General features: G+C 34.5%; 1 protein-coding gene across 1 annotated transcript; it reads right to left on the minus strand.

Moving 5' to 3' along the window:
* Nucleotides 1-467: 467 nt before the first annotated feature.
* On the minus strand, nucleotides 468-40,948 carry LOC102806992 (protein turtle-like). Its single transcript, XM_085498835.1, has 11 exons — nucleotides 40,827-40,948; nucleotides 21,430-21,750; nucleotides 16,321-16,611; nucleotides 11,932-12,237; nucleotides 11,470-11,793; nucleotides 4,146-4,445; nucleotides 2,733-3,005; nucleotides 2,271-2,420; nucleotides 1,686-1,707; nucleotides 1,453-1,571; nucleotides 468-475 (listed from the first exon to the last, which is right to left on the minus strand). The coding sequence occupies exons 1-11, from the start codon at nucleotides 40,876-40,878 to the stop codon at nucleotides 468-470; spliced, it is 2,166 nt and encodes a 721-aa protein (XP_085354961.1). The 5' UTR covers nucleotides 40,879-40,948.
* Nucleotides 40,949-53,363: the final 12,415 nt, after the last annotated feature.

Raw genomic sequence — 53,363 nt, forward strand, 5'->3', positions numbered from 1 at the left:
ACATACCAAGTATCAAAGCAATTGAGCTAGTAGTTTTCAAGAAGAAGTCAAAAATAACATTTTATACCAAAAATGATATTCGTAAAAATATAGAATTGAAGTTATTGTCATGAAATGACCAAATCTGATAGAGCTCCACTAAAAGTACTTACAAACCAACTATCAAAGCAAGTTTTTTCTACTGTCTTTTATGAGGAGTTTAAAGGGGAACCGCTCAATCCCATGGATTGCACCAAAAAATCATGGGACACTATTGTTTATGTTGTTTACAATGTTAATCTATCTTTTGTTATCCATTGTTATTTTAATCCAGAAAGTAAATTTGTTGTGAAATTAATCTTAACTGTAGCATGTTCATTCCACTAAAGTTGAATCGGTGGACTTAGGCATTATATAAAAGTGATCACTAACATTGGTATGTTAAATTAAGAAAACATGTATTGTTTTGACAAATACTGGCCTTGACCTTAAACACCTATGATATAAATAAGATTGAATCAATCATAAACTGTAAGATATTATGAAAGCATTCACTTCGGCACTTAAAAGGATCACACAGAATACAATTAATATTTTTAAATAAAACATGAAATAGTATTTAATGCTTTTGCATCACACTAACACAGAGACTACACTGTTTCCAATACAGAACTAAGGCTAAAAGGCTCATGCACTAATGGAAAGTACTTTTGTTAGCAATATAGTGATTACTCAAAAACTTTATAATATAAAGTTTACAATGTAAACTCTTTACAATCACAAGTCATTGTAGAATATTGTGTAATTGCAGGTTAGTTTATAATTTTTCTTGCACCAGGAGAGACCTAATTAATGGATGGTGAATTTAGTTACCAAGCATTATGTTAATGAACTGACACTCCATCAAGGTATTTATCATCCATGTTTATCAGATTTTTCTCTTTCCCCAAAGTCTTTTCCCAAAATGTGAAGATCTATGTGAGCAATTACCCAGCCAGGTACATGTTAAATTTTAACAGGTAAAGGTGGGCTTGGGTGGGGACGGTTGGTATCACACTTACTAGCATTACTGTCTATATCTACTCCGCCCCCAACAAAAAAAAACACATCTTAGTGATGACTGCAAATTTATTTTTAATATAAATTAATTGATTTCTTATAAAATTTCTACCAAAATATTATTACACACAACATTTATTAATGTGAATAAAGAGTTTACTTTTTAAACAGTTATAACTATTGAGCATTTGCTCCTACTTTTTGTATACATGCAAATGGTTGCTTTTCAGATGTCTACAAGCTAGATGCAATAACAAGATATATGAGATATATGAATACCTGATGTACCTGAGTCTGAACTACTTTGTAAGTAAGTAAAATCAGCTGTAAGAGGTGAAGCTTCCTCTGTGTTATGTCTGAGAAAAATACAAATCAAGAATTTGATGTGAATAATAAAATATAAATAATACTCACCTTGTGGGATAGCTCCACCTAAGTGATTACCATTTGGTAGAGATGTATCTGTTATGTCATGGCTATCCATAGAAGGGTTGTCTACACCTGGGAATTCATAGGTATTATCTTTTGCATGGCTGTCATAGAAAATAAAAATGCATCAATGATAATTGGGTAATTGCTAGCAGTATTTTAGTTTAATTCTACCAGTTTTTTTCATAGCAATTAAAAAAGTAAAAAAGTTCACTTACTTGTCTGATAATTCTATATCACCTACAAAAAAAAAAAATATTTTATGAGCTTGAACACATTGTTCTAATGGTACGATGGAAATAATCTAAAAACAATTTTGTATCATAGTTGACATAGAATTAGTCCACAAGCATTCAAGAATACCATTATCATTTAAATATACAGCAATCCAACTATGGCACAAAAGATATAAATACCAATGAAATATACAATTTCAGAAACAAGGAGACTGGATATTGATCTTATCTACAAATAATAAGTCATAAGTTTACAGATTTGCCAACCAGCATGAAAATGTGTAATAACAAATCACTCACTGATCAACACAGACTTGTGATCTGCTGCAAAAACATTACCTAAACAATTACATGTATATTTAATAACAACAACAGTAAATAACACAGTTATATTATCTTCTAGTGCAAATGACCGATTCTTGCCAATTAGTCACTGTGCATGTGCACCTGCACGGAACTTAAACAAGTGCGATGGCCTATATAGACTGTGAAGAATGATATGCTAGTGATTTCCAATTCAATAATGCACATTTTTGGTAAATACAACAAATTAAATTGAATACCTACTTGGTTTATTTCCACCCTTGTGTCTTAGTATTAGAATAACTAATATTACAATCACTATAATAATTGCTACTATGGCACCAACAATACCACCAATTAATGCTGAAGAATTATCTTCTAATTTCCCAGTATCAGTATCAGGTTCAGGTTCAGCTACAAATAAACACAAATAAATTGATTAGAAAAAGTTATTAAAATATAAATACAGATAAAATATTTTATGACAGTCAATTAAATGTAATATTTTCATTCATACTACCAAATGAATAATCATGAGCCAAAGTAGATTAGAAGAAAGTATGGGTATCTTACAGCATACATATCAGGTGATGGAACAACATCTTTTATTTTGTTAATGACAAGGCTGGATCAACAATCATCACCATAAGGCAATCAGAATAAAATAAGGCATAATAGCACATGTTCATAATCAAACAATGATAGGAAACAATAGTTATATTTTACCTTGAGTAATCATCAACTGTGTTTGACTTCTACTTTCTCCTATTATATTTTTACTGACGACAATAATTTTATATTCTGTCAGTGGTAGTAGTCCATCAATTGTTAGTTTGTTGCTTGTTGTTTCCTCTGTTAATTGTTTCTCTTCATTTGGTGATACCCAGTATTCTACATAAAATGATTGTAATTCACCTCCATTAAATCCGGGGATCCATGTCGCATTTATAGTATTATGGGATGATGATAACTCGATACCCGACACTGGATATGGTCGACCTGTTGATGAGAATAAAAACAAATCAAATCAATAAATGGCACTACTATTTAGAAGTCAGTTCGGAATTAACATTTATACAGAGTTGTAAGTGTGTTTCCAACCACATTCATAGCCACGGTTTCACGCTCATGAATTGCTGCAATGCTTGCAATATTTTCTTCGAAGTTACTGCATTTGCACATGGCTTAAGAGGAATTCAAAATGAATAATAATGTTGACACTTTTTTGGAAAAAAAAAAAATCTTCACTTTTTGGGAAAATATTGTTTGCACCCCAAGGTTTTCACAAGATAAAATCTGATAAACATTTTTTTTTTGTCCCACCCAAACGAATTAAATATAATTTGTTTGTAAAATTTGATGCATGAAGAAATATGTGTCATCTACCAAGCATTAAAATTTGACTGACTTTGACAAAACTGTACACAATTTTACCAATAGAACAAATACAGGTACACATATATGGTACCAATGAATTAACAATAATTATTGTATTTTTAATAGTATTGCTCACAATAAAAAAAAGTTTTCCAGTTATTGAATTTGCTCAATTAGAAGTGCATCTATAATAGAAGTGCATACAACATACAAAAATTGACTATAGAAAATTAGCTTTACTTCACTGTGCAAGTGCATATGTTCAACTAATAGAACAAATGGCTAAAGAGGCAGCGAATTACAAATGAGAATCACATGATGTGCTTTGACCAATGTGCCTTGTTATTGTAAAAGCTCAAAGTGCTAACTTTGACAAAAACTTATTTCATGATTCGTGTATTTTGTCTGTTAATGCATGATTGTTATTGGATTAGAGGTGAAATACTGATACATCATGTTTTTGATGTTCTGAATATGGCCCCAAACCTGAATATATTCAGTGCTAGTCTTTCATTTGTAGTGTATTCCTGGAGTACATTAGTACTTGAAATTGTCCAGTGAAACAAATATTTTCCAAAAACCAGTGACAAGAATTAAATCCCACTAAATTGAGGTGCGTGATAGCAAATGTCTGAGACTGCATCACTATGTTGCGTGTCATCGACCAGCGTGTGGTTTACTCTTCTCTAGGATGGTTATTCCTTATTTGTTTCAATTTGGAATGCACAATGTAGATACAATTGTCAAATAAGAACTACTTACTTTTTCCTTGGAATATTACAATAAATGTTGTATTTGCAAAGTCGCTTTCAGCAAAACATGTGTAGTTACCATAATCATCAGATTCAGTTTTAGTAATTGTAATTATGCTTTCATGTAATGTTCCTTGTGTAGAATTAGATATTGTAATTCTGTCATTGCTGGTGAGAACAGTTCCATTTGGACGAAACCACTTCAGTATAGATGTAGGATTGCTATTAATCTGACATCGTAGTTCCCCTGTCTCCCCTTCATTGGCTCTTGACTGTTTATTCCGTGTTTCATTCACTGCCAAAGGTGTGTCTGGAAAACAATAACTATGTTATTTTCAAACTATGTCTATACAGCAAGTGAAAAAAAAAAATTAGATTTTACAGGTTTACATATCTAGAATGATTTTAGTGTTATGATATAATCATAGTTGTATCCATGTCAAATCGTACAAGTTGCCTGTTGATCAAAAAAGATCTGCTGTCCTGTAAAAACATTGTGGTACCTGGTAATGCACACCTGGTGGACATAATACAGTTCACCTACAAGAAAGTAGTTTGGTTTTGCCTGACATGTCCACATATAACTTCATCACCACAATTGTTCATATCCATTGATAGCACATTAATGAGACCAAATATTCTTCTCCATCAATCCAAAATGATGTACCCATCAAAAATCCAAGTTATCAGGTATTTTTTAAGAAGATCGAGGATGAAAATCGTTGGCAAAAATATTCAATTTAAATATAGAACTAGTGATATTGTCACAAAATGAACAAATGGACACCCAAAGTTAAACATACAACATATGATAGCAATAAGGCTGGAATTTTTCAAGAACAACTTCGGAGCTAAAAAAAGCAATTGTATGTTGTATATTATGCGTTTCTATTTTTTTTATTCCGACATGTATGTCTGTAGTAAATTGCCTTTGATAAATGAAGATTATAGACTTCATGTAAATGTTCCAAATTGAAATTCCAAATTATTGAATCATGACATCTTGATATAAAATATGAAATAACGCAACAAAGAAAAGTCCACATGGGTGCCAGTGAAAGTAGACTTGGCGGAGACTTACTAGTTGTCACATTTTTTACCAGCTAATTCACTGGTGAAATGATTCAACACAAAACGTTTGAGTTTGTTTTCAATAATTATCCATTTCCATTACTATCGAGGGCAGAGGATTACATCTAAACTACTGTGTACATAGAAGAAACTAATTTTTAACTATTGCATACAAGGACATGGTAGATCATGTGGCAAGGAACATTTTATACAAGTAACTCCATGACATGACATCACCTATTGCAAGTTTAGAATGAGGATGGTCAATGAATCAACATTGATTTTGCCATGGGAATACCACATGTGTGGAAATCCAAAATATGTTGTCGAGTGGAAAAAGGCGATGGTTGACCACAAATCATTAATAACAATTTTGTATTTGTTTCACATTTAAATACAACTGCCAGATGCTTGCTATATACACAAAAATACCTGGAAAGTATGAAATTCTGTAGTCAATAGGTAAGATACCATTATTTCCTCTGAACAGCTCAAACGATATATACCGGTATACTTGTGTTTATAGTAAAAAACTTTGAACATAAATATGTCAGAGCTATGGATCCAGAAGCTGATGCTTGATTATGATGATATGTTAACATGATAATGATTGATATTCAGTCATCTTGTAACTGATCGTCAAACGAGTACTTGTTCATATTGAGAGATAATGCTCTGGAACAGGATTAATTAAAACAAAATGGCCACTAGTCGGTCATTTTGAATCATATTATCAAACCAATAAATCTATATATCTATGTCATGATGCATGATGAATATATAAAATTTGAACATAATCAGTCAAAGCATGTCAGAGATATGGCTCTAGAACCATATTCATTAAAATACAAGAAACAGTTCCGTACATGTTACAAATTTGATCAAATCTCAAAACAAAACATGGTGTTGTGTTATCCTGAAATATAGTACCTATGTACAAACTTTGAACTGAATCAGGCCATATCTTATGGAGGAATCAGCATGAAAACGAAAAAAAAAAAAAATGGCTGCCAGTCGGCCATCTTGTACCGAATCTCGAAAAAAAGTGACGTGCACCTATAACCCAATATGCATGATCACCATACAAAGTTTGATTGAAATCGCCCTGTTCAGTTCCGAGAAACAGTTCCGGACACGTTACAGATTGTGATTTTGAGATATTAAACAAAATGGCCGCCATTTCGACAAATTTGATCAAATCTCAAAACAAAACATGTTTTTTTGTTATCATGAAGTATAGTACCTATGTACAAACTTTGAACTGAATCAGGCCATATCTTATGGAGGAATCAGCATGAAAACGGAAAAAAAACAAAATGGCCGAATCTTGGACCGAATCAAGACCGACCAATATGCATGATCACCATACAAAGTTTGATTGAAATCTCCCTGTTCAGCTCTGAGAAACAGTTCCGGACACATTTAAATATCAAAATTTAGCAAATTTGAGGGACAAAATGGCTGCCAGTCAGCCATATTTAATCGAATCATAACAAAAATTGCCGTGCATACATGTATATAGGTCATCACACATTTTCTGTATACCAAGTTTGCACGAGATCGGTCAAAGGGTGTCCGAGAAATGGCTCAGGATGAACACACAGACGGACGGAATCTAATTAATAGTCCCCGTTTTGGAACTTCGTCTAAAAATGGCAGCCAGTCAGTCATTTTGAATCCTATCTGAAAAACAAAATAAGGTGCATGAGGAATCCATAATGTCTAATGTAAGTTTTAACAAAATCCATCCATAAATGACCAAGATCCAGTTCCGGAATGCCTGAAATGCTTAATTTTCAATGATTTTTTAGCACAAAAATGGCCTCTATTCTTCCACTCTGAAACGAATCATCAAACCAATATATCTGTTCATCTATGACATAATGTACAACGAATATATCAAATTTGAACATATTCAGACAAAGCATGTCAGAGATATGGCACTAGAACAGCATTCATTAAAACAAGATAGTCGCTAGTCGGCCATTTTGAATCCAATCTGAGAAATGACGTGCATTAAGGCCCTATATAATGTCCAATGTATGTACCAAGTCTGAACAAAATCTATCTGTAAACAGCCAAGATCCAGTTCTGGAATGCCAGAAATGCTTGATTTTCACCATTTTTCAGGACAAAAATGGCTGCCATTTGACCAACCTTTGACGGGATCCAACTAGCATACATTTAGATTCAGATGTGTTGATTGACATGTAATGGCAATTAATCAAACACAAAATCAGCCAAACATCATCATTGATACACTTTGCCACTACATTGATACTTGGTTCAGACAATAACAGAGTTTGATTGTCGGCACACATATCAATGGAACTGTTCCCAAAAAATAAGGAGAGATAATTTATAAATTGTCAAATATTAACAGCATTCAACAGTTTACACATCAAATACACAACTGGCTTTCTTGCATATAAATTAGAACTAGACCAGATTTTAGGGAAACTGGAGAAATGCCATACATTGAGAGCATATTCAATAACACACATTTGTCTACTACCGGTATATCAAACACGTTGCTTAAGCCAAGAAAAAGCAAATCACTCAATAAGCCGTTATCCATATTGCTAAGTAATGCATCACATAGCTTAATCATAGCTGTATGACTGTATGAAAACCTAACTGCGATTTAGAAATTAAATCATGATTATTCAATCATGATAAAAGTGACCATGCACAAGTTTTTCAAAGGTTTTAAAGATTTAACAGAAATTATATAGGTCAGATCCACCCTTGTGTTGTTGGGATAGCCACAATCTATTTGGGAACGTCTACGGTTGATTCAGAAATATCACTCAGTCATGAGAATTAGTTAACCATTCGATAGTTTTATTTCGGACACACCAAGAGATAACAAGATGGTGGCACAACCAGCAAAGTGGCAGATTGTAACAGTAACAAAATATGCGCGGTAAACCATGTGATTGGCTAAAAGCTATAACATTGTAGCTAAAAGTAACAATGACGTAATCGTAAAAGTTCTAACATAAACTAAAACATGTGTGGGTTCCAACGATATATTCCGGGCATGACAAAGTACTTTCGCATGATACATTGTACAACATGTTTAGTTTCATGTATATATAGTAACGAGAAAATGCAATTATCATATTAAGAGTCCACATGTGTAATGGAATAAATTTGGCATGTTTAAACATGTCTGGAAAAATAACTGATGAAGTAATGAGGTTGAACAAATAAGCAATACTTTCACAAATGAATATTTACCAAAACCTAATCAACTCTGCGCATTATCCCGGAGCATCTATGTACCAAGTTTCATCAAAATTTGATTAGTGGTTCTTGAGATAACGGTGGAACAAAAAAAGTGACATACATACATACATACAGACAGACAGGGTAGCTGCAAAGGCTCCCTTTTGTGCTTCACACACGGGAGTCAAAAATTAAATAGTTTTTACTTTTGAGAAGCATTATATTTGAAATCTATTTTGTTAGCTGTTAATTGTGTCTATATTCATTCTAGTTTACAATCCTGTAAACAATTCTATTCTGTATTTCAAACAACTAGTCAAATACAAGGTATTTTTTGATATGTGTGTCAGCATCCTTTATTTCATGTTTTTGTCATAGTACCCCAAACCCTGCAAATGGAAGTGTACATGGAATCATGGGAAGAAACGGTGTGCATTGTGATAAGTGTCATAAATATGGACAGTGGGTTCTACTAGGTGTGCTTGTAATTTACATAACAAAGGGTGTTTACAACTTTGGAAGGAGAATTAGAATCTACCAGGTGTGCTGTTATTTGAATAACAATGGTTGTTTATGATCTACTGAGTTGTCTACGTGACACAGCTGCTAGCAACATTACATTTTGATTGGCTCATGTGGAAACTCAGGTGGTGTCCCTGCCTATAAATTGGACAGTTTGTCATCCATAATTTTAACTTGGTTTCCTGTGTGTTCTGCTACGATACGATATTACAGGTTACAACCATCATTCTGTGGAACTTGTATGAACTGATCTGCGATCTCCTGCTTTCTGCAGTGTTCTCCAGAATACCAGCGTTCCTCTGTAAGTAAGCAAGACTCCTGTATTTCTTCGTTGTTGTGTTGCAGAAGCCATGGACTGTCATCCATTAATACATCCTGGAACTGTGAGTTATCACCAATGCACACTTCCCTAAGCAATCCCCGATTTTAGTGACTTTATTCATTGTATTTTCTGTGCTTTATTTCTTGTAATTATTTTGAGAGGTATTAAAGCCAGGAGCTTTAACTCGATATTTTGGTGCATGTGTATTTCATTTCCAGTACTATTGTCTTGTCTACCCCATACTAGCAGTGAAAGAACCCCTGTCCAGTGTGAGTTCTGCAGGTGCCCTCTCATTAGCCTTAAGCAGGCCTTACACTGTGACAATGTGTATACTTCAGGAAGTTACAGAGTTGTAGAATGTCATAAAAGCACAAACTTTGCACAAATAGATGCACCTGACCCACAAAGTTGACTACAGACTACACCAATACAAAACTTCAAAAGTGCACTGAAATATTATGGTGTTTCATGCTAAATTATTCACAGGATATCAGCCAGGAAGGCAGGATAGAAAGTTTTCATTGCAAGTTGGAGCAGAATAATTATGTATAAACTCGTCAGTCATTAAATTGGAACAAATAAAATACTATTAACAAAGTCTGTAAATATTCAGACGTTATAATCATCAAAACACACCTATGGTTTCAATGATAATATCTACCAAATTAAAAAGTTATACTTGTATAAAATGATAACCACGATAATTTGTTTGCGTTCTGTGTGGTAAATCAGGATGGGTTCTAACTGGACACGTAATAGTTCTCATCTAAGAAAGTATTTTATTGCCCATGCATTAGTACATGGCAAACTGCTTTTTTTATCTTTTCAAATAGGACCGTACAATTTTTCAAAATATAGTTCATAGAAATGTCCTAGTTAATTCTGCATAAAGCCATGCACAGTATTAAAAGTATTCCTTACAAATATGATGGGTTCAAACCAGCTATTGCGTTTCGTGTTTTTGACTGCAAAATTCTCCCAATCCTGCTTTATGGCAGTGCAATATGGGGAACATTTAAATCTTACGATATAGAAACAGTTCATCATAAATTTTGTAAATTTGTTTTAGGGGTACACCCAAAGGCCACAAACTCTGCTGTGAGGGGGGAGTTGGAAAGACATCTAATTAGAACACATGTGAACAAAGAAATAATTCGGTATTGGTTAAAATGTATAGGTGGTGATTCCTCTGTTTTAGTAAAAGAATGTTATGGCTATCAATATGACAGGGTACAAAGGGGATTCAATTGTTGGGCAACATATGTTAAGGATTTGTTATGTAATTTTGGTTTTGCACACGTATGGGAAAGCCAGTATGTGAATAACCCAAATTGTTTTCTGCTACAGTTTAACCAACGGTGTCTAGATATTTCCCAGCAACAGTGGCATGATCAGATTGGTAAGAGTTCAAAATTATGCACTTATTCTAAATTTAAAAAAATTATTAGCCGGGGAAAAATATCTGGATTCTATTACTATAAGTGTTTTTAGAAAATCTCTCGCTTGTTTTAGAATATCTGCTCATGAGCTCATGATTAAAAAGGGTAGGGCATTGGGAATACCACTTGACCAAAGATTGTGTCCTCTTGGTTGTAATCTCATTGAAAACGAGTTCCACTTTCTATTACAATGCCCCAAATTTGAGGAAATTAGAACTCGTTTTATACACAAGTTTTACTATTGCCCAGCGCTTGAATGGAAATTTATTTTGCTACTGCAATCTGAAAATACACATATAATACAAAATCTTGCAAAATACGTATTCTACTCTTTACAAAAACGTCATAGTTTGTTGGAGGGAAATTTAACTGAAATATAAATATAATTTGGTATTCATATGTGAAGTATAAATTTGTAATATTCAGACAAGCAGTAGCAGTGATTATTCTTGTCAAACGATTTATTCATTTGTGTTACATTTAAGTGTGTACATTATGGCCTATGGCCAATGGTACTGAATAAATAAATATATAATTCTGCATAAAGTAATTCCACATTTATTTAAATTTGGTCAGTGATCCAAATCATCCTCTACCCCTACATATGACCTATAAGCAATCATTCTCAAAATATAAAAATATTGTAAAGAATTTCAACTCTATTGATTATCCTTAATCTAAAAATAACTTAAGGATGAATATAATCCTTACTGCAAATACCACAATATAAACAAATATATAGTACTTACAATACACAGTAAGATGAATGGTATTAGAGGTCACGTGACCAGTAATGTCTGTATGACTTGATTGACAATGATATGATTTACTGTTATGTTCTGCTTGTATGAATATTGTCATCTGTTGTTCACTTATTTTACCATTATAATCTCCATCTCTTGTAACATTAGATGTAATAGATTCATATGTATTATCAGTCCATACATTGTTATCTTTTAACCATGATATCTGAGATGCTGGATTACTGGTTGATGTGATACAAGTCAGTATTTTAGTTTCACCTTCCTTCACAGGATTGGTTATGCCCGATAATGCCACACTCTCTGCTGGAACTATAAAACAAAATGTTGAATAAATAATTGTGCACATCTAACATTATAAAAGATCATATATGATCAAGCCACCAACATTACAGGATTAAATACACTACTCTGGTATGTCTATTTGAATTATATACAAGATATACTTACAGTAAACATTGACTGGTCCAAGTTGACATGTTAATGGAGTAGTTAGGGCATCGTTAGTAGCTTTACATGTATACACAGCATCATTATCATTTCTATTCAGATTCCATGTGTAATCCTTTGTAACCGTGTCATCAGTTGTAGATGATGATAAACCGTTTATCTTACTGTTACCACGATACCAATTTAATGTTGCTAATGGATTGCCATCAGTTGATTGACACCTTATCTTCATTTCATCATCAAGTAGGTAAGATGGTAATGGTACACCAGTGCTCTGGTAAGTGCAGACTGGATCATCTGGGGGATCTATAATTGAAAACAGACATCCATGGTTATGGATAAAAAGCAGGTTTGTGGTAAAGTGAAAAAGTCTAAAATATAGTTTTAATGAGATTCCACAACTTGTGCTATCAAAACAGAGTTGAAGGAATTATGTTAAGAAAAGCAAAATAACAAAAAAACATAGCATAACTATTACAATTTTGTTCATTGAGAATCTATATTAAAAAAAACAAGTCATTGTTAATGAATTAGTCCTCGTTGGAATTAGGGAAAATGATATTCATGTAAAAAATAAAGTAATTGGTAATTAAAAGTGAAAAATTAGCTGGTCTAGTATTAACAGAAATTAGATGTATTATTATACTTCCCTGATCATAAGCTCCTCCCTGAGTATAAGACCACACTTCTATTTTTAGACACTTAACAAGTTGAGGGCATCCCCCCGATTATAGGTCCAAGGTGTTTTAACCGGGCGCCAGTGACATTTATTAAAATGACGTTTTTCTGAGGTGGTCCTTGAGTATAAGCCTTACTTTTCCCACGGTTACTAGAAGTAGCAGCCATGCTTTATCCGATTTTACATGGTCAGGCCCCTGGGCTTATGATCGGGGAAGTACGGTAAATTACTCTTCTAAAAACGAAATATATAATCAAAAATTAAACAGGATATACTATTCATGCATTTTTTTGTATGCCAGTTGATCATTTTGGATTCAAACACGAAACAAATTATCATGTATTTCAACATGTATAAAGTTTGCATCAAATTTGAAAAAAACTGACAAATCCTGTGCAAGATAGTTGTACCACATTTTCCAAAAAACAAGATGGGTGCCAGTTGGCCATCTTTGATCTAATTATGGAACAAGCCATGCATGGCACAGTCCCCGTTAGTTATCGAATTTAAGATGTATAGTTTTCTTTATAGTAATATAGCCATGTCAGGAATATGATTATGATGATTGTTTAACATTAAAATGATTGACATATGTATCGAATCGTCAAATGAGTACTTGCTCTGGAACAGCATTAATTAAAACAAAATCAGCCATTTTGAATACATAAAAAGCGACGGGACAAATCTGAAAGAAGTCCACACGTAGTACCTATATATGTATTATAAAAGCTATCAAACTTGCAGTTTTTAACAAGAAGTCGAAAATATCACTTTTTACCAAAAATGACAAAAATATTCACCAAAATTAGGAAATTAAAGATATCATTACAAAATGAACAAATGAGAGAGGTCCACATTTAGTACCTATATATGTAATATCAAAGCAATTGAACTTGCGGTTTTTAACAAGAAGTCGAAAATATCACTTTTTACCAAAAATAAAAAAAAATATTCACCAAAATTAGAGAATTAAAGATATCACTACAAAATGAACAAATCTGAGAGAGGTCCACATGTAGTACACCTATATATGTAATATCAAAGCAATCAGACTTGCCGTTTTTAACAAGAAGTTGAAAATATCACTTTTTACCAAAAATATTCATCCAAATTAGAGAATTTGAGATTTTGACATGAAATGAACAAATCTGAGAAAGAACCATCTAAGGTACTTGCATATCGAATTTGAAAAAATTCTGAATTGCGGTTTCGAAGAAGAAGTTGAAATTGTAAAGTTAACGACGACGGAGGACGACGACGACGACGGACAATCAGTAATATGAACAGGTAAAAAACAATATGACTGCCAGTTAGCCATCTTAGTTTAGTAAAGGGGCAAGGTATGGTACAATTATATTAATATCAATATAAAGTGAACCATACCTTTCCCCTTTACTAAATCAAGGCTTCGCAAACTTGACTTAAATTTGATTAAATGTTAATGTAAATTATGAAAATAGTGAGGATCGTCACAATGTGTAGGTCCTGTCGTCACAAGTCGGTATAAAGTTAAATTGAAGTTGTCACAACAATGTTACCACACACACATACAGACACACTAAACTGCAAAGACTCCCATTGTGTGGTTCGCACACAGGAGTAAAAAAGAAAGTGTATGTAAAAAGATTCCTCCTCTATTTGAAATGGTCACCCCCAAATTGTTATATTTTACTCATTGCTGACGACAAAGATTCCTTATCTGATTTGGTGAGCAGCTCACCCAAATTTTGCCCACCATATATCCAACCGCAAAGGTGGCAAACACATACCGTGGTAAGCAACCCTTACCATGCCCACCTGAGCCAATTAAACTGTACTTAAAGTGTACAATAAGCCAAACGCTTGAACCCTTGAAAGCTAATTGCAGCTTTACCTAATTATTGTTATAGTTATTATTATTTTTATTGTTCTTTCAAAACGGAAACAACTGTCAAAAATCCATTAAGAACTCACTGTAGAGACTTGAAACCATGCATCCACATTTCACATCATTTAGTATTCATTGGTCAAATTACCCCGGTTATTTTTTGGAAACTATTTTAAGAATGCAATTCTGCTTATATTTCAAACTTATAATGTTGAACAAGTCATTGTCAATGACACGTCCCCGTTCCGTTCATATTTGAGTGACATATACATTCAAAGCAGATCATGACCGAAATGCACCTGCATATGTACAACACATTGTACTAAATCTGAACAAAATCCATCCATGCATGACTGAGATCCGGTTCCGGAATTGTGAAAATACGTGATTTTGATGCATTTTCGGCCTCAAAATGGCCATTATTCAGCTATTGTTAAGCGGATCACGAAACAAATGCACATATCTATTTGTGACATGATGTACCATGTGTGTGTGAAGTTTGAACTTTATCAATCCAGACATGTCTTGGATACGAATCCAGAACTGAATTCTTTAACAAAATGGCTGCCAGTCAGCCATTTTGAACTTGATCCGAAAAAAAAAGACGTGCATCAAGGTCCTATTATGTTTAATGTATGTACCAAATTTGAACAAAATCCGTCCATGCATAACTGAGATCCGGGTCCGGAATGGTGAAAATGTGCGATTTTGATGCATTTTCGGCATTTTCCCATATAATGTGTGATGTATGAGTGAAGTTTGAACTTAATCGGTTCATGCATGTTCGAGATGCAGGTGATCACGAACGCACATTGGCCAATCCAGTTCATCTTACAATACAATGTGTACTGAGAAAGCCTAGCTTCCAATTAATACACTTGTATACTGGAGTCCATGTGTTATACATACATGCAGCCCATATATAATGTATGGGAAAGTCAAAAAATCCAAAACAAAAAAATCATAACTTCCACAAAAATGGAGATATCTCCACCAAAGACGGTTTTGGAGAAGAAGTTGAAATTACGCACACACAAAAATTAAAAAATGCACTAAAAATAGACACTTGCATATACTGTCAAATATTAAGTCTAAGTGTAATCCACAACAATTATGTCAAATTTCAAAGCAATGTGACAAGCGATTGTGGAAAAAATAATTTTTAAACATAAAATATTCCCAAAAAATAGATGTTTACATGTGACTAGAGGACCATCCCAGGTAGGTTTGGTATGAATCATCATCAGCTAAAAATCCATTAGCCAAATCAAGACTGGCAGCTATTTTGTTTGCAAAATTTTGCTCATTTCCCAAATTTACACTGTCTTGATACAGTAAAGTCCAGCATAACTTAATGACCAAGTATCAACCCATGTTACTAATATGAGGCATATTTAGATTACTCTGCATATTTTAGATATGACAGTTATATTATGAAAGCATGCAAAGCTAGCTTTAATTCTACTTCAAGCTAGTATAATGTTAAGTTACATTCAGAGAGTACTTTAGTTTTAATCTTTGAACACAGACATGCATGTTCTAGCACATCCTTATAAGTTGATAGGTTTTTGTGATTCAGACGGTGATGGTAGTCATTTTGTTTACAATTTTAGTTTTTTTTTTCTCAATGGCTAGTTTTTCGTCACAAACATGCAAATTGAAATTCATTTGTCTAATTAGACAGTTATTTTGTACCATCTCCTCTTGCCACATCTTTCTATCTATTTATTAAACTTGGAAGCTGATAATAATGTTACACAAATTTGATGAGTCACTCATGGTAATTTAGCTTAACAATAATAACATCACATCAGCATAAAAAAACTATAAAGATTTTACTTACATCTAATGGTTAATGTTTTATCTTCTGTTTTACTTCCTTTAAAATTCATCACTTGACATGTAAATATTCTACCGTTATCACCTCTGTTACTGGGATTGATTGTTAATTCACTGTTATCTGTATTGAGTTGATATCTATTCAGTGTTGGTAGTGGTGAACCATCTCTCAACCAACTGTAAATTGGTGTAGGATTACCAGATGATGTACATTGCATAGTAATTTTACTGCCTGCATTGGATATAATACTGCCATCAATGAACGTTATACTAGGTTGAGATGGTTCTGTTGCAACTGTAAGGAATACAAACACAAATGCAAATGACAATTAGATACACAGCAGTAATGTTAGGCTTATGTAAATTATTAATTTATACAAAAAACAATTGATTAAATTATTAAAAAACCGTGGTGAGTTTGCTACATGGTCTCATTGTTTACAAGTTTCATCAAATATTTAATAAATATTACCACTAAGTTACATAAAATAATTTGACAAGTGGATTTTATCAACCAAATTAAACATGACATAACTATTACAACCTTGCTCATTTAGAATCTAGATTAAACAATAAATGGATGGGTGGATCGATGGGCAGTTACAAATTACCAGTAGCTAACATTTGCATGGCAAAAGTGAGTTTAAAAGTCATGAAACAATGTAATATAGGGCAAAAAAATGAAAACTGTATTCTAGTTAAATCGGCAAGTGCTTGATTACAAAGACCTTAAATATTTTTGTACAAACAGTTTTGGAAGGAAAGAAATATGCATATACAAGCATGACCCTGATTACTGAAAATGAAGGGATATGGACACAACAGATCCAAAAGACATGTTTCACTAGATTAACTATTATTTCTCACTCCCTTTGGCCTGACTAAGTTAACATTCTGATAGTTTGAGAATGTAAATCCGTGAAACTAATAAAAAAAATTAATGATAATAAAAAACTCATAGTCAATACAAAAGTCCAATAAGTCTGATTGAACTTTTTTGATCAATACTTAATCTTTTGAACTACAAGTATGAATACAAAATATTATAATGATGGCATAGAAGCTGACAATACTTAATTGCCCAAACATTCAACTGCAGTATGACACAAACAAATATACTACCATTTTTGGAGTCTCAGTCAGGTAAAAAACTATGGCCCCAAAAGTAGCTGTTGATTCCTGTTAATAGACTCAGGGATACTATGTATTTTAAAGCATTTTAAAATGTTTTTGACTGAATCCTAGTTCTACATGAAACAAGTAACCTGTAGAATGCTGTGTGGGTAATATTTTTATAGTTACCAAACAATGAGAAATCTATAGGATTGGATATACCTCTCAGCTGGCTTCACATGCATAGTTCAAGCCTGCCTAACCGGTACTTACACCAGGATTTAGTTACAGCATCTAGACGGTCTGTGGTTACAGCTTCATGTTCCGAGTAATTGCAGAAAATTGACATTACAATAGAAAGACTGACACGCTCATGCAATTAATAGCAAGTGAAATTTTGAAGTCACTGATGTAGGCAATGAATAACTTCAAGTTGGCATAAAGACGAGGTAGTTTATTTAATCAGTGCTGAACTAAAGGCTGAAATTATAATTACCAGGACGTTCGTTGTCATATAATTTGTTTATTTCAATTTCTCCTGAAGTCAAATAGAAAACACTGGTGAAAGGATGTTTGGGGTGTAGTGTATATGGAGGAGTAGGGGTGGGTGACATATAATTTGTTCATTTCCAACTCCCATGAAGTCCCATAGAATTTCACTTAATTAATTTTCGCTGAAAAGTTTTCAAGCATTACGTGTGGATCTAATTTTCACTGTGCTGTGTCAAGTCTCAATAGAGCAAGAGGGAAATGGCATTTTCACTGGAATTTATTTGGGCGGAAAAATGTTTTCAGTAAAAACGAAGTATTCCACATTATTACATATGTACGGCAGTTTATTTTAAATCGTCCCAGAAGTCAAAATCGGTATTTGCCGTTGCCATAGCAACAGCCAAACAAGCAGCCTCTCGGCTGAAATAGCTCCGCTGTTAGCAATGTACATTACAATTAAAGAACAGAAGATATCATTAGAAAATGAACCATATGTATAGTATCAAAGCAATCGGACTTGTGGTTTTTAACAAGAAGTAGAAAATATCACTTTCTACCAAAAATGACTAAAATATTCACCAAAATTAGAGAATTGAAGATATCGTCACGAAATGAACAAATCTGAGAAAAGTCTACATGTAGTATCTATATATGTAATATCAAAGCAATTGAACTTTTGGTTTTTAACAAGAAGTCGAAAATATCACTTTTTACCAAATATGACAAAAATATTCACCAAAATTATAGAATCCAAGATATCATCACGAAATGAACAAATCTGAGAAAGGTCTACATGTAGTATCTAAATATGTAATATCAAAGCAATTGAACTATTGGTTTTTAACAAGAAGTCGAAAATATCACTTTTTACCAAAAATGACTAAAATATTCACCAAAATTAGAGAATTGAAGACATCATCACAAAATGAACAAATCTGAGAGAGGTCCACATGTAGTACCTATATATGTAATATCAAAGCAATCGGACTTGTGGTTTTTAACAAGAAGTCGAAAATATCACTTTTTATCAAAAATTACAAAAATATTCACCAAAATTAGAGAATTGAAGATATCATCACAAAATGAACAAATCTGAGAGAGGTCCACATGTAGTACCTATATATGTAGTATCAAAGCAATTGGACTTGCGGTTTTTAACAAGAAGTCGAAAATATCACTTTTTACCAAAAATGATAAAAATATTCACCAAAATTAGAGAATTAAAGATATCATTACAAAATGAACAATTCTGAGAGAGGTCCACATGTAGTACCTATATATGTAATATCAAAGCAATTGCACTTGCGCTTTTTAACAAGAAGTCGAAAATATCACTTTTTACCAAAAATGACAAAAATATTCACCAAAATTAGAGAATTGAAGATATCAACATGAAATGAACAAACCAAACCAAGGTACATATACACCAAGTATCAAAGCATTCAGGCTTGTAGTTTTCAAGAAGAAGTCGAAAAAGTAAAACACAGACGACGACGGCGGACAACGACGGCGGACGACGACGGACAATCACTCATATGATAAGCTCCGCTCGACAAAGTCGACAGCGGAGCTAAAAAGAGAAACTGGTTTGGATGGGTAGAAGCTAGGATGAACAGTGATGTTTGTGTGAGCAGTTATGTTGAGACAATGAACAGATTGCCTAGCATGCCCTGCTTATAGATAGATACTAGTAGATAGATAACTGCTTTGTTACTACAACTGTGTAGAAAATTTAACATTTCTAATCTGGTCTTTAAAATGTAATAAAGGTAATAATGAATAGGATGTGAATAGAGGATGCCAAACATGCAACAGTATTGAGGCAATGGGTGGATGGACCTAGCATACCCTGCTTGTATGAGGTGTTTAAGCAGTGAGTGTAAGCTGTAAGCAAAGCAACTGCCGCTCAATACACAGACAAGCTAAAGCCGAGGAGGTCTTCCAAACAAGTTCATGCAGGCATAATTTTATGCTGAATTTAACTTTTTAAATTCCAATTCAGATAATTTCATCCTAATTATTTGTGAATTCTACACTTCATAGTTATAATGCAAGATAGCAATAATTATTTGCAAAATGGATATCACTCCTATGAGCTCAATTGTTGTTTTTTGGGACTGCTTCAAAGGAGTTTCCATTTCACATTACTTCGAGGTCGATGGTTTTTTTGTCATAGTACCGAATTCTGTCGTAAATTCACCCTGGACCGTTAAACGGCAATTTGGGTTTTTAAAAAAATAAAATGGAACCAAGATTTTTCGGCAGTTTATTTAGGTGTTATTTTAATCTTTTCTGATGCCTCAAAGTTTCACTGTAGTCATTGACGCTTATTCAAGAGTATGATGTTTATTGCGACTAGCGTAAATGGGTAAGCCTCGTTTCGACAATGAGCTGTTATCGCTGTAAACAATGTTAAATTGTACAACAACATCGGCAAATCTCTTCCGTGCTGCGTTCAATAACCTTAACATAATTAAATCACCTATGGTAATTTTAACACTTTGGCATCATCCATTGTTTTCATTGGTTAATTAGTGATTTGACCTGTCAGGTCAAAGAACACCGTTCCAGGTCAAAACATGGCGGATATTCATTTCTACAGCATCAAGTGTTGAAAATGTGATTGGAATCATTCGATTATGATGAAATAAGTTGTAATTGCATTTCCTAACAATTCAACAAATTTATTTTTTGCATATTATTATAATCATTACTAAGTAATTTCCAACAATTGTGAAACGCAGCATGACCGGATTGCGCTACCACGATCATTTGCTACTATTTCTAAGCAATGCATTAGGGTTCGTTTTTATTTAAAACTCCTTTTAGAATATACTTTCGTTACTAATAAAATGAAACAAGATAATTGTATTTGGCGCACACGATTCGTTAATGCTTTTTTTTTGGAGAAAGATGCGCAGTGTACTTTTTAATCCAGCAAGAAACAAAATGTATGAAATTTTAGATTAGCTTCTGCAATAGTTTATTTCCGGGTGGTCCAACTGCCGGTGTTGAAAATCGGCGTAGGTGTATTTTTCAATGAAAATATAAGCCCCAAAAAGTATTGGATGATCATTTTTTGAAATTTTGAACCCCAAATAAGGGCCCACCAGCCGTGAAACCCCCAGGGCGATTTTTTGGATGGGTGAATTTCTGGCAGAATCCAGTAGGTGATTATTGCAGCATTAATAGACATGGAACTAAATGTTTGATACAGTAAGCATTCCAATACATAGGTTCCCAACACCCTCCACTAAGTATATACCTGGTAGGACATTTTGAGAAAATTTACTGTTGGAAAATCTATGACTGATCTCGAGAGCACTACATCTACTATAGCTTGGACTCCATGTATGGTGTTAATTGCACCATATCAGAGCAAATCATACACAATAAACTCCTGGAACAAAAGCACTCCAAGCCCCTATAAACTCAGACCCCTAAAAAAATTAAACATACTCAAGACTCCAAAAGGAATTAATATTGCATGTAATATTAGTCAGCTTACCTTCCACTGTGAGTGTGACTGAGTCCTCATCACTGCCATCAGGAAATGCTGAGACAGAACACCAATACATTCCAGCATCACTCATCATTGTATTAGTTATAACTAAACTAGCTTGGTCTTGAATGTCATGTCTTGTCATGTCTGGGTAATTTACTCCACCAACTGATTGTATAACTAGAGTACCTGTAGCTGTACTACTCCCTTTATACCAATTAACTATTGGATTTCCACCAGTAGTACTATATGTACATTGCAATACTGTTGTGTGAGTCGTAAACCCAATGATTGATTCAGGTACAGTGACATCAACACTTTCACATGCTGAAAATAATTGTAATAATTGTAATTGCATACATGCCAGATTGATACAATTTCATACAAGTGACCTAAGTCAAAATAGCTTCACTGTTATAATCAAGTTCAATGGGATTTTAGCGTAGGGTTATTCACCATATCACAATGTTCCTGCCATATCACAAACTTTGCAGTTTAATTGCTGCCATAACAAATGCAATCAATGTTACAATGTTAAAAATTTCACAAAACAATTGGACTGGTAACTTTGCCTCGGGCATTGTATTAATAACAAGCAGCCTGTCGGCTAAGATAGCTCCGCTGTTAGCAATGCACATGGCAATTAAAGAACAGAAGATATCATTAGAAAATGAACAAATCTGAGAGAGGTCCACATGTAGTACCTATATATGTAATATCAAAGCAATTGGACTTGCGTTTTTTAACAAGAAGTTGAAAATATCACTTTTTACCAAAAATTACAAAAATATTCACCAAAATTAGAGAATTGAAGACATCATTATGAAATGAACAAATCAGAGAGAGGTCTACATGTAGTACCTATATATGTAATATCAAAGCAATTGGACTTGCGGTTTTCAACAAGAAGTCGAAAATATCACTTTTTACCAAAAATGACAAAAATATTCACCAAAATTAGAGAATTAAAGATATCATTACAAAATGGACAAATCTGAGAGAGGTCCACATGTAGTACCTGTATATGTAATATCAAAGCAATTGGACTTGCGGTTTTTAACAAGAAGTTGAAAATATCACTTTTTACCAAAAATGACAAAAATATTCACCAAAATTAGAGAATTGAAGATATCATCATGAAATGAACAAATCTGAGAGAGGTCTTCCCAAGGTACATATACACCAAGTATCAAAGCATTCAGGCTTGTAGTTTTCAAGAAGAAGTCGAAAAAGTAAAACATTGACACGGTCGACGACAGACAATCACTCGTATGATAAGCTTCGCTCGACAAAGTCGACAGCGGAGCTAATAAAACAAGTCATTGAAAATGACACAGTCCCCATTAAATTATTGAAAGTTCTCTTTGTGCTCGTCATATTAAAGCGGAGGGGTTGTCGCGAGCGTGTCCTCGAGTTCCAATGGGTGTATATGTATGATATGTATGATGTATGTGCCAAATACGAATGAAAATGGTACTTAAATTGTGGAAATATAGTAGTAAGGCCAAAAAGTCAGATGGCTGTCAATCGGTCATCCTTGACCAGATTTTAAAACAAATTGTCATGGACATGCATCCTAACATGTATAAAGTACATGTATGTGCCAAATTTGAATGAAAACTGACAGAGCACGTTCAAGATACCGCATAAAAAAAAAACAAGATGCCTGCCAGTCGACCATCTTTGATCCAATTGCAAAATAAATCATCATGGACATGTATCCTAACATGTAAAATCTATGTACCAAGTTTGAATGACAACTGACAAAGCATGTTCAAAATACAACATTTTCAAAAAACAAGATGGCTGCCAGTCGGCCATTTTAAATCGAATTGCTAAACCACTGCATGTGCATATGTCCCACATAAGATACTAGGCACATGCAAAGAATGAACGGGATCGGTCCACAGGATTCTGAAATATTACTCTGGACAGACTGACGCATGGACGGTCGGACACACGGATGGACAGACAGACTCAGGAACTCATGGATGGTCGGGACATGTATCCTAACATGTGTAATCTATGTACTAAATTTGAATGCAAACTGACAAAGCATGTCCAAAATACAACATTTTCAAAAAACAAGATGGCTGCCAGTCGGCCATTTTGAATCGAATTGCTAAACCACTGCATGTGCATATGTCCCACATAAGATACTAGGCACATGCAAAGAATGAACAGAATTGGTCCAAGGGATTCTGAGATATGACTCCGGACGAACGCATGGACGCACAGAGACCGAATTATAAGTCCCCGTTTTCGAACTTTGTCCGAACGGGGACTAAAAAGGATATTAAAAAAGAAGTAAATAGTATACACTCATAAGTACCAATTACAGGCCTTTTTCATGTGTGTAGAAAGTATATATTAATGAGTTCACTTGATCATATATGGGCATCTGTTATTTTAGTCAGATCTCCTGTTCAACATCATAATGATGTAGGTTTTATCTTCCTAACTGCAACAGTGCATCAGATATAAAGGTTATGCATATATTAATGAGGTTAGAAGCCCCCATCCCATGGTACCTAGTCACATTACTTCGCCATGTGCCATTTGAGTCAAAGAGTGTGTCTCAACATTAGAATGCACATACATAAGTTTAGTCAAATTGGACATTTTTCACACATTTAATATCTTCAAAATGTGACTTGTTACCATTTTCTGTTGTTTTGAGTGTACAAAGCCCTCTTGTAGAGATAAATTGTTGGCCCTCATCAACATATTACATTGTACACATTCATGATTTCTAGCTTTGAACCTCTCTCTATTTTGCCAGTTTGTGATCCTGCCGGGTTTAATGTTCTATTCATTGGTATATCTGATTGCCAGTGTCTGGATTGTTGACCTCTTCCTCCCCGAATTTATCATCAGAATTTGTAGATGCATTCATGTCAAACTCTGTTTCATCAGTAGCAAGTTTTCTGATTTTCTCTGATTCACCTTTTATGATTTATTATTCACTGGATTAATGTGAGTTTGCATGACCTTCATCAAACAGCTTTGATGAACTTTAAGATTCCACCATGATTATCAGGGCATTTGTTATAAACTTGACTAGTAGCTTCACGGTGAGTGGCTTTCACGGTAAGTGGGTTTCATATCTGGTGGGTTTCGAGGAGAGTAGGGCTTTGTCTCAGTAACTGGTTCTTTCATCCTTGTTAAGAATTAAAATGTTATTTTTCTTTAACAACTAGCGCTATTCTGGGAATACCATCCTTAGAAGCTATTAATTTGCCCTTATGATTTGTGCAGTTGCTCTGGCAGGAGTTTTAAAATAAGACCAATGCTCTGATAAGCCCCTAGTTTTAAAGACCAATAAACATTACCATTATAATCTTATTGGTGTTGCAAAGGATAGTTGAATATTGTATATTGAAATTAATAATTCCCATAACCGTTTTCAATATAGATAAATTGCAGTACGTAACAAACTGTATAACCCAGTCTCAACAATGAAATAAAGGAATGTATATATATATTTACATTATTACTAATGCATTGCAATGCAACTAATTCAAATTGAAAGAAATTGCAATATAAAATATTCCATCAGTAATACTTTTCAAAGGCATATTTCGCGGTCAGTGTTTTACATGTACGAAAATATTTGTTTATAATTTTATAAACTTGCTTAAGGCAATACCCACCCAATTAGATATAATGTGTACATTTTTTAATAAATAAGAATATACTAACAAAAATGAAATATTAATTATTTCATATTTTATTATATAACCTGCACAATAGTAATCAATATTTTTCCTTGCAAGAATGATGTGTAATGATGTATCCTGATAAAGTTCACAACTGGCGATTTAGCAATATTAGGGATTGTCAACTTCCTGTGAATTTGATTACCTAACGTTTTTAGGTTCATGTGCTGCAAGTTACAAGCACGAACCTAAGCGACTGTCCCCCAGCAAATAATTAAGCCAAGGCAGTTTTGATATCAAAATCGAGAAACTCTCTGTTTTTACACAATCTGGGAAGTTCGAATTACTAAATGAAGTACAGGACGACAAAGCTGAAATATCCAAGAACCAACACATACCAAAAATCTCAAAAGTTAATATTCGTGCTGTATTTTAAGTCTAATCGGACCAGAAATAAAAATTTGTTAGTACTCTAAATATCTGTTTACTAGTACCAATCTATTTACTTGTCAGTGTCTGACTGTTATATACAGCCCAGAACACGTCAGAATAGTAAAACTAGCAGCCTGTCGGCTGGAATAGCTCCGCTGTTATCATTACGAAATGAACAAATCTGAGAGAGGTCTACCTATATGCCTATGTAGTATATATAATATCAAAGCAATTAGACTTGCGGTTTTTACTTTTTACCAAAAATTACAAAAATATTCATGAAAATTAGAGAATTAAAGATATCATCACGAAATGAACAAATCTGAGAGAGGACCACATGTAGTACCTAGAAATGTAGTATGAAAGCAATTGGACCTGCGGTTTTTAACAAGAAGTCGAAAATAATACTTTTTACCAAAAATTTCAAAAATATTCATGAAAATTAGAGAATTAAAGATATCATCACGAAATGTATAAATCTGAGAGAGATCCACATGCAGTACCTATATATGTAATATCAAAGCAATCAGACTTACGATTTTTAACAAGAAGACGAAAATATCACTTTTTACCAAAAATGACAAAAATATTCATGAAAATAAGAGAATTAAAGATATCATCACGAAAAGAACAAATCTGAAAGAGGTCCACATGTAGTACCTAGATACGTAATATCAAAGTAATGGGACTTTTGGTTTTTAACAAGAAGTCAAAAATATCACTTTTTACCAAAAATGACAAAAATATTCATCAAAATTAGAGAATTAAAGATATCATCACAAAATGAACAAATCTGAGAGAGGTCTACCTAAGGTACCTACATATCAAGTACAAAGAATTCAGGCTAGCGGTTTTCAAGAAGTGGAAAATAGCATTTTTGACCAAAAATGACAAAACTATTCGCATAAATAAGACAATTGAACATATCCACACGAAATAAACAAATCTGAGAGAGAAGCACCCAAGGTACCTTCCTAGAAAGTTTCACAGCTATACAGTTTGTGGTTTTTAAAAAGAAGTCGAAAATGTAAAGTTGACGACGGCGACGGATATAGTATTTATTAGAGGCGCTCGGGGAACCAAAATTTGGAACGTGAATCACTCCGGCGACGAAAAATCAGTGATACCTGTAATAACCACAGTCTCTGTCCCAGTCCCAAATCCAATATTTAGCGTGAATGCCTTTCCAAGCGAAAAATTGTCGAGGTCAAAACATAAAAGAAAAAGGAAAAAGAAACGATTTTCGCCCAATGATCCATTTTTTGGGTGATATTGATTCGACCCAGTGATAAAAAACTTATTTATTAGTGGCACCCGGGAATCAAATTTTGGGACGTAACGAAGCTTAAATATCCAAGAATCAATACATACCAAAAATTATATCTCAAAAGTGAATATTCGTGGTGTATTTTAATTCTAACTGGACTGAAAGTGGAAATTTGTTAGTACTCATATTCAAACATATTTTAGTATAAGGTAGTAACCATCAGTATTACATTTCTCTGTTGTTGGGCGAGTCTGATTGCTAGTTTTCCTCTCTCTGAAATTTTTTTCTCTCTGAATTGTATCTCACTCCAGTGTTCTCCACAATCCAAAATAGCTGGTGGGTGGCCTAATTAGCATAATTTTGCATATTAATTTGCATATCTTTTACATGCAACATTCTAGCATTTATGTCATGAGCTACAATACACACTAAGTTATTTACTATTCTCTTTTTAATTTAATTGAAACATGTTACAATTTTTTGAAATACAAACATATTGGTCACTAACAATATTTACGAAATTCAAAAAGTTTGAAATCGGTGATTTATACGTTCGCAAATTATTCTGCGTTACAAAACATAATTGAGTTATAATGTACAAAATATACGAGGTGATTTGTCCCTGAAACCAAAACGAACAATTTGTTAAAACAAAACCCATAACATTTTTATTTGTGGCGTCAGTACTCAATCGTGCCGACGGACGGTAAGATGCATTTACGCATGTACAGTCACGATTAGCCCTGAGTACAGTCCTGTAGGTTGGCCTCCTTCCGTTGATCATTCGGCCCCCACAGTCCTGAGAAGTCGCATAGACCGGGGATTCGACACCCGCCTACAAATTTATGGCGGAGAACCGTTCTGCAGTTTTCATGATTGTAACCAGCTAAAACATCTATCGACTAATCTAGCGATTACAAATACCTTTTTTGTGGCCGAAAAATGAACCTACAGCACTGGAACGTTGGCGAAAGCAAGTTTTACGCAACGAAACAACGTTTTGTTTATGAATGCGTCAAGAACAAGATGGCGGCGTATATTTTCGGTTGACGTTGGAAAATGTCGATTCTATCGACCCTAGTGGGAAATCTTATGTAATTTCGCTTCCAGTTAAGGTATTTAGAATAGTTAGACGTATCGACCTGCTTATTTTTTAACTGCAAAGCTGAATGCCTCTTAAATCGCCCGATACACTCTTTCACAATAGTGTCGAATCCCCGGTCTATGCGACTTCTCAGGACTGTGAGGGCCGAATGATCAACGGAAGGAGGCCAACCTACAGGACTGTACTCAGGGCTAAGTCACGATATGTTGCGTTTTCACACGTTGTTTTGGGATTCAAGAAACAATGCTAGCAATCGGCAAAATAAAAGAATCTGCTACGTTCTCGAAAGATTAGACATAAAAAATGGATAAATTGAAAAAAGTACGTGGAAAAGATAACAAAAATATTATTCAATTACAAATACTCGCGGTAAACTAATGCGGCAGCCATGTTTGATGTTCCGAATTCAGTACACGAACACCCAGAATGCACTGTTCCCCTATGCAACATTGAACTTAGATACTAAATTGTTACAGCGCCAACAGTGGTGGGTGGCCGGCGGTCGTTGAATGGGCTAAGCTAAAAGGTCACCAGTTTGCCTTCTCCATGCTGTTTTCACCATGAAAATCGAGCGAACGTTGTAAATACAGCTAGAATTTTAATTTTTGTTTGAGTTTACATGCAATCTGCTAATATATTTGTTTATTTTCTGTGCATATACATTTCATTCGTATTTACTTCTTTCTTTCGTGATCGGAAGACGATTATTAAAATTGAAACCACTGTAGTTGCGTATTGTGAGCAATAAGTGGCAACAATGTCGGCCGACAATGAATTCAGGCGATTGACACATTGCCATGAATACACTTGATAACTGCTTGCAGACTTCCAGTGGTCATTGTTTATGTTTGGACTCTTGAAACAATAGCAAAATAAAGGGTTGGGCAACTACTCTTCTGTTTCAGCTGGACGTACGTTGGTGGGTGGGTGTTGAGAGTTACTAGGTGACCGTAAAACTTGATGGACGGGCCGGCCGCCTAACACTCCTTGTGGAGAACACTGCACTCATAATCCTTCTCTGCCTTCATTTTCTTCATGATATTGGTTAGAGTTTTGTTGTGTCTTTCTAAAAGACCCTTCAACCGAGGACAGTAAGCAGCTGTTGTTTTGTATTCAATATTGAATTTTTCACACATGTCACGAATCTCAGTATTATTGAACTCACTTGCATTATCGCAGTATAATGCCAATCCATTAGGTTTGTTGCTTGTAATTATTGCACCAGCACTAAAGCGTGTAAATTCATATGCATGTACCAGAGATTTTTCTTCCAATTCATGCAAGTCTATCGCAAAAGTCTCATTGAAGCTAGATGCCAAAGTAGTCCTACTGCTGGTTTTAGAACCAGTTTTCTGTACTTGAGGCAAACATCACAACTTGTTCAAAGATTCTTGAAAACTTGCACACTCCTTGTACTAGCATTCTCAAGCAAACTTCTTTAACGATTTGTAGAAACATGTTCGAATTGACAGTGAAGTAAAATGTACACAGTGCGAGTGGCATTGTTATGCTTTGTCAAGGATGTCAAGACATCCCATAATTATTGTCTGAAAATACTGTACATTAATACTTACGCAAAATTGTTTTATCATTTATTATTCATTGGAAATGTGCAACAGTGGGAAAATTGAGAGTGTACATAATTTTCATTGCTATTCACCTTGTCGTTTGTTGTAAAGGACTTTAGAAACACCAGGAAATTGCTGTTTTCAAAAAAATGATTAATCGAGAAAATTATTTAGCTTCATGGACAATGAAACTATAGATTGAATTATTCACCTTGGCATAACCGAACGTAAACAGTACTTACTACATGCCCTGTTTAGGTCAGTATAATTGAAAAGCATTCAAGTTTATGAATTGTTATATACCATCAAAAATTTTGCTAATTCATCATTGGGCCATTTCTCCAAATATTAATAGACTTATGCTCATGTATAAAAATATTACAATTCAGAACTTAATTGATACAAACTATACACATTGAAGTTGATTTTTATAATGACTCTAAAGATGTGCTGCTTTACTCCGACTATTTTATGTCTTAAATATTCTTATCAAGTTGATTTTGGTGCCCATTTTGTTTTGCTGAATGTTTTTTTGAACCCATTCATAAATTCCCCCTACACAAATTTTACTAAGTAATTATTTAGCATTATTGGCCACTGAAATTCTGACTGATAACGGCATAATGTATCTTTCAATATGGGACTGTGTTGTGGGAAATTAGTACTAGGGTTGTGTTGTATAGAAGAGAATAAAGACATGAGGTCAATTTCAGAGATCCATAATGTCCCAATTATTTCAGCACATTATCATCATCACATTATCAAATACTTCCAAAATGTGGTACCTTGGAGCATTTGCACAATATTCTTAGGACACAATACAGTGGAAAATTATATTATCATAACCACGAGTAATAGACTTAGTAACAAGGTCAAAGGTTATGAAAAAAGGCATCAATTAACTTCATTACACAACTGAACCACCTGTGGGGACAGTATGGTAATCAAAGAAAGCTTAGAAAGAACTCCCGTGTGCTGAGAGAATAAGGATCATGATGTAATATTCGTGAATATTTGAAAATGATAAACAAATTATGAATAATCTATTAAATAAGGAGCCACCAGTAGTCATCTACACACATAGACATCGTATACCTACAATAAGCCTACTTAAAAATATGCATAAAAAGTCTACACAAAATTGCAACATTAAAAAGAAAACTGAAATAATTCATAAAACATTGGGGAAAATGAAATGCAACGAAAATAGTAAACAAATAAATGCCCAAAATAAACTTATAGGGCATTTAAAAATATTTTAGAAATTTAGTTAACACGGAAAACGTGAAGTAGCAAGAACAACTATATAAATTTCTGACAAACAATCACAATCTAAATATCTAAAATTCAAACCACTATCTTAATATCAATATGTGTGTCAATAAATATTATATTTATTTATTTTCAGTTACGTATATTAATAAGGAAGGCATCACAATCTTTTAGATTGGTTTGTAATCCCGAAAATCAACATGGTAAAATTACAACCATCGTACAGCTCAGTACCATAACAAATATTAACAATTTACGGCAGACGTACTTCTCGGTACATAAAATTCAAAGTAATCCCCAACGCGTCTCATTTGTTACTGCGTATAAATTGACACTATCTGGGGCACGTGATGAGTACCAACTAAAAATACACACAGGACATTTAAAGTGGCTCGAAACAAACCTATTCGCTAATTTTCGTTTCGAAAACATCTACGATGGATTAAATACCGTCCCGCATGTTTTTTTTTTTACCAGGCAGGAGACGCCGGTCAGCGTGGCGTTGCCCCAGTGGTTTCCACTGTGCATCCAGTAGTTAATGCCGACGTCACGGTCTATACATTCCACATGAAGCATGGTATTCAGCTTAACCATATTTTCTTTTTTGCTCCATGGCTTAACTTAATAGGAACAGTAACTCGAGCAATAAATGTGCCTTCCGATTTGAGGGATATCGTGCGGTGTAATATTCAATGAAAAAATAGTGAAACACGAGGCTCACGCTGGGGGCCCACATAAGGTGTTGCAATAGTGTAAATATAACAAAGCCAAACACCAATTGTTTCCTTTGCTAGGTAAAATCAATGTACAGAATAATCGGATGAAACAACTAAAATAAACTAGGATATATTAGAGCTAATGAATTCATAATTTCCGACGAAAAGGGCCGGGAAAAAATACCGCTCATAACAAACCACCGTCATAACAAATCACCGTGTTGAGTGAACAAATGAGACACCGATTGTCAAATTGTTTTGGTAATCATCGCATGTCGATTCATGTCATTTGAACAGGGTACTTTGACACAAAAATAAGGTAAACCAGCTTACTTAGTGATAATGATTTTGTGATTTTCCACACGAAGAACGTTCTCAGAAATAATCCGACATGCTAATCAGCCCACCAACAATGGGCACCAAAATTGGTCACTCCTGTCACGGTAAATTCGGTATGTTTCACGAGCTTTTTTTTCTCCAAATCCCAACATATATTTACACATGTAGGCGAATTTTGTCAGCCCTGTGTAAATAGATATTTTTACTTGGAATGTGCCCCATTTTACGTACGAGAAGCCCTTACACAACGACGTAGTCATCAACACACAGACATCCTATACCTACTAATCGACATGATAGCTTCGTAATTTGGGAAAGGTGGGGGTGAAAGTGCACCATGCAAGTTTCCAAATGTGTAAAGGAAAATAAAGGAAAGAAGTACATGTACAATACAATGTTGGTAAGCGATACAAAGGAAATATCGGCAGAGCTCCAGAAGGAGTACCTACACTTTATGCAATTTTTTTTTAAATTATGCTAATTTATTCATGACGTAGCAGTTTCTGTGCTCATGAATATTCATTAATTTGTGGGTCAATACATTCTAAAAGGGGCGATATATTATTTTTGGGGGAAGAGTTAGAAAGGGGAATTAGCAATTCTTAGGGGGTCAATACAAAAGAAGGGACCCATTTGGAGAGCAGCCATGCTCCTCGTGTCTGTTGTTGCACGTGACCTACAGCTGTCAACTGTGTTCGTTCTTCGACGACTTCGACTGGCTTCCATGTGGGGTAGTATTCTTGTGTTCTGTTTTCCTGACTTGAGTTTTTGAATCCGCTGTTTATGTTTTTAACGTCTTTCATGTCTTTTGTAGGAGTGTCCAATCCGTGATTTGAACTTGCGATCTTTGAGTTCCCAGCGCACTGTCTTGTCCACTGTACCACGAGTGTCTTCACACAGAAGTTAGGATTTAAGTCCTATTCATAGGAGCACTGTCTTCACTAGCATTCAAAAATCTAACTAAACATACTGGATTCGAACCAGCGATCGCTCACATTGCTGACATAGTACAAATCAACTGAGCTATGTGGATAGTCATGCAAATTAAATATTTTGTTGTCATATTTAGCTTTATTGCCAAATGGTGTTTGCGAGAAAAAGATGGGCAGGCAAGGGAATTGAACTCAGGTCCTCCTGATCACTATGTAGAGAACTGACCCACAAGACCACAATGGATTGACTGGATGTGTTTGCATTTGTTAAGACTATATAGTGTGTATATATAGAAATACAACATATTTCTATTATTGAGTTACAATTGTCCAAAAAATTGCCAATTTTGTGTTTTTACTTGTGTAAACTATATGCATGCCATAACCCGTTAGTGTACATTTTGCCAATTGGGTGTTTGCCATTTGCGTTGCCCATACCTGACCCGACCCTAACCCTAATGTCAAGACACGTTCCTGTTAATAATTCCGTTGCCCATACCTGACCCGACCCTAACCCTAATGCCAAGACACGTTCCTGTTTATAATTGCTCAATATTGATACTCTGTTGTGCACTGTCTGCGGGTAAGTTGCATTGATGTCAACTGATTAAACAAGTCGCATTTAAGTAATTTCCACTATTAACAAGTGGTTAAATTGTGACAATAAATGTGTGGACAAATATTTGAGATTAATTTTGGTGTAGACAACTCTCGTTTAATTATTTTACACCATTACAACTTGTTAAATTGAGAGAATAAATGTCTCAACAAATATTAAATACTTAGTTTGATGTAAACAACTCACGTTTGATTAATTACCACAATTACATGTTGTTAAATTGAAAGAATAAATGTGCGGACAAATATTTTAGACTTATTTTTGTGTAGACATCTCTCGTTTGATTAATTCCCACAATTACATGTTGTTAAATTGAGAGAATAAATGTGCGGACAAATATTTTAGACTTATTTTGGTGTAGACAGCTCTGGTTTAATTATTTTACACCATTCCAAGTTGTTAAATTGAGAGAATAAATGTATGGACAAATATTTTAGACTTATTTTGGTGTAGACAGCTCTCGTTTAATTATTTTACACCATTCCAAGTTGTTAAATTGAGAGAATAAATGTATGGACAAATATTTTAGACTTATTTTGGTGTAGACAGCTCTCGTTTAATTATTTTACACCATTACAAGTTGTTAAATTGAGAGAATAAGTGTGCGGACAAATATTTTAGACTTATTTTGGTGTAGACAGCTCTCGTTTGATTAATTCCCACAATTACAAGTTGTTAAATTGAGAGAATAAATGTGCAGACAAATATTTTAGACTTATTTTGGTTGTAGACAGCTCTCGTTTAATTATTTTACACCATTACAAGTTGTTAAATTGAGAGAATAAATGTGCGGACAAATATTTTAGACTTATTTTGGTGTAGACAGCTCTCGTTTAATTATTTTACACCATTACAAGTTGTTAAATTGAGAGAATAAATGTGCGGACAAATATTTTAGACTTATTTTGGTGTAGACAGCTCTCGTTTAATTATTTTACACCATTACGAGTTGTTAAATTGAGAGAATAAATGTGCGGACAAATATTTTAGACTTATTTTGGTGTAGACAGCTCTCGTTTAATTATTTTACACCATTACAAGTTGTTAAATTGAGAGAATAAATGTGCGGACAAATATTTTAGACTTATTTTGGTGTAGACAACTCTCATTTAATTATTTTACACCATTACAAGTTGTTAAATTGAGAGAATAAATGTATGGACAAGTATTTGAAACTTATTTTGGTGTAGACAACTCTCATTTGATTAATTCCAACAATTACAAGTTCTTAAATTGACAGAATGAATGTATGGACAAATATTGACCATTATATTTGTGAGTAAATACCTGTTGTTTAATTAATTTCCACCTCTACAAGGTTGAGAGAATAAATGTGTCGACAAATATTTGATACTTATTTAGGTGTAAGAACTCGTGTTTGACCAACTTCCACCATTGCAAGTTGTTAAAATAATGAAATAAATATACTGGTATCATTGGATATTTGATTTAATTGTGAAACTTTCTAACAAAATGTTAACTGCTGGCTTCGAACCCTCAATCAACAATTCCGCAGACACGGTATAAATTCAACAACACCACAGAAGATATTCGTCTGTTGCCTGAATTGTTTTCGTAATATAGGGAACGCCATCGACACTTTAACAAAACTTACCTTGACTTGGCTCTTGTTTATCTCTTGTCACAATCTGGAAACTATTGAACAAATTGCGCGTCGTCCAGTTTAAGACGTTAGTTATTTTATTATTTGTTCATTCAGTTTTGTATGGTGGAGTTTTGTGAGGTTTATTATTTTTTTGCGACGTTCTTTGTTTACTTGTTTACGGTTTGAGAGATTTCAGTTTATTTGATTTACGTTTTTACGGTAGCTCTGAGCGGGACTCGAACCCACTGTCTTTTCAAGCTAATTTTGTTTTATTTTGATGGCACGCTTGTGTACCACGCCACGACGTTGGTCGTTAAGTGGTGTTCATTTTTCTAACTACTCCAGTGTTCCGATGAGTTGAACGGAAAAGCCAAAACGATTGCTGGTTTCTGATTGCTTCGGTTCTGGTGAGTGTGTATCTAGTGTGATTCAAACCCATGTCGTTTGTATTGGGCGTTTTTTTATTTCCCATGTTAGCTACGTCGTAATATGCAACCACTTCCCCGTTTTATTGTGATTTTGAGTGTTTAATGATGTCTTCCTCACCCGTCACGCCATGACCCAGTTTCAACCACACGACCATTTTGCAACACAGTTCGTGACCCTCGGCGTCACCCGACTGACTATATGAGCGTTCTGTTCAACTGTTAAGCTAGGATTTATTACCGTTATTATCATTATATTGTCACGTGATTTGTTTTACCTTATGTGTAATGTCTTACAAAAATGTAAGTATCTTTATTGTAATTTGTATATACCAATTTGTATATACCGAGGAAACGACCCCGATTGAAGGTCATGTATTTTATGACGTCACCAATTCGTGTGTAGGTACTGCTTCTAGATCTGTGCCGAAATATCTCCTTACGGCAGCGACTTGATACAACTACATTGATGCTGGAGGGTACCATATTTGTTCTCGCGTTCAATAATACGGTGATAAATCAGGATTCACAAGTACAACGAATTTACACAACATTTTACCATGAAATCGAACCTACCAACCATTTTCATATCTTCAACACTGCCATGGTTTTGGCGATGATGAATCTCACATTCATCATTTTCTTGACTGGGCTCACACAGGGTTCAATGTTCCGTGGCTTGAATGTAATTGTACACCACACGTGAATGTAAACTAGCTTGCACAGTAATTCGTTTCACAGTCATTGAGGTTATACATTTGTTCAATTACTTATTTATTTACTTATACGATAATAAAAAATCATACATGTAATTTCTTAGACCTTTTCATAATGTAAACTGATACATTTCATCTCCCGAGCGCTTGCTTTGTTTTTGTACAACACACTGGAAATAACAAAATGGCCGACACCATCATAAATTGCTGGTCATAAAAAATAGAATACTCATGCGCATCATTATGCAAATTAGTCCACTCACCGATTCCTATTAGTAGTATTCATGCAATTGGGCATAAAAAACTTAAAAAAATAATAATAAAAAAATACATAAAAAATGCTAAATTTTAATTAAAATGTAAAATACAACAATGAATTGCAGCAGCCAATCATTAGTAACATTCTTACCAAGTTACATAAAAATCGTTTTAATGCTTTTTGAGATATAACTGAACTAGCTTAAAAATCACACATTATTATGCAGATGAGCTCATTAATATGCATGGATGTCAACCAAAAACTAATCAAATCTGCGCATTGCCCCAGACAAGCTATATACCAAGTTTCATTGAAATCCGAACATTGGTTCTTGAGATATCGATGGAACAGACACACAGACACACAGACAGACACACTAACTGCAAAGACTCCCTTTTTTTGCTTCGCACACGGGAGTCAAAAACAACAATAAACTGTCAAAACATGTACACAAAATCTCAACAAATCCAGTAATCTAAAGTTTGCCGAGTAACAACCAACCTCATTCAACCTCATTTACTAGGTAAGCAAATTGTCTCCTTAATATATTTTAATAGAGAAATATTGTAGTATATTTCATAATTTCAATGAATATTAATTTTTCATTTATTTTATTTATAGTTGATCCATACTTCCTAAATAACATTTGTCTTTCATTTTCAAAGTAACTAAGATTTAGACTAAGTGTATTTGTTCATCAGTTTTGTTGTTTTACATCTTTTACATCTACATCTTCTAGCATTTTTTGGGTCTCATTCTTCATCCTAGTTCAACTTCTAAACTAAGGTCACTCAAACAAAATTATTGTACATATAGATTTTTCTAATTTGAATTCTTTCTTGAAGATACATGTATGAGTTTATTACTTCCCCTTCCTAGTCCCTTCCATAAAGGTTATTTTTTTTTTCAAGGTTGTCTTAAATTCCTAATTATCATGTGTAATTTTCTAGTTAATTTTTAGAATATGTTAAGTATTATTTATAATATTTTCCTTCAATGCACAGTAAAGAATGTGATTATTTAATAAATGGTATACCAAAATTTAACCATGGCAATATCTGCTTTTATCCTAATGGGAATACACCTCTAAAACCAATCATCTTGCTTACACCAAAAATTAAACACTAATTGCTAACTCTCTAACGTATTTGTGGCATTAGAAAATTCACATCACCAAACTTTAGACCCATATGTAAGTATAGGGGAAATTTATTAATCAAACATTTTTAAACACAATGTTGGTGTGTATGTTTGTGCATGTGTGTAGGCTTAGTTATTATCGCCCACCAAATTTGCTTATGTCCTGCCAAATATGCTAATTTCCCCCAGAGAGGTATCTGATATTTGTTACTAAATAGTCTTTCTTGCCTTTTATATGGTCAAAAAATCATACTGTGAGTGATGTACATCAATCTCAAGTTTTAACCAAATTTTCACAGTATGCGCAAGATATAATTGATGACATATTGTTAAAATGTTGATTTTCGGGATTGTAATGGCCGTAACTTTGTCAAAGCGAAATAAACGAAAAACAAACACCAACAAAGTTTTAAAAAAAACTAATTTTAGAATATGAATCAAGTGAATAAATATACCCCTCAAACAAATCTTCAAAATCTAATAAACACCCCTCCCCCTGTACTTTTTTTGCCTTTCAAAAAGAAGCCCTAGAAGTAGAATTTGTTTAAATCGGCCCGATTTAGCAAAATATATAAACATACCGTCCCAAATAAGAATGTACCAGGTGGAATTGTTCTGGGAAAAAAATATATGTACTGGCATCTTTGGGACACGAGAGTAGTAAATGCTATGGAAATCACAGCTCATTATTTCAATTGAATCTAGTTTGGAAGCCGTACTTTTTAATTGTTTTGTTATTTACATGATGCTACCTACAAGGACAAGAGTTCCTTAGAATCCTCTGACCTATAATTCTAACCCTTCCCCTCCCCATTTCATAATATATATACCACTCTTCAGGTCACATATAATTATTTGGAGCAGCATGATGGATTGCATTGTGCATGGGGGGGGGGGTAGTAGATAAACACTGTCTCAGAAAGAAAATTGTCATAAAATCTAAGAAGAAAGAAAAACCTTGGCTAACCAGTAGCCTAAAAAATGCATGCATTAAAAAGGACCATTTATATAAGACTTTTTTAAAACATCAGACCTCTGCTGCTGAGACTAAATATAAAAATTATAAAAATAAACTTACTTCTATTTTGAGAAATGCAGAAAAAGAATATTAAAGAAAACAATTATGTGAATATGCCAATAAAATAAAAGGGTCTTGGAACGTCATTAATAATATTATAAAAAAAAAATGCATTGTCCAAGTGTGGGTATAATCTTCCACGGGATAAATACAGTATTACTAATGGTTGTAACAAATTCTTTGTAAATGTAGGCTCTGGTTTAGCTAAAAAAATTCCAAATAGTGGAATTGATCTCAATTCTTACACGACTAGTAGTGTTTGTGATTCAATATACCTGAGTGAAATGACTTCATCAGAAATTGACGGTAAAACTGCTAAGTTTAAAAGTAAACATTCTGTTGGATGTGATGATATAGATATGTATACTGTTAAAAATATTATGCCTGCTATTTTACAACCATTTAAACATAATTGTAATTGTTCATTTAGTTCTGGAGTATTTCCTGATTTACTGAAAATAGCTAAGGTTACTCTAATTTTTAAGTCTTGTGACAAAAAGGTATTTTCCAACTACAGACCAATATCATTGCTACCTCAGTTTTCTAAGATAATTGAAAAATTGTTTAATAATGGGTTTTATTAACAAACATAATGTACTATATAAGGGCCAATATGGTTTTAGAAACAATATAGAAACTGCTTTGGCTTTATTAAATTTAACTGAAGAAATCACGTCCTCTATGGACTCTAATATGTATACAGTTGATGTTTTCATTGACCTAAAAAAGGTGTTTGACACTATAGATCACAAAATCCTAGTCTAAAAATTAAGTTATTATGGCATTCAAGGTGTTGCCTCTTCTTGGATAAGTAGCTATCTTAGTAACAGGTTACAGCAGGTCTGTATTGATGGTATTAACTCAGATCAAATGAGTAAAATTCATGGCGTTCCGCAAGGTTCAATTCTTGGAACAACATTATTTATACTATATGTAAAAGATATCTGTAATGTATCAAAATTGTTAAAGGTTATTCTATATGCAGATAATACTAACATATTTTTATCTGGCAAAGATCTGAAAAAAGTTTGCGAATCGGTATCTAGAGATTATGAAGAAGTTACACTTATGGTTTATGGCTAACAAATTATCTTTAAATATTTCTAAAACTAACTACATGATTTTCTATTGTAAAAATGTAAACAGTGTCCATCCAATCAAAATCAATGATGTTTATATTGAAAGAGTGTATCATACTAAATTCTTGTGTGTAGACTGTAAATTCCAGTGGAAAGAACATGTGAAAAATATTCAGATTAAAGTTGCTAAAAACTTAGGTATTCTTCACAAATTAAAAATACCTGTTAGACTCATCTGTACTTAAAAATCTGTATTTAACCCTTATATTGCCATATCTTGTGTATTGTTGTGAAATCTGAGGAAATACATATAAAACTACTCTAAATTCTTTATTTTTACTCCCAAAAAAAAGCTATAAGAATTGTTAGGGAGAAACAAGAGGGATACTTTAGCCATACAAAACTATTATTCTATAAACTAAATGTATTAAATGTATATGATCTAATTGAATTAAGAACCATGCTATTAATGTATAATGTTTATCATAAAAAAGACCCCGAAAACATCTTGAAGTACTTTAGAAATACCCATAAAGTACACAGACATAGTACAAGACAACATTTAGATTTCTGTATAAAATAAAGAACTACTCCCAAGTCAATGTGTATGTCATGTTGTGGAGTCAAACTTTGGAATAATATCTAAAATGATATTAAATATTGCAATAGTCAAAAAAAATTTAAACACTTCTATGTAAAGAGTCTGTTAGATAAATACAATATCCAATAATTGCAGTAACTTAGTATCTATTTAATGTTTAATTTATTTTGTCAATTATTTCACTTTTATTTCTCTGTATATTATTTGCCAGGACCTTGCCATGCTAAAATCATCACATCACCTATCTTGTCGTTTAGTTAAAAAAATATATATATTCACAATGTATACAGGCGGCAACACTTGAAAGCAATGCTTCTTGTTGCCCCCTTTTCTATAGCTGTTATATCTTTCTGCTTGTAATTTTAATTCGTTTTGTATGTCACATTTAGCGCTATAGAAATAAAAGGCTTTGTTATTTTTTATTGTTTTTAGAAAACAGAACAATAACAAACGGGTTTCAAGACGCATATCTTGAAACCTAATTATCTGGCAATATCCTGTTCCACAGAAAACAACATTGATCGACACCAGCTCTGTCTTTGCAGCGTACATTCCCAGAAAGTGAACATATATAATAAAAAGAATCTTACTTTGAACTATGTACAGAATCAAATTAACAAGGCACAGGATAGTCCCAACCATAGCTTAACTATCTTCTAGCTCCAACTCGGAATTGGTACTCGCAGCGCAACACAGCACAACACAGGGTCACAGACGGCGCAATTGACGCATGCGCTTTCGCGTGTCTCACTGATTTGCTGGGAGAATTTTTAGGAACTGATCAGTTCTTACGACTGGAAGGGCGAATTGGCACAATCGGTGGGGGGGGGGGGGGTGCTGTTAAAAATCAATAGGGGCATCTATTTTTTAAAAATACTTAAAACAAAATAAGGTTTTTAAAAAGTACAATTTATCAACTTACGACCAGTTCAATACACCAGTTTATATAGGTGGAAGGCCAATTGTGTCACGTGATCTGTTATCTTCACCGGAAACATGTGATCAGCTTCAAAATGGCCTTCCTGGGTGCCGTGAACTCGACACAGTTCATCGTTGTGATTTCTTGATCAGTACAGTATGGTTTATTGAAACACTTAAAATTCCTCAGAAGGAATTGAAATGGTTACACTAACTGCTAAAACACATACAAATTTTACAAGAATTACTATCTAAAGCACGCCAATGGTTTAAAAAAAAAACAAAAAAAAAACAAAACAACAAACTACAGTTACAAAAAAACTATTGATATATGTAGGTAATAATATTAAAAAAAAAAATAGATGAAATAATAATAAAAAAAAAGCAATAAACAGTAAATCAAAGAAAGATGAAAATGAGAAAAAAAAAACTGTATTAAAGGAGAAAAGTATTTATGCTAATTTGCCAGAAGATGTCGCTGTCTAAGGTTCGTGTTATTTTTGATAAATTGGGCAACTGGTATTTGTACATTCAAGTTTGTATCACCCATTAATTTAAAAAAAATGTTTATAATGTGCTTAGTAGTCTCTTCAAATAGTGCTTTCCGCGATTTTTCGTAAAAAGGGCATTCAATCATGAAATGGTACTCATCTTCTACTTTGTTATTTGAACACAGTTAGCAGATTCTTTTTCCTATTTCGGTTTTTGGTTTGGTGTACCACCCTGTTTCAATTTTTAGTTTATGACTGCCCAGACGAAACCTACTTTGACATTCACGTAGTTCGGCATTCTTTATTTTGATCACATAATTTTCTAAAGTGAATTCATTTTTGAAATTTTTGTACGTTCTGATTTTATTCTTTCTGTTATTGTTATTTTGGTTATCATCGGTCCCTATGTAATTTCTCTTTTCTAGTATAATTTATATATTTTTTCAACTTTCAAACCTAATTTCTTGGTTTCTCTGTCATTCAGTATAGTTGTTGTTTTGATAATTTGTGGTTGGTTTATTTCAGTTAACAGTGTAGTTATGGCACTGTACCATTTGCTGTTTAATTGTTTGTTCATTATGCTGCCTCTCTTACCAATTCATTTGATGTATTCATTACTCTGTTGAAGTATTTAATTAATTGTTTTTTGATGAATACATCAAGAGGTATTTTCCCAGTTCCCCATAAATACCTAAGATTGATGTGTTTTTCCTGACCCCTAAAACAAGACAACAATAGTTTAGGTGAATTTCTTCCACACTTGATTTGTATATGCTTTCGTGACCCCAGATGTCACTTCCGTAAACTAGTATGGGCCTAATTAGTTTATCGAAAAGGTGCTATTAAAATGACTTTGATTTTTCAACACACTGTCAACACAGACGTAAATTCACTAGTTCAATTACCCACCATAGACACTGGTCAGTCAAAATGACTATTTTGAACTGTAGGCATTAATAAGCGATTCAGCCAATGACGGAGAGAGAAATCTAGGTCAGATGAAGTTTTCTGAGGTACTCCTTCTGTGAACTATAAGTCTGATAGGATAACATTTTTCTCATGTTCGTTTTGTACCGCACAAAAAAACAACAACTTGGATGATGCATTTTACCTCATTTGTAGGGTTTCCTAGTGTCAGTTTCTACTGTAATTGCGTTCCTCTCATGCGTGCCATGTTCATTTCTTAAGTGTAGTTAAAATGGACTAGCAGGAAGGAAAGCACTCCAAGAAGAATTCCTCACCTCTTGCGGAAATTGCCACATAACAAATGTTTCCATTCTTTTGGGGTTCAGGGTTTTTTGCCACGAGTGAGTGTGCTTTAATTGGGACCTGGGATAGTTTCAGAGCTGTGTTCAAGTTGCTGAGACTGATCGCATTGCCTAAGCTTGGGCTAGTCGCGCTGGCAGTTAGGGCAGCTCTACAGGCATGAATGAGAGGAGTGTATTAGTTTGAGCCGGATGTCCTCCCATTTGACTTTGGGTACCTCAAGTGCTGCAGCGTCGAGTGGTGGAATCAAGGTTTTCCGGTCTCTCCCTGCTGACTGGAGAGCGTCCTTGCAGCCTGTTATTGCAGGCAATGGTCTGCTCTATTGTGCCGGCAATGCAAAGCCGTGCCCCTGGAGCCAAGTGCTTCTATGGGCCTGTCGTGGATCCCTTTGTGGGTCCATCCTCGTCGGGTACTGGGCTTGCCTCCGAGATTCGGACGATGTTCAATGGCCTGTCAGGTCAAATTTTGTTCCTTTCAGTTCAGGTGGAAAAAAAGCTGTAGCAGGAGCGTGTTGTCTTTACTGCAGACACCTCTCGGTCAGCAAGCAGGAGAAAGCACCCTGGGAAGCGATGTTCAAGTTCTAAAGGTGCTTCCTCCCATGATTCCCCTGATTCCAGCTTCGACCTTCCCATTTATCGGGAAGCAGGTGGGGCACAGGTTGGTGGTACTGGGTCTCTGCCGAGACTGGTGGCTGGTGGTCAGACCTCCAGTATGAAAGGGGACCAAGCAGGGTGTTGTTTTTGTCCCCCCACTTCCCACCAGCCAGGGATTGTCAGCAGAACCAGTACTGGGGATCTTTCTTTTTTTCCCAGAAGACTCAACTACCAGGCGCTTGATCGGACACACCTTTGCTTTCTTTATACATGAAAAGAGGGGGTTCGGCGATGTCAGACAACCTCAGACAATTTTTTCACCCTCATAGTCATATACTTTAAATTTTATTCCATTATGGCAAATAACTCTGACCAAATAATCCCAAAACTAAGTCCAGGCAGTAAGCCCAGGCTTCTACTCTCACATGTTTGTAGTTCCAAAGCTACAGGTGACTGACGTCCAGTTCTGGATCTAAGCAAGCTAAATCAGTATGTACTTCTCGATTGGTTGATGCCAAGCACTGTTTTACTCTGTGCACTGTCCAATTGGTTAGCCATGTTAAGTTTTAAGCGATGCTCACTGGCACATAATGATGCACCTAGCGAGTCATTGACTCCTTCGACTCACCCATTTGGGCAAAGTATTAAAAATTGGGATGCTCCCCTTCTGGTTATGCATGGCTCCATACAAAGTTAACACATGATTTACTACACCAATTAGGCTTTCTAGTAAATCTGAAAGTTCCATCCACACCCGACACACCAGTTGGTGTTTTTGGGTATGGAGTTCGACACAGAGGTATGTTTTGTGCATCAGCTCTGGATGAGCAAAATTCTCTATTGGTGCCTGGAAAGCAATGTGGAGCTAACTGCATACCATCTTCCAGGGGTGCGGAACAGTCAGACGGACGCCCTCTTGTGGCGACTCCATTCCAGAACATGGAGTGTCAGGTACCCCTATGGGTAGGCTCCAGACTGTTAGATCTATTAGGCACACTCCGGAATGCCAAGCTGCCAGTGTACATGCCACTCCGGCCAACTCCAGGAGCATGGGCCATGGGCGCATTATTGAACCTGTGCGCCCACATGGATGCGTATGCCTTTCCTCCCTTCCCACTGATTTCCCGGATACTGGAGAAACCTCATCAGGAGCTCACGTGCATCTTGACGCTGGTGGCGCCCAATGGGCCAACCACTACTGTTGGAAATGTAAGTTGAGACATAGGTAGTGCTTCCGAACATCCTGGATCTGCTGCCCCAGCAGAATGGCACACTACCAATGAGCCCAGCAGTGTACGACTATTATGCAGGGAGGCTCTCAGTAGACCCACACAGACGGATGGTTTATCTGAGCGGGTCCCTTGCCAACGTTCTGGTCGGGAGTATAGGTGTTTCACCAGTGCAGTCTATGACTCCAAGTGGCAGGCACGCATTGATTAGTGTAGTGGAAGGGACATTGATCTATGCCATCCCACTGGCCAGCTAGCCACTTCTGCTTCCACCGGTTTGACAAGTCAGGTCTATCCTACGCAGCAATCGTTGGTTATAGGTCAGCCTTGTCGTCCGCCATTGAGAACACTTTGGGGACAAGACTAGCCGATTGTACTATTAATAGGAGACCTGCTTTTCATAATTGAAGGCCTAGATGCTAATCTAGGGAACCTCACATTTGAGACTTGTCGGTTGTGTTGTCAGCTCTAAGCAGACCACCCTTTGAACCACTAGAATCAGCACTACTGAAATATTTGACATGGGAAAACAGTCTTCCTAATAGCTCGCGCCTCTGGTAGGCGTAATTCTGAGTTAGGGGCCCTATCCCTTTCAAATGGTTGTGCCACCTTTATGAACAATCAAGCTGTGCCAAAGACACGGATTGGGCTTCTCACCAGTAACCACATCCCAGGGCACGGTCCACACCCAATTGTCATCCCCGTCTGGCCAATATGGTTGTGCGACGAAGTTTCTCCCGTCAGCGCTCCTTGGACATTCCAAGTCTCGCTTTCGACCTATGCCCTAATGTATAACTGTTTCTGCCTCTTTTTGAATGCCAGTTAACCACAGAAATTAAGTTTGGGTCTAGTGTCCTCGACAATGCCGACTCTGTCACCTGATCAGCAGTACGCTATTACTATGGGGCAACACTGCTAAGGTAAGACACCGTTTTCACTGGTCATATGTAGGTGGTAATCATAAGTAATTTTATCCTTCAAGTACTCTTCTGTTTCTGTTTTGCTCGGAGACCCGCCACATCACAGTGTCTGATGCTGCCTACAATTCAAAATAGTCATTTTGACTGACTGGATCTATGGTGGGTATGAACTATGTGAATTGGCAGTTTGAAAACCCTCTGTCTAAATTAATCTAATTAACAAATTCAAAGAGTGAAATAGAACTGAACATGGTTTGAAAGATGATTTTTAATTTAACAGAATCTCCAGTTATTTGAGGTACAGTACATACAATTTGAAGGAACAATAAGAATATGGATTTGTTACATTTGTAAAGGCAGCAGTACATTCAAAAGTGTTTTTATACTGTGGTAGCTAAGAGCTTATTCAGGGTCATTTGCGAAGGCGTTATAGCAGCTGTCCCAAAGCAGTGTAACTCAGTTTGTGTAGTGATTATAAATAACTGTAAATATAGAATACTAAATATTTGAAAATTGAATTGAATTTATATCTATCAGCCTATCCAAAAGAAACTTAGACATTTCATTATTTGTCCTTTAAGCGAGAAGATAAAATTCCAAACATGAGTATCAACATATTGTCTATAAAAGTCCAGATATTAAGATTGCTACTATCTAGTTGATTCATCTTATCCATCTGTAAAATCTTCTGACTCGTATCAATGATTTTGTATCTTAGTTGTGGCATATGACAGTAGAACTCAAGTTTTTGACCAAATCATCCTTGGATGTGGTTAAACTGATTTCAATGTTTTTTCAGTATAACAAATACCTTTTCCCTAACAGCAAAGTTATTGATACCTGTTTAGCATTTTGGGCATGTTTTACTAATTTCTGCGAAAAAATAGTATCTGTAGTTTGTCGGATGTTTTTCAATGTATGTATGTACAAACACTGTTACACAAACTGGACATTCCATGAAATAAACAAAATTATATGCCATAATGTTGATGACAAGGTGACAAATCATCATTGTGTTGAAATTCTGCCGAAAACATTTAACAATCTCAGACCATATGCGAAAAGACAACTGTGTTCAGCATTGCTATCACACGTCAGTATGCATTTAGTATGCTTTGGTATACCGAATCCACTGTCTGTGGTTCTTAGATTTCATTTCAGCCTTAATTCATAAGTTCTACAATTGCATGATGTGGGCAAAATGTTTGAATAACGATTATTAGCAAAAATATTTATTTAACCTTCAATTGCTAAATATAGATTTGTTACATTTACAAAATTGTCTGTTTTCTCATTATGAGGATAAATAAAAAGAATAAAGTAGCGCAAAACCTACTTCAAATTGGACACATCAACGCACAAGGACTACGATATAACTACATACCAGAACCACCAAACAGAGATGTGAAAACAAAAGAACTCATTGACATAGAAGACCAAATACACAATTACCATATATACTGTTTCACTGAGACATGGTTAGATAGCACTACAACAGACCTTTTACCTACACCAAAAGAATACTTTATCCATCATAAACTGAGAAAAAAACACAAGAAAGCATGGAAAAGTTCAAGTGGGATAAGTGTTTATATAAAGAATACAATTAAAGAAGGTGTATCAATACTACCATCAACAAATGAATATACAGTGTGGTGCACACTGAACAAGGATTTCTTCAATCAACAAAATGACATATACCTATGCAATGTCTACATACCCCCATCAGGTTCTTCATATTATGACACACAAGAGACAGACCCTTACCAGATTCTAGATCAAGAGATAAACCAATATAAACAAAAAGGATCCATATTACTCCAAGGTGACTTCAATGCCAGAACAGCCAATCTAACAGACTACATTGAAGATGATGACAAAGACAACAATCTGCTACCAATACCAAACTACTATGTTTCTGACATACACGCCAAACAAAGAAATAATATGGATAAAAGGAAAACAATTTTGGAGAGGAACTTATAAATATCTGCAAAACACAACAGCTGCTCATCCTAAATGGCCGAACAATTGGAGATAGTTCAGGCCAGTTAACTTGCTATGAATGGAATGGAGCTAGCACTGTGGATTATACTATAATCGACCAAACATTAATACAAAATGTGTTATGAACTTTAAAGTAAATCTACTTTTACCAGGTCTTGATCACTGCCAAATATCAACCACCATAAAACTACATATATCAAGAAACGCACAAAAATATAAACAACACCTTACCTTTAATGCCTGGACATTACAAGTGGTCAACAGAAAATAAAGAAATATATAAAATATACCTACAAACAGGAGAAGGACAACATATAATCAACAACTTCATAAAGAAAGACTACTCCAATCACTCATCTCAAGACATCGCCACCGATTTTCAGGAAATGATAGACAAGATAGCAAAGAATTGCCTCATTACAAATTCAAAACCAAGAAAAATTAAGAAAACACACGCCAGTAAAAAGAAAAACAATGACAGGCAATGCAATATAATGAAGAAAAACTCATCAATATATCAAAACAAATGAGAAAAGATCCATATAATACTGGAATCAGGACCCAATACCACATGAAAAAGAAAATCTTCAAAAAATATGTGAAGCAACTTAAGCAACAGAAATGGATTACCTTTCAAAATAAAATCAACAACCTAAATGAGACTACAACACAAAAAGAACTGTGGCAGACAATACATAACTACACAAAACAAAACATCAAAAATACCGGTAATAAACATGTATCAGAAATACCATATACAGAATGGATAAACCACTTTAAATCTATCAGCACCAATTCAAACACTTCTAAGATCAGACAAGAAGAGATAAATACAGCACTAAGAAACATCAAAAACATGAAGAAAACAAACGAATACCTAAACAAGAAAATAACATTACATGAAATCACTACCGTATTAAGAAAACTAAAGAATAGAAAATCATCTGGCATAGATGGAATACCACCAGAGATGTTGAAATATGGTAGTCCACTTCTGAGTCAAGCTCTACAATTATTATACAACCATGTACTTACTACTGAACATTACCCACAGCTTTGGAACATCAATACAATAACACCTATCCATAAGAAAGGCAATGCATTAGATCCATCAAATTACCGTGGCATTTCAACTAGCAGCAATATAGGTAAAATATTCGCAATTATTCTAAATACAAGACTTATCAACTTTCTAGAGAAACTGAAGATCATACACAAAAACCAAGCAGGATTCATATAGAACCATAGACCGCATATTAACAATACACACACTGATTAAAAAGTATGAATCATAGAACAACAATCTGTATGCATATTTCATAGATCTCAAGAAATGTTTTGATACAGTATGGCAAGATGGACTCCTGTACAAACTACAAAAACACAACATAAGTGGCCCAATGTACAACATCATTAAAGACATGTACAGCAGCATGCAATTCCAAATCAAACTGGATGGAAAAATCTCGCCACTATTCCAATTAGAAAATGGAGTGAAACAAGGCTGCCCCTGAGCCCAACACTTTTCAATGTATTTATAAATGACCTATCAGAAGACCTCAACCTCAACACAGACCATATGCCAAAACTCAACAATAAAGCTATATCTAATCTGATGTATGCTGATGATATAGCCCTGCTGTCAAAGTCAAAGTCTGGACTCCAAGCAAACATCAACTCACTACAACAATACACAGAGAAATGGGGCTTGACAGTAAACACGGAAAAGACAAAAACAATGACGTTTCACAAAAACGGACATAAATCAGAGAATACTTTTTTCACATACAACAAAACAATACTACAGAAGACAAATCAGTTCACATATCTGGGCATCAACATCAACTCCAATGGCACCATGACAAAAACAACACAAATACTGGCAGATAAAGCAAAAAAAGCAGAACGTAATCTATCAACAATCTACCCAAAAAACAAGAACAACATCAGATTGAAGACCAAACTATTTGATACTATACAACAACCTATACTATTATATGGCTCAGAAATATGGGGAATACATATAAACATACAACAATGGGACCACACAGACACTGAAAAATGTCACCTAAGACTCTGTCGCCAGATATTATCCCTAAACAACAAAAGCAGCAACATCGGATGTCGAATGGAATTAGGAAGACTGCCACTCTTATCCATAGTACAACAAAGAGCCATAAAATATTATCAGCACATCACCAAGAGTGGATCAATAACATTTGCATATGACGCTTTAATGGAGCTGAAACAACAGTACTATCCTAACTCTTGGCTGCAAAAACTCAACAACATCAATACAACATTGACATCGATAACAATTAATAAAGACCATTTATATCAGATATCTAAAGACTACTACAATAAACTTTGGAATCAAGACAATAACAGAGAGAACTCAAAACTACGGACATACAGGCAAATAAACAATGAAATTAAACAAGCACCATATTTAACTAAATTAAATAAACTCCATGATGTTGAAACACTAGCAAGATTACGGCTTAGTTGCCACAAATTACAGATTGAAGTAGGAAGACATACTCGTCCAAAACACCACTCAGCAAGAGACTATGCAAAACATGCAATGTATTAGAGGATGAAATCCACTTCATTACATCTTGTAAAGCTTACTCTTCTGAAAGAAAGACACTTTACGATGAATTTAACAAAATATTTACTAATTTACATGAGATGGACAAAACAGAAAAATTCAAGACAATCATCAACGCATCAGATATACATTTACTGAAAACACTAATCCAATACATTGATAATGCAAACTTGAAAAGAAGCATTTAGTAACTTTCTTTGTTTTTTGATACTATAATTAATTTGCGTTCATGTTTATTAATTTAACTTTATTATTCAGGGCCCAAAAAAGATTGTAATTTCTTTACGGTGATAATAAAGTATTATTGTATTGTATTGTGTTGTCTTAATTCAAATGCCCATGAACTCAAAACTTCAATTCTAAGGAAATTCGTTCAACATTGTTTTAATAGAATATTTATTAATTATAATGTCTTCATTTTTATTTGGTATATAGTGCAGCTATTTACATAGATATGAGCATCCATGCTTGATTTTCCCGGGAAAATTCCTTACATGCTTGTATCGAGTGAGGGCGTAGTTCCGACGGCTATTGATTGGGAATCAAGTCTACTAATGAAATGAATGTTATATATTATGTAAATTCCATCGAAAACATTATCAGTGCATTTCGTTTTGTGTGTATGTAACAATGTGTTCATCAGTAGTAATGTTTGATAACAGTGCGTAAAACCCTTGACAATCCTCCCATCAGCTAAATCATTCCAATGGTACTGTACTTTGTTAGTTCCAGCTTCATTTTGATCCCATTCACCACATTGTCTGTAAACATGCAAAAAATAACCCAAGTTGAACATCAAACAAAATTCAGCACTTCTCAATTTGACATTAGGTCACTTACATCAACAACTGTGCCCCATGTATGAAGTCCGCCTGTCTTGGTCTTTCATGGCATTTGCTTTGTTTAGTGGCGCTGACTGACATATATTTGCTCAATGCTTGCCATTAAATTGTCTATAAATTAAATTACTCTCAAATCATCTCATCAGTTCAAAAACCGATACTATATACCATTGAAGTGACCAAGTCTTTGCATCTCATACAAAATCAGACAGAGAAATGATACATGAAAATAAAAACTGAGCAATGTTAAACCAAATCTCAAAACAAATTGACGTGCACCAGTAAGCCATCATGGTGATCTTAATAATAAGTTTGAATAGAATCGGCCAATAACGCCTGAGAAGCAACTGATTACTGGTTAAAATGTTGTGATATTAGCTTCTTTGATGAAAATGGCCACAAATTAGTTGAATACATCGAAATACAAATTACAAGCATGCTATTACCTAACCATGCTTTATACCAAATCCAAACACGATATGTGAAAGTGTATATGAGAAACGAGTGAAATTGAATGAAACAGGCCAAAACACCCCAAGAGACAGTGGATAACATGTGATTCTTTGGAAGAAAATAGTTGCAAGTTATGACTTGTACTAATTTTGAACCTAAATGTCTTGGAAATGATTTCGAAATGGACAGAAAACAAATAGTCCTATTTCGGACTTCATCCGACGGTGACTAAAATCATATGGATGCGCATAAACTAAAATGTTATTATGTGCTGTCTTTACTCCAAATATGCCTGCTACCACAATCAAAGTATGTCTGCCGCAGTTATAGTTGAAAGTCTTGCTTATTAGCTACGTACATTACATAATTTAGATATTGATCTGTTATCCCCGCAAAACACCTATTAAAACTCTCAATAATTCAATGTGTTTAAATAGCTAACCTTAAATATTAAATTATTTTAATTCAGTCCTCATCACACGACAGTTCTGCCTATGCTTTCTCGGATTTTCTTGTATTTATAGTGACCTAACTGCAGCACATACTACAACTTTGTGTCAATAAATCAGTACGTTCACTAATAAATGTTATTTTTGCAATAGGAATATTTTGTATAGCAACTTGATTGAAGAAGTCAGTTTTTACAGAAATTGTAGGTACACTACACGCACTATGCCGGAGTTATGTTGAGTATTGTGGTTATAGCTAACATTTTTTACGCTCCAATTTATGGATTATTTGGAAGTATATTCCAAACAAAGACAATATATCACTTATCATCAGTTTCAGATTTTATCGTTCGATTCAATGTTCGTATTTACCTCATTCAATGTAATCTAAATTTTATTAACAAACCACGTGGATATTGTTGTCATTATATTTGGGCAACGTCTTTCTCTAAATTTGAATTCAGACTTGCTATAACGCAGGCTCCTTCCAGTGAAGACTTAGTGTTCTTGGCCAGAAATCAGTGTTACAGAGCACATAATTAATTTGTTTTAGTTATTGTTTGTAATACAATCGAATTACTATTATTTATCAAGCAAGTAGTCAGGGTTGTTGAAAAGAATCAAAAATGAATAACCAATAACAAACTAAGTAAAAAAGCAGAGCACTTTTCATATGTTCAGAGCTTTTGGCAACGTTGAATAAATATGATAACATTTGTCACAAATTCCAATTTTTTTTGTTTTTCAGATGTAGCTGCTTGGCATTCATTTCGTCTTCACCTAACACATGACGTACGTGCGTGTTTTAGCACATTTTTACCAAATTTTGAGGCAATTCTATATGGGTCTGTTGCATCTTTTCGTGAATCAATTCAAAAGATTCAATATTCTCAGTATATATTCTATATATGATTACATGATGAAAATGTCAATACCCGGAGAATGAAAAGTGATATAAAAAACCGTAAATTGCATTCTTCTACATTTGTGGAGCTTATTTGTCAGGGAGTATTATTCTGTTGCCCGGTCTTCTCCTTCAAAATGTGAGAAAATTTAATTGAGTTTCAAATTACATTTTTATGTAAGCTAACACATACACATTATTTATCGCCAATATAACTCGCGAGTAATTTTTTTCAGAAACTAACACAAAACATATATATATTTTTTATTTTGATTTACAGATATAAATAAACGGACACCTTTCAGATAAGTTTCTAGAAAATAATTTGATCGATTAATCATTTAATCACAAAAAAATGATTTTAAGTATATGCGCCACCATAGAGAATGCCTGCACGACGTCAATGTCAAAGCTCCGGAATGATTACCAGTTTCGAACAGTCGT

This window comes from Saccoglossus kowalevskii, chromosome 5 (genome assembly GCF_978046115.1).
Source record: "Saccoglossus kowalevskii chromosome 5, keSacKowa6.1, whole genome shotgun sequence".
Classification (NCBI taxonomy): domain Eukaryota; kingdom Metazoa; phylum Hemichordata; class Enteropneusta; family Harrimaniidae; genus Saccoglossus; species Saccoglossus kowalevskii.

Bases quoted from the DNA above. Each gene is read 5' to 3' on its own strand.
- LOC102806992 (XM_085498835.1), bottom strand. From the start codon at position 40,878: ATGGTTGGGACTATCCTGTGCCTTGTTAATTTGATTCTGTACATAGTT. The intron at 3,006-4,145 runs GTAAGTAGTTCT...TCTCATCAACAG, and splicing joins TGTAATATTCCAAGGAAAAA to GTCGACCATATCCAGTGTCG. The intron at 1,572-1,685 runs GTAAGTGAACTT...TTTCTATGACAG, and splicing joins GATATAGAATTATCAGACAA to CCATGCAAAAGATAATACCT.